We start from the raw sequence: 72,089 nt of genomic DNA on the forward strand, positions 1-72,089 counted from the left end.
TAATGTCATTAACTTTTATGGAAATGTATTTTTACTTGAGTTTATTACAGAGGTGTGGCTTTCCTATCCTCAGTCACAGGATTTTACTCTTTCCCTGCTGATGAATTCCCTCCCCTCCCCATGTCAGAAGAGCCAACAGCAGCACATTCACTTACAGACCAACCTAATCTGCACCCAGGATGCCCTAGGGGACCACTCGAAGAGTGGGGGACAGTGCTGTCCTGGCAGAAATGAGACCCACCTATGAATCCCTTGTGGTCATTTCCAGGCCACTCCATAGAGTGGAGATTCCTGGGCATTGTGGTGAAACAACAATAATCTAAAAGTTGTGTGAAGTCGGCTATCTTCATTATTTTTTTTCATTCCCAAATCGAGATAGTGTTTCCAGATTACATAAATAAATGAGTAAGTAATTATCAAGATTTTCAAGGTTAAGTCACTAAGGATTTTGAGATAATGTGAGTCTGAAAAGTGCTGTTATGAAGCTTATCTTCCAGCCTCCTTTTCAAGTTTCATACCATATCACTTAGGATTAGGTTTGACTACAAAATAAAATGGCTTATACAGTAGAGAAATTTATTTTCTCTAATGTGCAGGTCTGGCAGTGAGCAGTCCAGGGCTGATATGGTAGCTCCATGTTGACAGGGACTAAGAAACATTCTATTTTGTTGCTCCGCTCTACATAACATCCATTCCTAAAATCGCTTCATGGTTTAAAGAAACTGCTGGGGCTCTAGCCATTAACCTCTCATTCCAGCCATCAGTAGGGGGGAGGTAGAAAGAAGGCACACATCCCGCCCTTAAGTTTACTTCCTGAAATTACACGCAATGCTGTTGCGTACATCTCATGGGCTAGAACTTAGTAACACAGTCATATCTGGCTGTGAATGAGAAGTAATGCCATTATTCCCCATAGCCGTGTAGTTGGCTAAAAATTGAAGATTCTGTTACTAAAGAAAACAGCAGATGTTGTGAGACAACTAGCAGTCTCCAACACCACATCTAAGAATAATGATTCCCTTTCCTGGTACACTCAGTACTGAAAGAGCAAGCTCAAAGTCCAGCCTTAACTCTGACAGTCATTAGAGAAAGTAATGCACTTCACAAACTAGGAAATTTAATTATGAATCTCTGAGTTTTTTTTTTTCTCTTCTAACACCCTTTTCATTAACTGAGAGTGTTCTTAAAAGCTATGGAGAATAAACCTTTTGGCGAATTAATAAAGCAGGTTGTAGGCATTGACTCAGAGCTTCGACCTCTCCTGGACCTTGGCTGCAGCTTCCTATTGGTCTCCCTGCCTCTACTCTCTCGCTACTCAAACCCTCATCCACATTCCTGCTGGAGTTATTAAATCTCCCCTGTGTAAAACCCTCCTTTGGCTCCTTCTCGCCTACAGGATGAAGGGTAATTCCTTGGCCTGGTGTGTGAGACCCTTCACTGCCAGCCTTAGCCGACTTTCTGGCTTCCCCTCTCAGGGCTCAGTGTTCCCTGACCAGGCCCAGAGCCTGTGCACATTGTCTCCTCTCTTTGGAATGTTTCCTATTGAGGCTAAGACACCCTTGCTTATTTCTCAAAAACCAGTTCTATTCATCCCCCAACCCCAAGAAAGGAAAAGGTAGTTGCCCACCACTGTGTCCTGTCCCCATTACACTTTGTACCATCACATCATAAAAACCTCTTTTCGAATATCTAATCTCAATGACTCTGTAAGCTTCTTAGAGGCAGAGAACATCACTATTTTCAAGCTACCTACGTACCCAGCCGGCCTGGTGCCCGACACTTCCAGAGGAGGGGCTCGGCAACAGCTTGCCAACTGACATAAATTCGTTGAAATGTTTCCTTCTGGTTAATAACCAGAATCATGTTTATTTTTCTTAATCAGATTGAGCCAAATATCTATTATAGTCAACAGATTGAGCGGAGGGCTTAAGAGACATATCAGATATTTATTTGCTCACTCACAGGGCAGGAACGGTTGTGATGTCCAGTCAGGGGGCCACTGCAGTGATCTAGAGGAGAGATGAAGGTGGCTCAGTCACTAGAACCAACTAAGAAGACAGTAAAATTTTAGCTCTTCCTTCTAGGCACACACCTGGAAGTTATACACCATTAGTAAAAATGCCACATTCTTCCTCATTCTACACCAATGCATCCTGAATTATCGGTATAAACATTTTTCATTTTTTTTTCTGAATAAGATTAAGCTGCTTGAGTTGACTGAGTTAAGATTTATTGCCTTAATAGTGAATAGAGAATTGAATAGAGTAAGTAATAGCTTGCCCTGTCCCCGAAGAGGTTTATTTTAGGAAACTTGAAATAACGGGTATGTAAAGATGCTAAAGTATCCATACCTCTTCCTTGTGAGTGAGACAAACTAAAGGCCTCGCTCTCTCATTTCCAGTCTGGGCTCCTGTGCTCTTTACACAGATGGTAAAATGATTATTTAGTTTTCATTCATCAAGGCTATGACTCGGTGAAGAAAATGGACAGTTGCACTGACTAAGGGAACCCTTTCCTGGGTTTTCTTGTTTCCCTGTGAAAACCTGACTGAAAAGCTTCCTCTTCATGCACTCTCTGGAGCTGGGTCTTTGCTCAGAGCAGAGGTTGAGAGAACTGTTTAGGAACTCTCTGTCCCATCTCTACGAACCACAAATGTCAGCTTTTGAAGGACAGGGGTCACATGTCTCTTTTTAAATCCCTGCAATGCTCAGCCCACTCAATAATTAGTGGGCACTCGATAAATATCAATTAGTGATTGCATTCTTACATACAGATAGACACAGGAGAAGCCAGAAATACTGCTGTTACTATCCTTTATTTAGTTCACTTGCTTTAACTGTCAAGTGAGAGACGTGTTTTATTGGAGAAAAAAACTTTATTGGATATGGATTTAACAGAAATCTCCAGAACTACCCTACAACAATGAAATAAAACCATCTTTACTTACTTATTTAAGTAAAATGATGATGTTCTGATAACACATCAGTGAGGTAGGCCTTTCCTGAATTGTGAACAAGCAACTTCTGGATACCTGTACAATGGACCGCTTTCTTGATTCTGCTGCTTTGCCACAACTCTTCTTCCTGCTTTGCTAAAAGCATCCCTTGTGTTTTATGTATGTTCAAAGTATCGTTTTCTTTTATAAAGCCAATTGCATAATCCCGTTAGTGGGACTTCAGGGGAAGAGATGAAACATGTTGAGATTCTAGTATGTTGGCCAGGGAGAGCTGGAGATGCAGCTGTTGTCTATTTGGTGAGGAAAGGAAGTGGGAGAGGAAACCTCGAAGGTGATGGGCAGGGCCAGGTGTGAGTGGGGGCAGTTTCTGACAAAAGCAAAACTTGAGCTGGGAGTGGGGTAGTAATGCTGTGAAATGGGGATGGAAATGGAGGATAAAGGAAGAATGGGGTTTGCTCAAGATGATGCATTGATAGAGGTGAAAGCCGTCTGACCTTGCTGGAGGATTTCTGTGGATAGTGGCAGCAGCATAAATAAGGTATAAGCATCAAATAGTAGAATAAGACTTCGAAAATCTGTGAAAGAGTAGAGAAGAGAAAGTGCAGGTCGGGGGCTAGGTTATAGAGTGAGGAGAGGAGCCAAAGGCAGGGGGCAGCATTATAGAAGGACTGAGGGAGTTTTGGAAGGGAGGCCCCTCCCCCAAAGGTTCATCTCTAAAGAAAGTTCAAGTTGGTTAAAATGCACTTGAAGAGAATTATAAAACTGCCTGAGAAATAAAAGAAGACCCAAAATTAAAAGAAGACCGAAAGGAGATTAGATTCCTGGAGGGAAGATTGAATATCATAAAACATCAATTCTTTTCAGATTAGTTTAGAATTTTAACACGATTGCAATCAAAATCCCAAAAGAATTTTATTCAATTTTTGGAACTTGACAAATTATTCTATGGAAAAGTAAACTTGCGAAAATAACTATCAGAATCTAGGAAAAGAAAAGTATAGAGTCCTACAGGACACAAAAACATTATATAAAGTGACAATAATTAACTCAGTTAACACTGGTGCAAGATTAGACAGATAGAGATATCTAGACCTATAACTAACCCTTGAAATGCCATAGAGTAGACTAGTTAACAAGTGTGGGTTTGAATCCTCATTCTGACACCTCTTGGCCGTAAGAACTTGGACAGTTTCTGCACCTATAAAGTCGGGGTGATTGTACCTACCTCTTAAGGCTGTTCTGAATGTTAAATGAGCGAATGAGTGTGAAGTTCTTAGAACAGTGCCTGCTACACAGTTAATGCTCAGTCGTGTTTATTTGTATTTTATCTGTGGTTCCTCTGAAATGCAGAAGTAAGTTACAGTATTTATGCCTACAACAAACTTCAAATTATTTTTCCGAATAACCTGAATATACTAGATAAGTATTTGCCAAAATATTGCACAGCAGCATGTTCCTGATAAAAAGAGTTTTTGATTGAATGTTTAAGTGATATTGCACACTCTAGCTCCTCTTTGTCACCAAGTTCCTGAAGTCCTATAGTAAATAGACATAATATCTCCTAAAGTAGTTGGCCCTTGAACAGTTTTTGTATAATATCTACTAACATCCTCTAGAATTGGTGTTCTCTGGCACACATTTTGGGAAATGCTGTGTTGACCAGCTATAGATCAGAGGAAAACCTAAACTACAGATCACCTTAGAATCCCAAATAACTAATTTTTGATGGCCATTAAAAATAGATTGAAATACATTTGTAGTAACAGATTAAATCTATTTTTAATATATTTATTTTAATTAGTTTCAAGTATACGGTACATTGGTAAGACATCTATACTGTTCATAAAACGATACGCCCAATTTCTTTCTCCTTCCCCGACCCTCCACCTAACCAACACATTAATGCTAACTGCATTCTCTATGCCATGCTCCCCATCTCTGTGACCATCCATCAACTACTAATTTGTACTTCTTTAACCCTTCACCCCATTCTCCCAGTCCCCCAAATCCCTCCCCTCTCTCTGTCACCAAATTGTCCACTATATTTGTAACTCTGTTTTTGATTAGTTTGTTCTTTTTATTCCTTAAATTCCGCATACAAGTGAAGTCATACAGTGTTTGTCTTTCTATGTCTGACTTAAATACCTTCTAGGTCCATCAAAGCACTATTTTTTTCCATTGCCTTCCTTTTAGTCAGTGTGTGTCTTTTAATCTGAAGTAAGTCTCTTATAGGCAACATGTAGGGATCTTGTTTTCCTATGCATTCATCCACTCTATCTTTTAGTTGGAGCACTTAATTCTTTTCCATTGAGGTATTTGTTGATAGGAATGTAATTGTTACCATTTTTCATTCCCGTTTTTGATATATGTTTGTTCTTCTTAAAGAAGTCCCTCCAACATTTCTTGTTGGTAATACTGGCTTGGTGATGATAAATTCTCTTAGCTTATTTTTGTCTGGGAAGCTCTTTATCTCTCTTTCAACTCTAAATGATAGCTTTGCTGGATAAAGTATTCTTGGTTGTAGATCCTGGGTCTTCATTCCGTCAAATATTTTGTGCCAAACCCTTCTGTCCTGCATAGTTTCTTTTGAGAAATCAGCTGCCAGTCTTATGGGCATTCCCTTTTGGTAACTATCTGCTTTTCTCTTGCTGCTTTTCATATTCTTTCTTTGTAGATAACCTTTGGCATTTTAATTATGATGTGTCTTGGTATGGGCCTCTTTGGGCTCCTGGTTTTGAGGACTTTCTGAGCTTCCTGGGGTTTTATGTCCATTTCCTTCACCAAGTTAGGAAAATTTTCCATCATTATTTCTTCAAACAGCTGTTCAACATATTGTTTTCCTTCAGGTATGCCGATCAGATGGATATTCGAACCCTTAATAGTGTCCCATATGCTCCTTAAATTATTTTTATAGCCTTGGCATCTTTTTCCTTGACATTCTGATTGAGTGTCCTTGGCCTTCCCATCCTCTAGATAGCTCATCTAATCTTTTTCTTTATTCACTTTGTTTATTCCATTTAACATACTTCTCATCTCAGATAATGTGTTCTTCATTTCAGACTGGTTCCCTTTTATAATTTCCATTTTCATTTTTATGTTTTTTATCTCACTGAATTTATCTACACTTCTCAAAAGTTCATTGAGCATCTTTATAACCGGTGTTTTGAACTCTGCATCTGTTAGATTGCTTGACTCCATTATATCTGGATCTCTGTTCTGTTCACTCATATGGTTTCTGCTTCTTTGTCTTCTCTTTTTGGCTGCTTTTCCGTGTCTGTTTCTATGTACTGAGCAAAGCTCCTGTCTCCCAGCCTTATTAGTGTAGATTTGTAAAGTAGGTGTCCAGTGGCACAGTCCTGAGAGGGGTTCAGCTGCAAGTCAAACTTAGTCCAAGCCTCTATCCTTCCAGGGCCACCTGTTAAGATTCAGCAAGCAATCCACAGATGTTGTGCTTATAGTTACCTCAAAAAGCCACACTTGAAACCGAGGCTAGCTACCTCCAGTGTGATTCTAGGCGCTGCTCAGCAAGGAGCACCTGACTCGCTGAGGATACACCTGGATGTGGCTTAGATGGGACTGCAAGTTGGGAGAGGCGGGGTTTCAGGGAATCCTCTGGGCAGAGAAACCTCTGTTTTCCAGTTTGATGACACCGCAGCTATGGAGGTGCTGTGTCCTGGGACGGGGGTGGGCTCAACGGGGAACAATGGATACTGCCGGTACTTCTGTTTATACAGAGCGAGTTTTGCCTCAGCCCTTACTCTAACAATTTCTCCCTGCAAGTCCCTGGTGCCCCCTGCACACAGCCCAATCAGCACTGGTGCTCAGAGCAAGCAGGTCCGTCACTGCAAAGATCTGCTCGTGGACTTGGCTCCTTTAAGAGACGTCTGCCGCTGCCTCAGCCTCCATTTCACTCGGCCACTTGAGACTGGGCAGCCCCACGTCCTCGCCCCGTCCTACCTTCTGCTGTTGTAGGGTGATTTCTTGGATTTTTTCCTAGTTGTATGGCCTGTTCATCTATACCCCAGGCAATTTTTCCTTGCTGCTTGCTCCTTATTTCTGTCACAACTTTGATTTGATTGCCAGAGGGATGAACAGAGCCTCTATCATCTATGCCATTGTTTTTCCTCCCCCCCGATTAGATCTCTTTTTATTCCAAGCTGTATCTATCAGACCAGAACTGGTAGTCATTTTTAAACAATTGATATATAAAGATGATTCAAGCATCTTTTATTATTTTACTTAAATAATAAAAGCAAAGGTCGTTTTTGCAATAATTACTCAAACCATGAAGCGGCCCTTCATGGTTTTAAATCTTTATTTTTCCCATTTTTTTTTTAATGGCACAAAGACTTCTGAATCATTGCTCTCAAAAATTTAATTCCGCAGAAAGAACAAGAGAGTTCTTCAAATTAAATATTTTTTAACAACCCAAATCCCCCAAACGAAGGTGTATAACAACAAAAAAATCTGAAGAATTCTAGTCTCCCGTTGCCATGAAATATTTTCACTGAGATGCTAGAAAAGATGAGCCTGTCAATTTCCTGTTGTTATTGTTGGTGGAGCCAAAGTGTCAGGTAGCCATGAGCATGGCCACGTGCCTCCTCGAAGCCCAAGACTGTCTTATCCATCTTGGCATCTCTAGCCCAGCCTTGTGCTTGGCAAACAGTAGATGCCAAGAAATATTTGTTGAATGAAAAAAGTTCAGTCCTTCCAAAAGAATCAAAAAGAAAATGTACTATACGATGTTGAGTTTTCAAGAGTTTACTGTTTCTACCATCATTTCTGAGAATAGCTATGCATAATACTTAAGTTATGTTAATTAATTATGCCAATTTCACTTTTCAAGATCCCTATCAAATAGGTAGGAACAGTTTTATAATTAGTGTGACAGTTGCTTATAGGAAGATATATGCTTCTAAAATGTTGGAAAATTATTCTTGTGATGAGTCAAGACATTTTTCCTGTAATTTAATTTATATTATTATATTTGCTTTAAAGTGCTCTTCAAAAATAAAAATAAAGAAGTTTCAGAGATTGAATCTTCATAAAGTCTGAATTTGTAAAATCCAGCAACTAATGAACATTTTCTAAAGATGAGTTTAATGGAATAGGTCTGGAATGCCAACTACGAAAGATAGGTTATAGTAAACTTCATTAAAGTATTGTGCATTTTCCAAGCCTCAATGTACATAGTCCAATCTCATTACAAGAATATAATGCAAGGCCAAAAAACAAGAGCTTTCTCATTACCTGTCTTGGATGCCACACCTCCATGTCTGCACATGATGCAGGGATGGTGGTGGGTGAATCATTAACTGCTGTCCGTTTGTGACAATGGAGAGCTGTCACATAGATAATCCAAAAGGTAGATATTTATTTCATCATTTCTGGCACCTCAACAGGTACCAGTCACTAGATAAGGGTAATCAAATGTAAATCTGTCTAATGGTTTCTCCTGGCCTTTGTTCTGTCTCCAACAGTTATATGAGGATATGTTTTGTAGGACTGTTAAACTGTCTTTCATGCTGTCAGTGTTAAAAGGGATATATTCCTAAATTTCTAGCTTCCATTAAAAACCCTTTAGAAACCTTTAGAAATTGTTAATGGATTTATCTAATCACATGGCAGGGTAGAATCCTTTATACAGTACCCCACAGAGTAAGTGCTTATATTTAATGATGAATGCTGAATTACCTGGATTTTGCTAACAAAATACCTAATCTCTCTTGGGCCACTTTCCCCATGTATGAAATGAGGATTTGGACAAATGGTCTCCAGGATGCCTTCTTGTTGAACAATTAATTCAGTTTCAAAATTTTGTCTTCCTATACCACCTCTGGGTAGAAAAATCCTGTTTCTTACACAGCATGAAAATAACACAATGCTCTAAATATTTCCTTTTTTAAGTTTTAGGGGTTGCTTCCTTAATTATTAGCATTCAGGAATTTGATAAGCTATTCCAAGTTCACCCTACCCATCATACTCACCATGATTTTATAGATTTGGATAATATTCTTTTTCAACCTTGACTTTCAGATTGAAATGCCTCCATGTCTAATGACCTGCCTTCTCTTGGTCACTTGCTATTCTTTTTCGGGATTTCTTCAACTCACCTTTTCATCTGAAATGCAATAAGCAAACTTTATGTAGGTAAGGAGAGACAAGTTTTGTGTCTTGTTTCTTATAGTGATTGATCAGATTATCTGCTTAATTTCAAAACTTCTCTTAATATTAGCATTTTATAGATACTTTTGATTGTGACTACATACTGGACTGGTACCTATAGAGATCTCTTTCTGAGCTTAAATAATACCTAGGAGACCATGATATTCACAGTTTTGACTATTTACCCCCAAATCTCAGTTTCTTGTTCATCACTTATAAGTCACTTCTGTCTACTCACAACATGGTGTGAGAAGTCTAGTTTACCCTGTTGAGCTAGCACTATATTCCTACTTTACTTGAATATCATGTCCCCTTTCCAGAATTAACACCACTTTTAATATGAAAAATCCTAGTATAGATCCCTGGAGATCCTACATCTCCCCTTTCTTTGTTTTCAATTTAACTTGTTTGGAGCTTGGCAACAGTTTGAATGAATGAATCAGAATCACAGAGTTTTAGAAAACATCTCGTTCAGCCTCTAACTAAGCAAGAACCATATTTACAAGATATCTGGGATGGTCATCTAGCCTGTGTATCAATTATATTTTCTTAGTTTCTGTATTCTTGACACTCTGGCATCTGGGGCCTCATGGATGTTGGAGAGACTGCCACACGTGGGGTTAGCCGATTCCTGGAGTCAGCAAACGACTTGCTCCAGGAGCCTGTCTTTCATTTGCAAACCAATCAATCCATAGCCCCCACCCCCTCTACCAGGCTCTCATACTCCAAGTCAATATTGTCCTGTTAATCATCCCAGGGCCAGGTACCAGATAACTGGGGACAGCCTCTCTACCCCAGAGTCTGCTATTCAAACTAGCCAACCGTAAGTATGCTTATTCTGCCTTGACCATGGAAACCACAAGGCTCATGCCCATGCCTTCTTCCCCCTGCTCCTTTTTGCTCCTGTCAGACTCCAGTGCTTACCTGTGTGTCCCTGTGCGGCATGTATGTCCTCTTCTCTTGAAACTGTAACAGACTACCTTTCTCAATGGCAGTCATCTCCTGAACTGTTGGCTCACCATACCTGAATAATAATAAAACCCACATTTTAAAACAACTGTTAGAACAATTCCAGGGACCAGAAGTTCATCTCTTTGCAAGGCAGCAATTTCATCAGTGAACTAATAATAGGAAAGTTCCTTCTCATCTTAAACCGAAATCTGCTTCCTTGTACCATCCAATAATCCTGCCTCCAGGACAACAGAAAATAAATCCACTCATTTTTTTCAAAGCAATGAACAGTCAGATATCTGAAATACATCTATGATTATCTTTCCTGAAATACATTAGTGAGAATCACATACATTGAATCTATAGATTTTGGTAGTTGTATTTCTAGTCTCTTTCTAATAATGGTTAGCATTTCATAAGTCATTTTGGCTCCAATAGCCCAGTGGATTGAATATTTTCTTCTAACATTCTCGGTGTCTTTAAGGATTATTCATTCATTTATGGAGTAAGCAGCCCCTCAGCAGCCTGGTAGCCTCTGCTGGTTTATCATTGTTCTTTCTAAAGTGCAGTGTCTACTAGAACTGGTCTCCTTCACGTGGCTTCACTAGCACTATTACTTCCCTGAGTCGAGGACCACATGTACACTGGTACCTGGCATAGCATCAACTGAAGTTTCTGAATCCTTTCAAATAAATTTCTATGAAACACACGGTATCATGTAATTTAGTAATTGAACTGTGATTCTACTGCAGCTTTTTCTATCTTTAGGTATGGATGTAAAATTTACCATTCTCTAGTGTACAGGGCTTCCTTCAGAATCAGTCTTTCCTCTTATTTTTTAAAATTAATTTTTATTCCCCAAACAATATAAACAATAAACTTGAATGAAATTTATTCGATAAATGTAAAACTGTAAACATCACAAGGTAGATATACTTGGGTATATATCACTTTTTCCTATACATGAGGCTTGTTTCTGTTGTTTTTTCAAATAAGTCGTGTTCTACATACAAATATTTAACAATTTACTTTTTTTCATTTACCAACATATCTTGGATATCCTAGAGCCATACTTATGAATAAGTTACAAGTAGCAGAGTTCCTTCCAGCCAGGGACTATTTTAAGTATTTATGAAACACAACATACAGACGATGCAATTGTGAATGACTATATTGGAATGATCCCTATGTAACTACAAATTACACATTGCATCCAATACTGGGATAATTTTTCCTTTAAATTTCTAAGAATTCTTGTATGGATGGTGTGATCCATTTATCTCGCTAATTCTATCTAACATTATTGTTTCTACACACTATTTTAAAAACTTGGTCCCAGTTATTTTAAAAGAGCGTGTTAAAAGGGAGTCTCATATCCAGTAAATGGGAAAGCAATAGTTAACTGATACTGTTACTTTGCATAATACTCATTCATATTAACAGCCTTGTTAGCTCCCAACAGGATTTCCCTGCCAGGTTGCATAAATAATGCAAATCGATATGTGGTTGTTGATTATGTTCCATTTTTGAGTACTATGCTTGGTTATATCTGTGTACAGGGAAATTTCAGTTTTGATTAGTTTCTTCTCACAAATCATATCTAGTGTTTTTGCATTTTCTAAAACAAGTTGAACATATTTTATCAAGATTTGTCAAAGATTTCACTCACACTTCTAGATATGCTTTTGCTGTCCATATCTAGACTTATATTAAGTAAACATACAGTAGTAAAAGAGATGTGAGCAACAATATTATGCATGTTTTTGTTAATGATTTAGAAAAACTTTAAATTATATTTTGTCATTCTTATGTTTGTAATCCAATTTGGAAGTATATTCAAATAATCTTAACTGATAAGCTGAAGGCAGTTAACAGTCAAATTCTCTTTTTCTGGATTTTAATATGTAAACTGATTATAAGACTTTGTTTCACATATCTAACATTACAAATCCCTTGCAATGTTGAAATCACTGAAATAAAATGAATAATAAATTATTTTCAGTCTGAGTATGAATAACTACACTAGTGTGAACAAATAGATTTTTGCAATATTCAGAAAAAAGACAGTGGACGATGTTCTCTTCAGCCAAGAACAAATGCAGGTCTTTGTCTTTTAAAATAAAAGCAAGTTTTATGTCCCATCTATGTCTATATTTAGCTATCATTAAATATTTAAGCTGTGCATATATACTAATATTCTATTTGCTTCATGAGAGTCTTTATTTTTTAATTTCTCCTAGCTCAGGGTAATTTTTAAACAACTATTTTTAAGAACAGTTTACAGAAAAATTGAGTAGTACAGAGTTCCCATATATCCCCTCTCCCAGTCTCTCCTGTTACATCTTACATTAGTATGGTACGTTCTGTTAATAATTAATCAGTGAATGTTGATACATTATTAGTAACTTAAGTCCATAGTTTATTCGGATTTCCTTAGTTCTTACTTAATGTCCTTTCTCTGTTCCTGATTCTCACACTGCATCTACTTGTCATGGCCCCTCAAGTTCCTCCTGGGTGTGACAGTTTCTCTGATTTCTTTGTTTTCGATGACCTTGACAGTTTGGAGGACTACTGCCCAGGTATTTTGCAGGATGCCCCTGGAATTTGTCTGATGTTTTTCTTAAGTTTAGACTGAGGTTATAGGTTTTGGGGAGGTAATTAGACACCAACAGGTTAAAAACACATCTAGACTTCATCGAACTGTAGCCATTGATATAACTCATATATCGCTTCTGGTACTGTGCCTGTTCTGTAGGATTAGAGGCAGAAAAGATAGTCTTGAGAAAAGAATATGATGATTAAAAAAAAAGCCATGATATGGCTTTTAAAAAAATAACTAAGAGGTAGATAACATTATAAAGACGGCAAACGGTGGTCATTTTAATTTACTTTCCCAACTAAGCATGTTCTCTATGAATTAAAATTACTAAGAGACAAAGTCAGACAAAAATGCATAAATAATAGTTAGTTCAGTCCATATATCTTCAGAGGTAAAATTTGAGATTTATATAAATAAATGTTACTCAAGTATATGTTTTCAAAGCACATTGTCATGATTCTGTCTACCAAATAAGCAATGAATAAATATTGGGTAGAATTCTTTTGCCTGCAGGTCAAAAATAGTCTGTGTTAAATGTTTGGAAATTTATAGTTAGTTGGCAATCATCATTAAATAATTCTCTCTTGAGCAGTGGTTCTCAAACTTTAGCGTGTATTAGAATCCCCTGAAGGGCTTATTCAAATACCCATTCCTCGGTGTTATCCCCAGAGTTTCTGATTCAGTGGGACTGGAGTGGGCCTGAGAACGTCCTTGTCTAACAAGTTCCCAGGTGATGCTGATGCTGCCGGCCTGAAGACCACACTATGAAAACCACTGCTTTCCAGTCAACAGGGAAGCTACATTTATTAAGTGCCTATGATGATTAAGATGTTTTACATATATTACCTTATTTAACTAGCTGTAAAATCTTATCAAATAAGTATGCTTCTTTTATAAATGGGGAATCTGGGCTCAGGTCTTGAGGGGATAATGGGATTAGGTGGCAAAACTAATTCAGTTCTCCTATTCCAATGTGCATCTTCTTCTAGTACAACATACTGCTCCCTTGTTGATAAAGGAGTGAAATATGGCCATCCTTGGCTTGTTCAATTTGAAAAGGAGACTGTACCGAAGACGGGTACAGAAATTAGTTCCAGTTAGTATGGTGTAAACTAAAGGACAGGGATTCTTACTGAAAATTAGGCAAAGGCTCAGGGTCAAGGTGAGAATTCACTTATCTCTAAACTCTTGAAATAATCAAGGGTGAAGTGAATTTACTGTATAATTAACAGAACAGAAAGAACATATATTTAATACAGTAGTGAATATTCCTTAAGTACTATTATTTTATTATTCCTTACAGAAAAACACATTTAAATAAAAGTTTTTAAAAGAATAATCTCATTTACATTTAAGTTTAAAGCATCATACTATTCTAAGTGTCTGCCAGTGTACACTATATCACCAATCAACCGCTACTTACTCTGGTATTGAAGTAACACAGCATAATGGTCCTCAACAAAATACTCTAACAATTACTAAAACGTTCAGCTTCTTTCACAAAGAAAATCAAAAGCAATGACATACAAAAAAAAAAAAAAAAAATTTAAAGAAAAGTGGTACATTTTACAGTAAATTGCTGAAAATGAAGATGCCAATAATAAAAATTTCTGTCACTTTGTTATATTCTATATAAAAAAGGACATTGAGACACAAAATTATTGGACTGTATAAGACTTAAAAAAGTTAATGAGACTTAAACTTCAGAGTAACAAAAACCCACCCAACTCTACATCTTCACCGTAACAAATATTTTATGTAAGAAAGATTCCCTTTCAAATATCTATATACATATTTCCACTTAATACTGATAATCAAACCCATAGTTATATTTATTTAAATAAAGAATTAAATAAACTGCCCCAAATGCTGATTTCATATCACAAAACATAAGTACTTTAAATAACAATTTCCAGGTGGTATATTGAATACACTGGTTCCTTAAACGACATTAGCAAGCATATTTTTAAGAATATATTTTCATCTATAGGTCAGGTAAAGCTTTATTAAATGGTAAACACTTTTAACTACAGAAATACAAGTTTCAAAAACAAATGCATTCAGAAGATCTGCTGTTCAAATAATATTTTTTCAAAACCAGGTGGAGGAGTATGATAAAATTCACTGAACTGGCAATCCAAAATTGCACTGTCATCAACTAGAGATAGAAAAAGAAAGAAAATAAATTAGAATCAAACATTTTAATTTGTTATGAATAATTATAAAATAAAGTTTCCATAATATCAATAGGCAAGAAGCATAAACACGTCTACTGTCAAGGTTACAAAACATGAGCCTAATGGGTAAAAACAGCAACAATGAAAAACAACCTATATATCAAAACCTTGAAAAGATATACATCAAAATAGTATTAATAATTATTTTTAAATGGTGTGACTATGGGTAATTTGCATTTTTCCTTAATTGCCAACCTGTATTTTCTAAATTTTATACAATTAAAATATATTACTTTTTTTAGTTGCATTTTGAAAAATGTAGATTCACAAGAAGTTGCAAAAATGATACCATGTCCCCAGTAGTAACATCTTACATAACTAGAGTACAGTATCAAATTCAAGAAGCCAACACTGACAAAAATACTGTTAACTAGACTCCAGGTCTTATTCAGCATCTACATGTTTTACCAGCATTTACCTGAGAGAAATTAATACATATATCCACACAAAGACTTATACAAGAATGTGTGTGACAGCTTTATTTTTAATGGCCCCCATACAGAAACAACCTAAATATTCATACACGGGTGAAGGGAAACAAAAATTGTGATATACCCACACAATGAACTATGCTCCTTGGCAATAGAAGTGACTGAATTATTGATACATACTACGACATGGATGAATCTTAAAATAATTATGCTGAATAAAAGAGCCTAGACAAAAAAAAAATACAAAATCTGCGATTCTGTTTACAGAATACTCTAAAAATGCAAGATAATCTGTAATGACAGAAAACAGATCAGTGGTTGCCTGGTTGGGGCTGGGGTAGGGAGAGGTGAGCAGGAAGGATTATGAGGGAACAGGAGGAAACTTTTAGGGGTGATAAATTTTATCTTGACTGTGGCAATGATATGCGTGTTCACTTCATAGCTATTTGTTAAACTGCACATATATATTTAATGAACATTACTAAATATTTTATATTTTAAAATAAACACAGAAAAAAGTTAAGTACTGGATTTGACATTCTTGAAGTCACTACTGATTTTAACAAGGGTGGTTTCAGTGCAGTGGTGGTAAAGGTGGCCAAATCGGGCTGAAGGACAAAAGAACGACACAACAAGCTGTCCTCTAAGAAAGGAAGCCATATAGAGAAGGGAAAACGGCTGGCGAAGGGTCCGAGTTTAAGGGAGGGTTTTTCAGTTGAGAATGACTCAGAATGTTTACAGGCATTGAAGAGAGAGGTTGATGACATGAGATATAGATGAAATAACTGACAAAGTGAAGTCCCATAGTTGGGGAGTCTGAAACCCAGACTACGGACTGAGTTTTTCACCATGAAGGGTACCACTCCTCTGAGACGGAGTGGAAAGGAGGCGACATTGGAGTCAATCCGGAAAAGCTTCAGCGGGGTAAAGAAAGGAAGGTAGAATTCACTCCTGATAGCCTGTTTCTTTATAAAGTAGAGGGCAAGATTGTCTGCAGAGAATGAGCAGAGAATTCAAGACGTACAGTGGTCTGGAGTGTTTAGAGATGTAAAGGAATTGCCAAAAAATATTGACAGTATAGATCACACCGGAAGTCATAACCTTGTAATGACACTTTTCTTCAGTATTATACTGTTTTTTCTCTCCATAGGTTGAGTGTAAGAACAAAATGAGTGGCTGGATTGATCTAAGATTAGGGATGGGATGGAGGACAAAGAGTAAGGAAATTTGTTTTATTTTTATCTACGATAGTATCGAACTATTAAAATATTTGGTTTAATTGGACAAATTTATCAATTCCAATTTATAAAATATACTTTACCATAGTTTACTATCTATAACTTTATTTACTATAACTTATTTAGTTTACTATCTATAACTAAAAATGCTGAATCAAAGAAAAAATTTAGAGTAATAATTTTATTTGCTACTCATTTGTATAACTCAGTGATTCTACTGACATTAATATCATTTCTCAGGCTAAACTAGTTTGAAAATTAAGCCACATTTCCATTTATTTCAGTAAATAAAGGAATTGCTTTTAGGCTTGCCCAAGAACGAAAGACAACTAACCTAAATCAAATTTAAAAATATACTTTTACATACAAAGACACAGAAGATAAAATAATTAAAAAGTAATTTTTAGGAGAAAAAAGACTAATAAAAATCTTATATGAAAAGGAAAGCACAAGCATTGGTTGTTATTACCATATTATTAAATATTTATATTTGTTATTGTCTACTTTCCTAACATCCCAATCTGTCTTCATTAACATTGCTAATTTTTTAGAAAATCAATACAAAAGTTAACAATTAGTTTTTATTATGGCTCAAATCTAAGAACTTAAATAAAGTAGTTAAATGAGAAAATAGTTTTAGACCTATTAAATCCATAGGCAGAAGAATCACACACCTGTTGATTTAAAGTTGATAAAATATAAAGCAGAATAGAGTGATAAAGGCATTCTGGATTTATTTTTTAAAGAGAGCGATCTTATTTTTTAGAGATACACATAAAATATTTATGAGTAAAATAATATAATATTTGGCACTTGCCTCAAAATAATCCAAGGAAGGGAGGTGAAGAACAGAAGTGTTGGGAGTAGATGAAACCTGACTGCCTATAAGTTGAAAACTGTTTGAAGACAGGTGATGGATATATCATATATTATATATTATCTTTATTTCTAAACATGTTTGAAATTTTCCATAATAAAAATTAAAGTATTCAAGTGGTACAGGGTTATCTCTTAAGGACACATACATGTACAGAAACTATGGTACTTACACACCTTTTACTGAGAAAAAAAACCTTCCTTAGTCCTGCACATTAGGACTGTGATATCCTAACAGTACAATCCCTATAAAAAAAAGTCCTTATAACAACTTGTCCAGACTTCTGAGTGATAGATCTAAAGTTAATAAAAATATCAAGCAAAAGTTAACATATATCTAATAATATTTAGAAATATTTTAGCTTACCATAAACAACTGGATATACTGTCCCTCGTATACCTGATGCTGGACAATGCATGTTTTTTCCATTCAAATATACATTTAATTCTACATGGTCATATGTAATACCCTAGGAACAAAAGAAAGTATTAAAAATGGTAAAAATAGCAACATTTCATAAAAACTTGAACAGTCAGAAAGCACTGACCGTGAAGCATGGAAAGACAAAAAACTAAATAAAGGGTCACAATAGCTTTCATTAAGGGTTTACAATTTGGAAGAATTCTATTTGAACTGAGCAAAAAACAATGGGTGGTGATTATGTGGGGGAAAGGGAGGTAAAATCCTGAGAGTCCACATTAGAGGTAAAACGAATGATATCAGTTTAAAACCTAACATTATATTTAGAGAATCTGGAGTTTATATTTTGAATATTTAAGATGATATAACTAGTGCATACTGTGAACAGAGAGACCTTTTAAACTCATAAACACTACTTCTATATTAGGATATGATCTGAAGGGGGTGGGAAACAATGACGTTTTCACTGTTAGGGCTTATAGCCTGTCACTGTTTTCAAGTTGTGAAGAAGCGTCTTTATACAACTTATCTCCAAAAAGAAATCATACATTTCTGTATTTCTTTACCATGGTTTCAAATATGTCAAGTATATTACCAAAGTAAAACTAGTGCTTACAACCAAATATACAGTTGACTCTAGAACCACACAGTTTGAACTGCGCAGGTCACTCACATGCAGTTTTTTCCAATAAACACCTGTGCAACTTTTGATCCCTGGTCAGGGGCGCAGAGGGCCAACTATTCACTGATCTCTGCCATTGTATACAGGGCACTTGAGCACCCACGAATCTGGGAATCCACGGGCAGTCCTGGAACCAATCTCCCGCAGACACTGAGGGACAACTAAATTTTGGAGGAGTCAAAAGTTATATGTGGATTTTTGATTGTGCAGGGGGTCGGTGTCCCTAATCTCAGCGTTGTTCAAGGATCGACTGTCATTTGTAATTAGTATCAAGCAGAAAAACAGAAAAACAACAGCTCAAAATATTTTAAAAAGAACAATAGAATGAAAACTATTACTTTGTACATTATTGATATGAAAATCATAATTAATAACAATTATTATTATTAGAATGCTGGAAAACACTTAGCCTATAATATGCACCAAGCACAATTCTAGGCATTTCATATTTACTCATTTATTCCTCACAATAAGATAGGTATTTTTACTGTCTCCATTTTACAGATGTGGTAGCTAAAGCATAAAGAGGTTAAATAATTTATACCTAAGGCTGCATGACTAGGAAGTGGCAGAGCTGGGATTTAAAACTATACTAAACAGTATAGTTTTGGAATACTTATTCCTAATTGCCATGTAATTTTAAACTTTTAAAACTTCCTTTAAAACTTTATATTATAGTTACTGACTGATGACAAAAAGAGCTTTCCTCAGAAGAATTAAGAATAGACAGCAGCAATTTTTCAGTAGAGAAATCATCACAGACCAAGAAGCAACCACTTCAAGGATTTGACTGTGTATAAATTATATCGACTTAAAAGCTTTTTAGAGGTAGAAAAAGATCTTACAGAGGATCTAGTCTTACCTCTCTCACTTTTCAGTTAAGACAGCAAAGGCTCAGATAAGTTAATGTATTAAGTGCTACAAAATATTCTCTTCAAATCTTAGCAAAGCCAGGGTTAAACAACGATTTAAAATTTAAGGAATACTGAGTAAGATAAAGATTGCCTTTATTTCATTTCAGTTTAGCTAACTGATGGCTGGGATTAGATTTTTTAATGAAGAGGTATGTTTTCACTTAAAAATCAAAAACTTATAAATTACATAAAAAACAAAGTGTGTTACTGTATAGGACTACAGGAAACCTAGCAGTTCCTATGACTAGGTTGTAATCTAAACACCCTTCACCACCTGGTGGCAGCATAACCTACTGCAAATAAGCAAATTTTAAACCCAAGCCTCCAACATTACAACAAAATCCCAATACCAAAGAAAGAAGTGAGGAAGAATATGAGAATACTCATCACTCATCAGCATCATTTAGTTCAAGTATTTTCTAACTTGATCTGTCTTTTTTTTTAATCTAGAAACTAGGTTTGATTCTGACATAATGATGTATTAACTGTTTGCAGGTTTAACGAACAGACTGATTAGAACCCTGGGATCACCCCCATACAAGTTACTTCTCCTAATCTGTAACATGGTGAAAATAATACTACCTAATTACCATTTCATATGGTCATTATGAGGATTAAACAATTTAATCTTTGACAGGTATGTAAAACAGTGCTTATCCCATAATACAGGCTAGAGAAGTATTTGCTATTATTGTGTAGAATGTTTATCAAAATTCTCTGAAATTAAACTAAAAAATGCTATTTTAGAATGTAATTTTCACTTTTCAAAACTATTTATAAAAGGAAAAAATAAGCATAAGCTGTCTCGTGTATGCCTTCCTAGTGCTGAAGTAGGCCCTACTGGTACTATATGATTATTATATGAATATAATCATTTGGTTAGATGTTGAAAGCTTATTTTTCTTGATTTCACCTCAAAGGATGGTATATGACTGAAATTCTACACATATGAGAATCCATTCTACTTTTCCTGTGCCACTGTCAGCAATTTGGTGAAATTTGTTCTCAAGTGTTTGAACTAGAATGATAAAGTTAATGTGGTAGGGTAATGTTTTATTTTTCTTGATTATGCATATATTTCATCTTTTTTAGTCCTTTTATCAAATGGTCATGAAACTCAAAGTCCGATTGAATAATGCTGACAAACTAAAAATGACATTCTTAAATCTGTCAATTTGTGGTATCAGCCACCTCAATGAATGAAATTCCTAGGCAAAAATAATGCACAGAAGTTCAGTACATAAACAAAGAAAAACATTTGTTACTGATTATCCTATCTTATGGTTAAATTTAATTTTTTTAGTGTAAACAGGTTGACAGCATCAATCTGACTTCAAAATTGTCTTTCAAGACACAACCATTTCAATAATGGTGTTCCACATTATGGACATCTGGCAATGATCTACAATTACACAAACAACTATTCAAAAAGAAGAGGAGAGAAAGCAGATTTTAAAAATAGTTTATACCTTTTGTCTCCTTTTTTGTCAATTTTAGATAACAACACTTCCAACAATTTACCTATTTAAAAACTAAGTGATGTTCATCTTTTTTAAATTGCAGAAGAGATCAGACCATAATTAAAATCATAATTTCCACCTCTTCATTCTCTCCAAAATACTGTATATTTCTTTAATTCAATAATCTGAATTTACCTTGTCTGTGTCATCTTATTATCAGAAACTTTCTCTCATTATTTACAGACTCCTTTCAACTTGGTACCAGAGGCAGAAACCCACGGTTTGGAGTATAAGGGTGCCTTTGCTAAAGGAGACCCAAGAATTGTTCTCTATCAATAGCTAATAGCCTGAACTCAGTGTATAAGTTTCTTGGATAATACTGTACAAGAGGAAGTATCTGGAAAAGATAAAAAGGGATATTTGGACTATATTTTCAATAGTGTGTGGCTTTGGTAAAGCCTTAGGATTTTGAGTCCATTTCTTTGAAGAGTTCTGAAAGTGAAGTAAGTTTAATAAGATTAAGCTTACTGAGGACTAACACTCCCAATAAAATGCTGTAATTCTTTAACAGAAGTTCATAACAAATTAAGTAATAAATGTCAAAACTTTCTCTAAGAGATTTCCAGCTGCAAAAATACCTACTATTTCCCAATATAAGGGTACCAAATCTTAAAATTTGTGGGCCAGAATTTCTCTGATGTGAGAGAAGCAGGACATGCTGATCAGCAGCTAACCCGTCATTAATTCTTTTGATTGGAAACATGGGCTCACACTGACATCCTTCTAGAAGGAAGGTAAGGTGGCAGCACTTACACCAAGTGCTCTCTTTGGAAGATGTATGATCTCATTAGATCCAACCCCTGTGCTTTAGAATTCAAACTACAAACTCCCAGACAAAACTACATATACCAAAAGCAGTGTGGAAGACAACCCCACAAGGAAACTCACCACCACATCCCCCTCCTGCGGAAGGCTGTTCGCTGGCAGCCTGTTTTTCTCCTCGTTGTTGTGGTACAGAGCTCCATCATTTCTCATCACCAGACTGTGCACATCTCGGCCAAGAGGAATCTGATTCAAGTTAACTTTCTGAGTTGCAACGCCAATACCCCAGATTCCTAAAAATATAATGAACTATTTTTTGCTAATCTTTAAAAAAAAAATCTTTAAAAGCAGTTTGCAAATTATCCTTTGTTCTCTGCAAACAGAGGACAGCCTAGTAGATAAGTGGGCCCTGGAGTTGTATGCATAGGTCTAAATCCTGACATAGCTTTATCATCTTGGGCAAGTTATCTAACAACTTCTCTGCTTCCTCACCTGTGAACTGTGGATTCCAACGCTACTTATCTCGCAAGGTTATTATAAGATAAAGCAAGATAATTCAAGTAAAGCACTTGGAATGGTGTAAGTACTCAAAAAAAATGAGTAAGTAAAGCACAGAGTAAATATTTTTAAAATACTAGTTATTTTCATTACTCTTCTTCTCTAAAAAGATTTTTAAAATGGTACACATTGAATTTAAATGGCCTAGGGTTCTATTTCGAGCACTACCTCTAAAAAGTGGAAAATTACTGTCTTTAGTTTTTGCATCTATAATACGTGATAAATAATATATAACCCAGTCAATATCATGGAGAAGAGAAAATTATTGATAAAATGTAAAATCATTTTCTTATCTAATATCTTAAGTCAATGAATTTAAAACCTTTTGGCCTAAGCTGACTTTTAAAACAAGCAGCCCTTCTCTTAACCAGTCAAACAGAATACTTAGATCTCTGGATTTTGTCTCAAACCGTTTCCTTCCCCATTTTAAGCGAAATCAAATTCCATAAATGGAAGATTTGAAGACCATGCTGTTAATCAATCTTTCTGGATTGAGTGAGACGATCAAAAAGCTGTACAACTGAACTTCACGGTCTTGTCCTTCTAAATAATTTGACTACATAATTTATCTTCCAAATTGGGACAATGTTAAGGGTGACAAGAGGTAATATAATTAATTTCACGGGACGACGTTCTATAAAGGGTTATAGTCTCCTTACTCCTAAAAAACTGTGCAGGCTGTGATACACTGGCACAACTGCCTCAAGCTTTCATTCAGAGATCAATGCTACAAACTCCAACAGTGCATTATCCTGCTGATATCATTGGGGATATCATTCTTTACAGAAAATCCATAAAAATTTGTGTTAGATTTAAGGCTCAAGAAACTATTTGCTTCTCTTGAGAAAGAGTATGTTATACTTCAGAAGATTACAGTAACCAAAGATGTTCTGCAGCCAGTGAGTTAACATATAAAAGAATGGAATGGAGGGCAGTTTATATTTATTTCATACACTTAAGAAAATCAGTATTTAAAACTAATTAGAAAACAAGCCCCAGAAGAATGTTTTATATCATCAAGACAGTTGGGTTAGAGTAAGATTGATTTATTGTACTCTAGTTTTCCTATTCTGTACCTCTATTACTCATGCTATATATTTCACTAAAAGTTTCTTCATAATAAAGCTTTAAAAAAATTTCCCCATATTCAATACTCCCACAAGTAAACTGTTAACTGTCATAATACTCAGGTAGGATTGTTATACAATTCATAAAATTCCATAAATTTTTAAAGAGAAGCACAGACTTTAGACTTCTATTAGAATTCTAAGTCTGCTGATTACTTCAGATAACACTGAATCAAGGTACCTTGAGAAGAAGAGAGAAAAACTCAGGATCCTAAGATTGATTTTAACCTAAGATAAAACAGGGAGAATCTATACCTTATATGCTCAACCAAACAAAATGGTGCATCTAGCTGCCATTAATAATCAATTATGTTAATAATAATGCTAAGTGCCTTACACTGACCTAGGATGTCCTGCCTTTAAAACACTTTCATAAATACAGGTCACATGAGGCAGGAAGGGTAGCTCCTATAATCCCATTTTATAGATAAGAAAACTGAACCTAATTTAACTATATTTAAACTATTAAACCAGAATCACACAAGAGGTAGAAGAAAATGTCTTCTAGGTAAGAGCCTGGTGCTTTTTTATTGCCTCATTAACCTTTTTTAAATTGAAAATTACTTCTAATATTCAGAACAATTAGAACTTTTGATAGTAAAGTAACATTATACCAACCTGTGGACTGGATTTTGAATTCAAAGTAGCTTTTGTTTTGATGTAAAGGTGCACTGGCTAAACAACCTCCTGTTCCACATATTCTTCTTCCATTTTTTACAATGACAACATCTGTCCCTAAACAAAAAATGCAGACACTATGTAAAGTTTTTTATTTTCTTATCCAATAGTCAAGGTTAATTTGTTGCACTTTTAACTTGTGGTCCATAAAAAACAGGAACACTACATGCACTTTAAAATACAGAAATAGTGATAAAGTATTTAAATTCTTACTTCACTATTTTTCCCCTGAGATAATATTTATATTTAACATTCATTTGTAGCTAGAAATCTTGTTTAGTCAGTTTCAAATAAACTGTACCAACTGTATTATACTGAATATTTAAAATACTTTTAAGATAGAAACAGACTTTAATATTTAGCCAATAAATCAATTTGATGATTTCATAAAACACTTAATTTAAATAAAAACATAAACACTTAGAAACGTTGGTAAATTAGTACAATTTTCAATTCGATCCAAGTGAATTAAAACAATTTCCTAAAAACCAGCTGCATATCTCGTAGCTACAAAGTACTATGCTAGTTTATTAGTCAAGTAAGAACTGAAGAGTACATAGAATATAGAAAGGAACATACGTCTTCATTCTTGAAATAGCTGACACTGAAAAATGCTAACTTTAAGATCTTAAAAATGTTTATAAGATAGCTACCGTCAATCATATTGCAAATACATGAACCAGGTTTTAGATTCATTAAAAGCTCTTTATTATCATGGAAATTTTTAGTTTAGCTCAAATAACATTTGATAGATGATAGTAAAAAACATTGTCTCTTGATACTGTGATGCCAATACCTATTCTTTTCCAAATCTTGATTTAGAAAAGAATTTACATCAGAGAACATGAAGAGACTTAATATAATTCTAATATGCAACAAACATCCAGTAACACCAGGGCATGTGACTCCCAAGATCTGTGGCCAGTATTACCATTTCGCTGGTAATAAATGTACAAGCCAAGAAGAGCTGGCTATCAGAACTATATGGGACATCTTCCAATGGGGTTAAATAAAACAAGAGGATAATAATAAAATGTATCTCTTATTAACTCACTATAAATTCATATTTAAACAAAAATTATCTGGGACAAACACATAAAAAATGTAAAATTTTCAGAATCTATCACCATTCTAAATTTTCAGACACTATCACACTCTTAAATAATGTCCAACTAAGATCCTATTATATGATTATTAAAAATTCATTAACATCCATTTTTTTCTCATTATAAATGTTAAATCCTAAATTCTGAGAAAGTACCGTTATAAATAATTTATATCTGGCTATAAAATATACCTCCGGCAATTTCCACTAGAAAGTATCGAGGGCCCAGCTCCTCTTTGATGGCAAAGACCATGCAGTGCTTGGCATCTAGCAGACACTCAACAAATAACCAATACAGGAATTCGTGAATAAATATGCTCTGCTAAGCACTCTGTAGTAGACATGTAGCATCTGTTTCCCTTTCCCGAAAGACTTCCCTCTGGAGATCAAAATAGTCCTACAGAAGCTGACTCAGTCTCTAGCTTCTGGGGTACAGCTTTGACCTAGGTTAACTCAATCAGTGCATTCCACAATTCTTGGCCACAGTGATTGAGTGAAAAATGGTTATATGACCTAAGCCACTACGATCAGAGATAGTCTCAGGTCTTTTGCAGAGAATGAAGGGATAAAGACACTCTCTCATTCTTGTTGGACCTGTTTGAGGAAGCTCTAAGTATCACGGAAGCCAGCCTTCAAGAATAACATAGTAGAATGAGTACGACTGACCAACTCTTCATGGACAACAGATAAGAGAAAAAGAATGTTTGAAAAAGCAAACTGCAGTAAATCAGGACTTTGGCAGTAGATAAAAAGAGTCAGTTGATCATAATCTCCAGAAACTACATATAGTTGTCCTTTACTGAGTTCTCAGCACCTAAAACAATGCCTGCTCCATATATATCAGCTGAGCGAATAAATAAATGAAAAGGAAACATTTTCTGTGGGAAATTACAGGATTTGAACGTATCTGTCTATAAATGATGATGGATAATAAATCATTTAAAGAGATATACATATAGATACATACATGTTTATTAAGGTTCTGTATTACACTTGGGAAATCCAAGAAGTAAAAATACTCATGTATAAAGTGGCATACAATTATCATATTTATGGTTTAGTACATGCTATAGAAATAAAAAAATATAATGGGCAGAGTGTTCCATAATTATAAAGAATCTGGGCAGGAGAGGGTTTTGCTATAAATATTAAGAACTGCCTTCGTTATTTCAATAATTGTCCTTTAGCCAATGAGAAATGTGGGAAAAATAAAAAATGCATAAGTATATTTCAAATAGAATAATACATACAAAGATAGTACTCTAACCGAAATAATTATAGAGGGAAATCTCTCCTTCTAGAACCATACTCCAGAAGCATGGAACTATATGGGAAAAGTCAAAGAACAGAAATAATAAGGTTGTGAAAGAGGCTACAGAGGGAAGAGGAAGAATGTTAGAAGTTATATGCCCATTTGAAATTGGGAGGAAAAAACACAGATGCAAAGGAGCAAAGTGCTGTTTTATTCTGCAAAGTCTAACCTGTTGGGAAGAGACCAGTCAGATGGAATTACACCATTATTCGTGACTAAGGAGGAGTCAGGGCAATGGGAGGCTGTAGCTGAAATGGCAGGTTGTGACCTGAGATGCGACTTCAGGCTTCTGCAATTTGCCTTGTTTTGACTTTAGAAGGCAAGAGAAAAATCACTTCCGATAGAAAAAGCTCCAACCCATATATAATGAGCTAAAGAGAAAACTGACTGTCAGGGTAGAAGGAGAGGGAATCAGACCTAAAGCACTCTGAAAATATGCAGGTTTTGACTGGAGCTCGACAGGAGGGCACTACAGGAGGAGTAACAGGGCACTCCCCGCGTCCCTCGCCTGAGGACAGCTGAAGAGTCTGGGGAGGCAGCAGCTCCTCAGAGATTTCTGTGAAAATGGGTATGTCCTCATACCCATCTCTCGGTGACAGGGGCAGGCAGGGGTGCGTAGCCTTGAACGCAGAACCCGGCCGAAGTGAGTCGGCAGGCGTCTGGAGGAGATCCGCGAGACCAAACCGGGTCACCGCAGCATCGCTGGGGGAGGAGCGGGGGGCGGCGCCCGGCGGCGCCGGGCCGCCTCTGGTCCTTCCGACCCCACACTGTCCCCGACCTGCGCGGCGCCCGACCCCGGGTGGGCCGCTGGGTCTGGGGAAGGGAGGGCCCTTACCCATGTGCTGCGTATCCAGCTGCACCGCCGGCATCTCCTTCAGAGGAATGTGCCCCGTCCCACCGTCCCTGCAGCAGCGCAGGCAGCAGAACACCGAGGCAGCCATCACGCAGCGACCAGCGTCTCCGCGGCCGCCGCCTGTCGCCCCTAGGCCGCGGCGACACCGCCTCCCGCACCCGCCCAGGCTCTGGGGAAGTCCTTGTGGAGCGCGAAGGCCAGTACAGCGACGCCCTAGGACGGGAGGGTGCAGGGCAGACGGCGGTGAAACCGGCCTGGGCCGAAGAGCCGGGTCTGGGCGGGCGGGGCCGGCGGGCCGCGGAGCAGGGCGGGCTGGCGCGGCGGGCGGCGGGGGTTGGGGGCGTGGCCGGGGCGGGCCGGGGCGGGGCGGCCGGGCGGGGCGGTGTGCGCCTGCGCCCGCCGTTGTTTTCCCTTTCCCCGGCCTCGCGTATGCATTCGAATACTGACGGATGCGCGAGGGTGTCTGCGTCCTCCGCACACTCAGGGCTCTTCGGAGGTTCTTTATAAAACTGTGCTTCTCCCACCTCTACATTATCTTTAGGGCTAAATTGACATAAGCAAATTGGATGAGGGAGTGGGAGCTGATAAAAAAAAGAGCCTCGAGGTACCCCTACCCCGCCGTGCACCCAAGGCTGGGAGAACTTTGCCTCCGCTGAGAGCCTCCTTACCTCCACCGTGGCTGGTTTCTGAAGAATTTTCTCAAATCCTATATAGACACACAGGCCCCAGGAATACTACTTGTTAGTGATTGCACTGTGAGTGCGCACCCAGGGGTCTAAGTCGGCCCTGGAGCATTTTAGGTGCGGAGATACGCAATCCGTGGCCTTCGATGCCGCGCGGTCCGGGGCGCACAGGAGGCCACCACGGGAGGGGACCGCCAGGGCGGGGCAGCGAGGTGCTTCTTAACCAGTCCCTTCCAAGCTCATCCTCTTTGTGGACTGGGTTCTGAGGAGTGTGAAGGGAATCATGGAGGGAGCGGGAAGGCTGCCGGGCCCCCAAGGGAAGCCCTCGGTTCCTATTGCTTGTTCCTTTTTTGCTTTGATGAAAAAGGCTCCTTTGGCGGTCGCCTGTCATCTCTGCGCCTAATTAATCATCCGTCCCTGGTGGATTTAACATCTTAAGACACCACGTGTCCGGAGATGGTCTGGGACGACCTCTAGAATTAACCTGGCTCAAACCTATGTTCCCAAATACAAGGTTTTCATTCTGGCTTTTTTCCCCCAGGGTTCAGGTCCTGGGAAACCGGACACGAAACTTTCACTTAATATGTAATGGGTTCCTATATTTAACTTTTTAGTTACCTGACTACAAATATCCTTTATGAAGGATTTTTCTCCACAGAATAAGGTAATTTTTTTTCAGGGTCTTGAGTCCCTTTGCTGTCTCGACAAATGGTGCGGTTTCATTACAATACTTAGGAATACCTCCAAGTTTTGTACTTTGAGACTTAGTTACCACAGAATTAATGACCAAGGTTATTACTAAACTAATTGAGGATAGACACCCCTCACTGCCTATAAAGTACTTTACACATGGAATTTTCTTTTACTGAAATCCTTGACTATTATTCTGAGAAGTTTTTTCTATTGGGAGAGAGGGGAGAGTTGAATAGAATGTTGGAGAGAAAATTTTTCTGTCCGTGAGGTAGGCACTCTTTCACATATGTATCTAATTGGATTCTTGAAACGTTTCAAAGTGGATTTTGTCCCCATTTTATTGATGAATAAATAGACTTGGATTAAGTAACTTGTGAAGCCTCAGATGACTAGAAAATAAACAAGGTAGGATTCAAATGCCGGCAGTAGGACTCCTAAACTTGTGTTTGCTCAGCCAGATCATGCTGCCTCTCAAAATCTGAACATCGAACTCTTGTAATTAATGCTACAGCCCTCTTAAATGTGCTCGTGGTTCAAAATGCAGATTTGCACTTTATTTTTGTATGGTTCATTAATCTCCATGTTGGTTACAAGCTGCCATAACTCATGTATAGACAATAAAATTGTTGTGACCGAAATAACCAGGCCCAACTCCAGTGCTCTAGTCCAAGAGACAGTTTATTAGCCGGCGGCTGTCCTTGCAAAGGAGCAGCCCCGAGACGCAGGGGCACAAAGGTTTTAAGCCCTCGATCCCATCCCCAACATCCTTAATCTTTACACAAAAGACTATATCTCCTCCATTCATTAACTGATAACTAAGAGGTGGGTAAGCAAGCAGGGGTACAGAAGCAGAATGCGTCATTGTTAAAATATTTTGTACCTATAGGCAGTGATCCGGCTAGTAAATCCCTTTAGTTAATAAATTTTTAGCAGATAACTAACTAGAAGTGAGACATGGTGGTTAGCATGTACCATGTCTTATCCTTAACCTATTGTTTCTAAAGGTGAGGTCACTACAAAAATAAGTTGTTACAAGGTAAAATATTTGTTCAGAAATATTACTTAAAGTAGGGCATATGTGAAATATATATATTTAAGTTAGTCACATATTCAGTGAAAAACCAGACTATTAGATGGCTGTGAACTGGCCATTAAATAGAGGCAGAATTGCCATAGTCTTTCCTGGCTAAAAAGTAATCTGCTGGAGCATTGCCCAGTGCACTTTGCCCTCATTGTAGCAACTCAAGAGTACTCCGTACTATGAAGCAAGCAAAACCGGTTAGCTCCTGAAATGGACTTCCCTGTCTTGGCAGATGAATGCCATCCATGAGCTTGCAGACCCTATTCCTTCTCATATCTGGGATTCTATTATCCTTCCATTATTATTTTCAAAGGAATTATCTTTCCTTTTTGAAAAGTACAGTACTCAAGGTATTTTGACAGTCTTTCACAGCTGTGGCTTTAAATAACCATCACAAAGCCTACAAAAAGTTTCCCAATAGTTAGAAGGTCGTTTATCTAAGTCAAATGCAATAACAGAAAATGATTACTTAAAAAAAAAAAAAGGGTCTGTCTGCTTCAGCGACATATTCCAGGAACTCGAAAACTGATAGGACAATAATGTAAAGCATGTGTTTCCAAGTTGACATCATGCTCAGGATTTTCTTTAATAGTTTCTATCCCAGCCAGACATCTCCTGTTAGTGAACTTTACACTGTATTTACTGGGTCATACAAATGGTTTCTTTCTTAAAAACTCGTTAACCAGTTATTAAGACAAACCCTTTTTTTTGGCGGGGTGGGGGGGTGGGGTGGGGTGGTAATCCAAACCACATTTGTGATCTTTTAAAAATCAGAAACATTATCAAAACCTCATATTTATAAAAACTAAAAATGTTTCTAGGGCCTCAATCTATTCATTATTATAATTTTAAGTAAGTGTAACTGACATTTCTATAGTACTTACTATTGCCAGGTACTGTTCTAAGTGAGTTTTTATAAACTTATTCTTGTAACAACCCCATGAGGCAAAACAACCTCCACTTTGCAATTGAGGAAGCTGAGGTAAAGACAAGATTAAAAAAAAAAAAAAAAGGTGCTCAAAGTCACACAGTCAGTAAGAGATGACACTGCATTCAAACCTGGGCAGTCTGGCTCTATTGTCTGTGTTCTTAGCCGCTATGCAAACTGCCTCCCTAAACTGCTACATTTAAGAATAAATTCCTAATTTTTATGTTTCTTTCTCTCCTCTTATCTCTGAAGTTGACGTTTAAATTTAATCTGGATTTGCTAAACTATGAAGTATTTTACCTACATTCAACAACTGAAGAAGAAGAAGGAGGAGGAGGAGGAGGAAAAGAAGAAAAGGAGAAGGAAAAGAAGGAGAAGTGAAGGGGAAGAGGAAGAAGGAGGGGAAGGGGAAGGGGAAAAGGAAGAAAAATTACAAAATTACACAGAACCTTCTACAGCTCTGCTCTGTTAGCTGCACCACTGAACATTTTGCAGGGGTATCCTTCGTAGGGTGTCTCTAAATGACCCAAAGAAAAGAGTATTTAGCACTGTCAATTGCTAAAACAGTTAAGCCAGGTTGGAGATTTGGAAAACACGTTGATCTGGCATTAGGAAGGAAAGAGAAGATGGGATCGGGGAAAAAATGGAATTTGATAGAGGTACAGAAAAATAGAAATAATAGAGGATTAAGTAAACTTTTTAATATTAAAAATGAAAGAAAAAAAGCCAATAGCATGTGCTCTATAAATAAGATCCCCTAAAAAATGTAATTTACCAAAAACTTTCAACCTGGGAGGACTGTACCTTAATCTTCCCTTCCGTGGAAGAGAAAGCAGGCTGTCATAAACTCAGAGGAGTTTTGTAATCCCTCCTCATCCTCAAGTTCTTTTACTCAATGTGAGTGTCCTACTGTCCTTCCAAATACCTTTTCCTCACCAATTTAGATTCTAAGTACTTAGGAAAACGAGATATTGAAGATAAAGATAAAAAGGAAACACAAAAGGTGATATGGAAGTAGGTTTTGCATTCCTAAAAGAAATAAAAGAAGGTGAGGGAAAGTAGTCCTTGGATCCACACCCTTGTCTAGTAGTAGGAGGGTACTTAAACCTGTTATTTGTCTTCAAGGTGCTGATGGTAAGTGTTTTGTATGAAGTTTCTGTGGTCAAAGATAAGGCTACAAAACCTGGTATTATGAAAGGGAGGTTGGAAAACACTTAGCTGTGCCAAATATTTCAAATAAAAGTTTCCCAAAGCATCTCAAACATTCCAGTGATTCTGTGTCTTGGGACTGCAGTAGGGCCAAGGAGCGAGAAGTCACCATCTCCAAATTATGATATCAGAAGGGAATGCACATTTGCAGAAGGATCAGACAGAGAAAAAAAATACTTCTTGGTATACGTAATAGCTGTAAACAACCAAAATTATAAGTATCTTACTGAAAATTTGAGGAAGATCCTGAAATATAACAAGGAAGGAAAATGGATTATTAGGTTAAAATGTACCCAACACTACTAATTTAAGATATGTATAATGTCAGTTAGTGCCTGTCGTTTTATTTTTGTGAATGTAAAAATATTTATAGTTTTTCATAAGGTTTTACAATCCTTCCAAACCTATTTTCTCAGTAATGGTCCTGCACACGAATATTCCAAATGCAAGGTTCGTCAGAAGCTTGATTCTCATGCTGGGAAAGAACTGTTATAAGATGTGTGTCTATGATCGTAGATGTGGTTCTGGGTACAGCTAGTGTAGTTCTGGGCACAACTAGTAGGCCACTAGTACGCCAAGTCACAGAGAATGTGAGGTCACTCAAAATTGTTGGTGAAAGTTTATAAAACTCTGCAATATTTGAAAATTGCTAAGAAGAAAACCCCAAACAAAAACAACAAACCCTGTGAAGTAAATAACTTGGAAATACAAACAAAGAGAAGCTCCAGAGTTATGTTATGGCTAAGAGAATGTCAATGTAGGAAAATGGGCCTGCTAACAAGTGCATATATTGAAAAACTTTTTTTTTCTTATTTTGCTTATTCCAAACTTTTAACTGAATTCTTTAAAAATTATTACATATTTCTTTTTTTAAACTTTGTGTTTGTAGGTGTCATGTCTAACATTTAATGTTGACCTCAGTCATACTAAGGACTTAATACATTCTATAAAACGAGATGTAGGAGTGACATCAGAAACATGGCAGAGTAAGAGATATCCCCGAATCTAACCCCTTGAAACAACAATAAGTTGAACATCTAAAACTCAACAAAAAACACCCAAACTGCACACCAGCACCTCTGAGCGTGGGATCTGCACATAAGAGCTACCACAGGTCAGAGCCCTAGGTGTCGGGCCGTGGATTGGGAGTAATAAAGAAGCTGCCTCACGCGGCCGCCAGAGCTCCCTGTAAGAGGAAGGGGAGGGGAGAAGGTGCAGCGAGTTCCCTGAACAGCCCTGCCTGGGAGAGTTCTGAGCTCCACATGGCAGGCAGTAGGGCTCAGTCATAAGGGCAGAAAGCAGAGAAGCAGGACAGCAGAGAAGTAGGGATGACAGAGAAGTGAGGACGGCAGAAAAATAACAGTTGATTTTTACCAGCTACGGTTGCAAAACTGCGAGGCTGAGTGGTAGCCCCCAAACCCCAGAGGACCCCTCCTCCAATATCCTCCGAGACTGAATACCGCAGAACCCCAGGGGGATCTGAGCAAACGCTACCAAAACTGTCGCTAATACTGACAGGGACGAAGACTGAGGGTAGCGAGCGTGATTGAATATCTATTAGGGAAAAAAAGGCATTATTAAGACTATATAAAGCAGGAATCCAAGAGGCTTACATGCCACCTACTGGAAACCAAAAGAAAAACACCTTCTTTCCAGCAAGCTAAAGAGAAACCTTTATATAATAAATCTTCTTTCTGGACAAAATGCAGAATACACTTTGATTAATGCCCAGGCAGAGAAATGGTCCCTTAAACACCATGAACAACCAAGGTGACAAAGTAGCTCAGAAAAAAAGAGAAAAATCTCCAGAAAATAAGCTTAAAAACATAGAAATATGTGATGTAAATGACAGAAAATTCAGGATGGTACTTCTGGAAAAACTCAGTGAGATCCAAAATGATTCAATCAACAATTTCAGGAATTGAAAAAACAACTAGATGAGCAGAATGAGTTTTTTAGCAAGGAGTTTGAAACTCACAAAAAGAACCAAATAGAACTTCTGGAGATGAAGAACACACTGCAAGAGGTGAAAAATGAAATAGCAAGCTTGGGAAATAGAGTCGACCAAATAGAGGAAAAGATCAGTGATATCAAAGACAGAAATCTAGAAATAAATCAGAAGGAAGAAGAGAGAAACTGAAGAATGAAAAATAACAAAAGAGAAATACAAGAACTAGCTGATACCATCAAGAGAGGAAACATAAGAATAATGGGCATTCTCGAAGGGGAGGAAAAGGAGCAGGGACTAGAAAGCATTTTCAGACAAATAGTTGATGAGAATTTCCCAAATTTTAGGAATGAGCTGGAGCTTGGAATTCAAGAAGTCAACAGAACACCCAGTTGCCTCAACCCAAATAGGCCTTCACCAGAACACATTGTATTAAAATTATCAAACATCAATGACAAAGTCAGAATTCTGAGGTCAGCAAGGGAAAAGAAGACAGTAACCTATAAAGAAAAACCCATTAGATTATCATCGGACCTCTTAGCACAAACCTTACAAGCCAGAAAGAAGAGAACTCAAATATTCAAACTATTGAATGACAGAAACTACCAGTCAAGAATAATGTATCAAGCAAAGCTCTCCTTTAGATATGAAAGAGAAATAAAGACCTTTCCAGACATACAAAAATTAAGGGAATTCTCCACTACAAGGCCCGCATTACAGGAAATACTGAAAGGGGTCAGCTCACCTAAAACGGAATGACAAAAAAAGTACATAATTAGGAGTAAAGTGACTAGCAGGCTGATAGATTATCGTCAAACTTCTCGGAACAAACCTTACAAGCCAGAAAAGAGTAGAATCAAATATTCAAACTATTGAATGAAAGGAACTACCACCAAGAATAATATATCCAGCAAAGCTTTCCTTTAGATTTGAAGGAGAAATAAAGACCTTTCCAGACATACAAAAATTGAGGGAATTCTCTACTATGAGGCTTGCACTACAGGAAATACTGAAAGGGGTCGGCTCAGCTAAAACGAAATGACCAAAAAAAAAAAAAAAAAAACTAGGAGTAAAGCAACTAGCAGGCAGATAGAAGCAGAGGAGTGCAACCCTTACTAAGAACCCGGCATTATAAGTTTAATCAAAAAGAAGAGATTTGCTATAGCAAGATAGTAACGAACGTTTAACACACATAGGGACAAATTGAGACAACAATGACTGAAAAGGGGAGGAATTAAAGATCCAAATTTGCAAAGGGGAATGGAGATAAGGCACACACAGAAGAAAACGGACTACGATATGTATATATATAGTATATATATATGTAGAGCATATATATACATTATATATATATAGTATGTATATATATATATATACATATACACACATATGTGTGTGTGTGTGTGTATCCTCTACATATTCATAATGGTAACCACATGCAAAGATTCAGAACTGAAGTAAATAACATAAAATAAGAAGGATTAGAAGAAAAAGCCGCAAAAGCCAACCAATAAAGAAACAAACAAACAAACAAAAAACAACCAGAAACACAAGGACAAGGAAGCAATGGAAACACTAAGCTAGGATGATTATTTCAATAATCACCTTAAATGTAAATGGGATGAACTCACTGATAAAAAGGTACAGAGTTGCAGGTTGGATCAAAAAACAAAACCCAACCATATGCTGCCTCCAAGAGACACGTCTCAGTTCCAAAGACAAATATAGACTCAAAGTGAAAGGGTGAAAAATGATATTTCAAGCAAATAGCATTCAGAGAAAAACGGGAGAGGCAGTACTAATAGCAGACGAAATAGAGTTCAAAATAAAAAAGGTAGAGAAAGATACGGAGCAACACTTCATAATGATAAAGGGAATAATGTACCAAGAAGACATAACACTTATTAATATATATGCTCCCAATTGGGGAGCCCCAAAATGTGGAAAATAATTCCTAACAGAACTAAAAGGAGAAACAGACCAAAACACTATCATAGTAGGGGACCTAAATACCCCACTGTCAGATATGGAAAGAACATCCAAGCAGAAAATCAATAAGGAAATAACATCCTTAACTGACACATTAGAACAACTGGGCATAATTGACATTTACAGAGCCCTTCATCCTAAAACAGCTATTTATACATTCTTCTCTAGTACACACAGAACATTCTCAAGGATTGACCATATACTGGGACACAGAGATAGCCTCAACAAATAAAAGAGGGTTGAAATCATACCAACCATATTCTCTGATCATAATGCTTCGAACCTGGAGATCAACTGTAAAAGGAAAGTGGGAAGAATCATAAGTACATGGAGATTAAACAACATGCTACTGAAAAATAACTGGGTCAGAATAAATAAAAAGAAGATGAAATACATAGAAATGAATGATAATGATAGTACAACATATCAAAACTTTGGGGACACAGCAAAATCAGTCATAAGAGGAAAGTTCTTGTTATTACAGGCCTATCTAAAAACAAGAACAAGCCCAAATAAATAACCTAACACTTCATATTTAAAAACTAGAAAAGGAGAAACAAACGAAGCCTAAAGTCAGCAGAAGGAAAGAAACTAAAAATTAGAGCAGAAAATAATGAAATTGAAAATAAACAAACAAAAAAAAAACTATAGAAAAATAAATGCAATAAAGAGCTGGTTCTTTGAGGATAAAAAAATTGACAAACCTCTGGCAAGAATCACTAAAGAAAAAAGAGAAAGAACACAAATAAACAAAATCAGGGATGAAAGAGGAGAAATTACGACAGACACCACAGAAATACAAAGGATCACACAAGAATAGTATGAAAAAGTATATAACACCACATATAATAACCTAAAAGAATAGACCAGTACTTAGAAAGATACAACCTTCCTAGACTGAATCAAGAACTGGAAAATCTAAATAGACTGATCAGCAGTATGGAAATTGAAATAATCAACAAAAACCTACCAAAAAGTAAAAGTCCAGGACCAGATGGCTTCACCAGTGAATTCTACCAAATATTCAAAGAAGATTTAATACCTAGTCTCCTCAAACTCTTCCAAAAAAATCAAAGACAAGGCAATACTTCCTAACTCATTTGATGAGGCTAATATTACCCTGATACCAAAATCTGGTAAAGATAACACAAACAAAGAAAACTACAGACCAGTATCTCTCATGAACACAGATGCAAAATTTCTAAATAAGATACTAGGGAACCGAATACAGCAACATATTAAAAAGATTATACACCACGATCAAGTGGGCTTCATCTCAGAGACACAAGGATGGTTCAACATGTGCAAATTGATTAATGTGATACACCACATAAACAAATTAAAAATAAGAATCATATGATCATATCAATAGATGTAGAAAAAAGCCTTCGACAAGATGCAGCATCCATTTATGATCAAAACACTTAATAAAATGGGTATAGAAGGAGAGTACTTTAACATAATAAAGGCCATATATGACACACTCTCAGCCAACGTTATACTTAATGGTAAAAAACTAAAAAACTTTCCTTAAGATCAGGAACAAGACAAGGCTGTCTACTATCATCACTGTTATTCAATATAACATTGGTGGTCCTAGCAAGTGCAATCAGGCAAGAGAAAAATATAAAGGCGTCCAAATAGAAAACAAAGAAGTCAAACTGTCACTATTTGCAGATGACATGCTTCTCTAAACAGAAAACCCTAAAGACTCCACAAGAACACTACTAGAAACAATAAGCAAATACAGTAAAGTTTCTGGATATAAAATCAACGTTCCAAAATCCATAGCATTCCTATACTCTAATAATGAAGTCTCAGGAAAAAAAAGTGGAAAAATGATTCCTTTTGCAATTGCAACAAAAAGAATAAAATACCTAGGAATAAATTTAACAAAACATGTGAAAGACCCATGTAATGAAAACTATAAGACCCTATTAAAAGAAATCGAAGAAGATACAAAGAAATGGAAAGATATTCCATGTTCTTGGATTAGAAGAGTCAACATAGTAAAAATTACGATAACACCTAAAACATTATACAGATTTAATGCAATCTCCAACAAAATCCCATCGGCATTTTTTTAAAGAAATAGAACACAAAATTATCAGATTTGTATGGAAGCACAGGAGACCCCAAACTGCCAAAGCCATTCTGAGAAAAAAAGAACAAGGCTGGAGGCATCACTCTGCCTGACTTCAAATTATACTACAAAGCGACAGTAATCAAAACAGCATGGTATTGGCAAAAAACAGACACACAGACCAGTGCAACAGATTCGAGAGTTCAGAAGTAAAACTTATTTAGATTGGCAAATAATTTTGGACAGAAAAAGCCAAAAACATACCGAGGAGAAAGGAAAGCCTCTTCAATAAATGGTGCTGGGAAAACTGGAAGGCCACCTGCAAAAGAATGAAACTAGACTGTTGTCTATCACCACACACCAAAATTAACTCAAAATGGATTAAGGACCTGAATATAAGACCTGAAGCAATAAAATGCATAGAAGAAAATATAGGGACAAAACTCAAGGACCTTGGACTTAAAGAGGATTTTATGAATTTGACCTCCCAGGCGAGGGAAGTAAAAGCTAAAATAAATGAATGGGACTACATCAAACTAAAAAGCTTCTGCTCAGCAAAAGAAATCGTCAGCGAGGTAAAGAGAGAACCATCCAAATGGGAAAATATATCTGCAAGCAACACCTCCCACAAGGGCCTAATATCCAAAATATACAAAGAACTCAAACAACTCAATAACAACAACAAAAAACCCCAAACAATCTCATCAAAAAATTGGCAGAGGATGTGAACAGACACTTCTCCCTAGAGGACATACAAATGGCCAACAAATATTTGAAAAGATGCTCAACATCACTAACTATTAGGGAAATGCAGATCAAAAACACGATGAGATACCATCTCACACCTGTTGGAATCGCTATAATCAATAGGGCAAGTAATAACAAGTGTTGGAGAGGATGAGGAGAAAAAGGAACCCTCATACACTGCTGGTGGGACTGCAAAATGGTACAGTCACTATGGAAAACAGTATGGAGTTTCCTCAAAAAACTAAGAATTGATCTACCATATGATCCAGCAATCCTACTGGGTATTTACCCCAAAGACTTGAAAACCCATATTCGAAAAGATACTTGCACACCAATGTTCATAGCAACATTATTCGCAGTGGCCGGGATATGAAAGCAATTGAAGTGTCCTAAGATAGATGATTGGCTAAAGAAGCTGTGGTACATATATACAATGAAATATTACTCAGCCATAAGAAGAGATGAAATACTGCCATTTGTGACAACATGGATGGACATTGAGATAATAATGCTACACGAAATAAGCCAGACAGAAAAAGTTGAAAACCACATGATATCACTTATATAGGGGATATAAACCTAAAAGCAACAAATGAACAGGACAAACAGAGAACATGGACATGACAATAGACTAATGGTTACCAGAGGATAGGGTGGAGGGGGGAAGGTATATGGGGTAATAAGTTTTAAAAATGTGGAGACATTAAAGAATTAAAAATAAAATAATTAATTAAAAAAAACGATATGTAAAGATTTGGGAAGGAGTGGAATAAAATGTTAGGAAGATCCTTGAATTTCCCCCAATTTTCAGAAAAAATAAGAAAGTTCCATTTTATAAGTTTTTAATTTATCAGCACTCTATAAATATTTATAAAAACAACAAATGAATGAAGCCACTGAAATAAATATATTGTAATTATACTTCATCTAAAACCTAGAAAGTACCATGCAAACTGAATTCTTAGAAACTGATTTCTATATTAAATGCACCTAGGCAGGTAGGTTGCTGTATAAAGGAACTCTATACACAGAATTAAAAAAATAACAGCTTCATTGAGATATAACTCATATGCCATAAAATCCAACTCTTTAAAGTGTACAATTCAATAGTTTTCAATATATTCATAGAAGTGCAACCGTGGTCATCACCCCATAAAGAAACCCCACACCCATTAGGAGTCGCTCCCTCTTCTGCCCTCCCCCGAGACCCTGGCAATCACTAACCTACTTTCTAACTCTTAAGGATTTACCTGTTTGGGACATTTCATATAATGAAATAGAATATGTGGTCTTTTTGTCTGGCTTCTTTTGTTTAGTGTGATTGTAGCATGCACTTCATTCCTTTTTATGATTAAATACTATTCTAGTGTAACAGATATACTATATTTTGTTTATCCATGCATCAGTTGATGGATATTTGGGTTCTTTCTACTTTTTGGCTGTTATAAATAATGAAGCTATGAACATTCATGTATAGTTTTTTTTAGTAAACATATATTTAACATATATTTAAATTCTCTTGGTAGGAGTGAAATTACTGGATCACACAGTAACTCTGTGTTTAAACTTTTGAAGAACTGCCACACTGTTTTCCAAAGTGTCTGCATCATTTACAGTCCCACTAGCAATGTAGAAGGGTTCCAATTTTTCCACATCCTTGCCAATACTTGTTATTGTCTGTATTTTTAAATTTTAACTGTCCTGGTAGGTGTGAATTAGCATATCATTGTAGCTTTGATTTGCATTGCTTTAATGACCAATGATGTTGAACATCTTTTCATGTGCTTATTGGCTATTTGTATATCTTCTTTGGAGTAATGTCTATTCAGATCCTTTGCCCATTTGAAAATTGGGTTATTTACCTTTTTTTAACCTTTGAGTTGTAGGAGGGCTTTATATATTCTGGATATAAGACCTTATCAGATTATATAAACTGAAAATATTTTCTCTCATTCTGTGGGTTGTTTTCCACTTTCTTGATGGTGTCCTTTGAAGCACAAAAGGCAATTTTGGTGAAGCCCAATTTATCTATTTCTTTTTGTGTGTGTCACTTATACTTTTGGCTTTATATCTAAGAAATAATTGTCTAATCCAAGGTCAAGAAAATTGACTCTCATATTTTTTTCTAAGAGTAATATATGTTCGGCTCTTACATTTAGGTCTTGGATACATTCTGAGTTAACTTTTTGTATATGGTGTGAAATAGGGGTTCAACTTTATTCTCTTGTGCAAAGATATCCAGTGATGTCCCTGCACCATTTCTTGAAAAGACCAGTTTTTCTTCATTGAATTATTTTGGAATCCTCAATTAAAATTATACAGAACTTTTTAAAAACTCAGATAACAAGGATTTTATTTGATTATAAAGAATAATCATGCTTGCTTTAATCTTAATATGCGTAATTAGAAATCAGATACGTGGGTGCGTGCTTTATGGTTGTTAAGGCTACTGTTTATTCATAATAACCCCAAAATGCAAATAACTACAATGTCTATCTATGGGAAAGTGGATAAATATATTGACATATGAAATACAAAAAAAAAAAAAATGGGGAGAAAAAAGAAGAAACTTCTGATACAACAATGTGAATAACTCTCACAGACATTAGGTTGATTAAAAGAAGCCAAACACAAAAGAATACATATGGCATCATACTGTTTGTTTGTTTGTTTGTTTGTTTAAATGCCTGCAGTACCTGGTATTCCTAGATGGTCTCCCATCCAAGTACTAACCAGGCCCGACCCTGCTTAGCTTCCCAGATCAGATGAGATCAGGCACGTTCAGGATGGCATGGCCATAGATGGCATGATACTATTTAGAAGAAGTTCAACAACACATGAAGCTGATAGATGGTGAAAGAAGTCAGAATAGTAGTTACCTCTGGTGTGTGAGGAGTTGCCTGGGAGGGGCACAGGTAACTTTCTGGGAGGCTAGAAATGTATTAATTACTAATGTGGGAGATAGTTATATAGGTCTATATGTTTACAAACACTCATCAAGCTATATACTTAATATTAGTGTACTTTATGTGCTTAACTATATGTATTAGCTTCCTGTGGTGGCTGTAACAAATAACCACAAATTTAATGGCTTAAAATAACACAAATTTATTACCCTACAGTCCTTAAAGTTGGAAGTCTGAAATGGTTCTGCAAGATTCTGTTCCTTCTGGACATTCCAGGGGAGAAGTCATTCCCTCGCCTTTCTCGGCTTCTAGTGGCCACTTGCTTCCCTTTGCCCATATCACTCTGACCTCTGCTTCCATCAGCACATCTTCTTTCATTCTGACACTCTTATAAGGGCCCTAGTGACTACACTGGCCCAACTGGATAATCCAGGATAATCTCCCCATCTCAAAATCCTTAATTTAATCACATTTGCAAAATCTCTTTGACATGTAAAATAATATATTTATAGGTTCTGGGGATTAGGAGATGGACACCTTTGGGGGCCATTATTCTGTCTAACAGATATGAATAATGATATTTTTTACCTTAATTAAAAAAAAAATCTATGCATGATATATGATAGTTTCACAAATTGCAATAACAATGAAAAAAATTTGAAAATCGAATGTCTTTTCCAAGTATAGAAGAAGTCTTGCCTCTGGAAATTATTTTAAAAAACTGTTTACTATTTGATACTATTGTAGAATTTTTTTATTTGATGAAAAAATAAACATTGAAGTTAAAATATTGCAAAATTACATGACATATCAACATATTTGAAAAGTTGAATGAGTTCTTTTTTAAGCTGAAAGTGATAACAATCTCATTAAAATGAAGAATATTATCATGGAATTTATTAGCAAACTTACATTATTTTTCAAGTTTCATCCTTATAATTAATAGATATGAACATGCTTAATGATTTAGAAATGTATTGCTGTCACTTAGATATTATTTTAAAAGGCATGATAATTAGATTTAAAGATTTTCATGAACTTAAAGTACCAAGTTGGATGATTTATATATTTGAAATGAAAGTAGACTGTGTTATCCAACTTTTCAGGAATCATTAAAACATAATAAAAAACTGACAAAACAAAGCAAAGACTTTGAGGCCAAACAGATATTTAATCAGTCTAATTATAAAAGGTTTCAGATCTAATTAAAATGTTCATACCTACTTTCTTAGAAAGAAGCTAAATTACTTATAGTATTTCAAACTATATAATTGTAGTGCAGTTACTGCAAAAGCATCAAAACCAACTGAAAACACATAACAGAGGAGATTATAGGGTCATATTAATAGACTGAAAGTCAATATTATAAAATTAGTTGAGATACATACATGCAAGGAATTTATTGAATTTTATTAACAAGGTTGTTTTAAAAATCTGCAGAACTAGGCGATGGATTGAATAGAAAGGGTGAGGAAGAGTAGGATATCAAGAATGAGGCCTAAGTTTCTGGCTAATGCAATTAGATGGGTTTTATACTAATCATTAAGACAAGGTAAGTTTTCTTATATGTTATCTTATTAGACCTCTTAACAACACTATAGAAATTATGGTTGACATTTAGAAGATATGGAAACAGAGGTTCAGAAAGTTTACATAATTTAACCAAAGGCACACAACAATAAATGCTGGAACCAAAAATAAGGACTATCTGCTTCTAAAGTGGGTGATCTTTCACTGTTAACTTTCATCATTAGAGGGTAGATAGAATAGAGATTATATAGATTAGCCAGAGTAAAGCTGTGAATACATTATATTATACTATACTAAAATCTTAAATGGATTTGTTGCAGGGGAAATTCTTGGTTATATTAAATAGAGGTGATGATTAGAGACTTGGAAATCAAGTAACAAAGTTTCTGCTCTTAGATTTAATCTAATAAATTTACACATGATGGAGATTAGCTTCCCCAGGGTAAGTAAATCAAAAGAGCATATATGACCAAAGAACTCTCACATGAGTTCCTCATTATAATCCAATGAGATCAAACAGGGCTCTGTTGAGGAAGAACAGCAAAGATGATTGAGTGGAGGCCAATGAGGTAGGAAGAGATGCGAGAGAAAGTCACACGTCAAAAACCACATGAAGAAAAGAAAGGGTTTCAAGGAGGGAGTGAACAATTGTGTCAAATGCTACTGATAGGATGGATAAAATGAGGACTGAGAATGGACTACTGGATTTAAAAACGTGAAGGTCTTTGGTGAACTTGATGAGAGCTGTTACCATAGGGTACAAAAGCCTGAATAGAGTGGGTTCAACAGAAAATGGGAAGAGAGGAAGTGTACGAAATAGGAATCAACAACAATTTTGAAATTTTCTTCTTTTACTATAAAAGAGAGCAAAGAAATGGGGTGGTCGCTGGAAGGAGGTATGTGGAATCTAAAACTTTGTGGAGTCTAGAATTTTTGTTTTAAAGTTGGGAGATGCTACAATTTATTTGAATGCTAATAGGGAAGGAGCTAATACTAAAGGGAAAATTGATGAATCAAGAGTAAGAAGAAAGAATTGCTGGAACTATATCCTTGAGCAAGTGAGGGAGGTGGGATCTAAAGAACAAGTGTTCGAGTTGGCCTCCAATAAAAACATTGAAGATTCATCCATAGTAAGAAAAGGGAAGGCAGACTATAGATGTATATAGTTGAAGTAGCTTATGATACTATCACTTAATAACCTCCTAATCAAGAATTTGGTCTCTATGATCTTATAATTAACAAAATTAACTATGATCTTATAATTAACAAAATTAACTATGATCTTATAATTAACAAAATTTTATACTTAAAACATTTTCCAGAATAGCTTATAAAATAGAAAACAAAACAATTATATACCACTTCTTACCTATTAGATTGTCAAAAACCCAAGACTTCAATAATACACTCTGTTGTAGAGGAAGTTACTCTCACGTATTGCTGATGTAAATGCAAAATGATATAAATCACCATGGGAGGGAATTTGGCCAAATCTAGTGAACTTATATGTGTATTTCACCTTTAACTTAGCAATCCCACTATGGGACTCTAGTTCAAAGATATACCAACAAAAATGCAAATGATGTATGTATAAAGCTCGTTCTTGTGGCATTAATTGTAACAGTAAAAGAATGGAAGGAACCTAAATGCTCATCAATAAGGGAAGATTGAATAAACCATGATACATCCACATAATGAAATATTATGTGTCTGTTAAAAGGAACAGTCCTATATACTGAATCAAAGTAAACTCCAGGATATATTGTTAAATGAAAAGAATCAAGCGGCGGGATAATAAAGTATGCTGCCTTTTGTGTAAGAAATGGGTAGTGGGAAAAAGAATATATATATAAATGTAAATAATTGCATATTAAAGGAAAATAATGAGAGGATAAACAAACAAACAAAAAAATAATTACTTATAGGAGGAGGGAAGCTGAAGGGCGGAGAGGACTGGGAAGAAAGTGTGGCTTCTGCCAATGTGCCTGAGTTTATAGTTTTGACTTGGGAACCATGTAAGTACCTGACATATTAAAAACAAAATTAAAACAAAAAGGAAAAAAGTAATCCCTAAAGAAAACAAAACAAAAAACTGAAACAAGCGAACCCAAGTTTATGCATATTAAGTGTAAACATATCAAATTTATGACCAAACTATGTCCCAGCGTGGGCATGGGGCACCTCACCTCGATGGCCCTGCTAACCCTGGCTGGTTCCAGGTGCCAGAGAGAGAGTTAGGAAATTGTGAAAAAGGCACATGAAAGTTTGGGGCCCTTGAAACAATTGGCCCAGAGAAGAGGTCAATGCTGCCCAGGTCAAAGGCTGAATTGATTTTAGGGCAACCAAGTAGTGGATGATAGAAAATTCTTTGCCAAAGAATTACAGTGGATAAATGTGGCATGTTACCTTTGAAAAAAACCACTAATGAAATAAGGGATCTAGGCAATGGTCATTAACGAATGCTAAAACTATTAGGTGAAATGTTACTGGGGAACTTTATAATGTACTGAAACCAACTGAATGCACTGAATGAGCTTAGTATCACTAAAACTGGAGAGCCTGACATTATGTCTCCCAATGTAGTACAATAGGAAGAACACAGCACTAATGCAAAGTCTTTCTGCCTTAAAAGGTAAACTTGAATCTGATGAAACTTCTAGATTAGGCTTCCAGTTTATAGGAAATGTAGGCATAGAGAACAAGTTAAATGACTCTGTTAGAGCACAGTCAACCAAATCCACATGTAGGACATCTGTGCAAGGCCTGGTATTTCATCCTGCTTACAAGCTAACGAGTTAGCCTGTTCCTGTTTTATGGATGCTAGCAGAAGACACAAAATTTCTGAGTCAGAGACTTTGTTGCTTACAGCAAAAGAAATATTCAGAGCTTCATGCTCCTTTGTGTTGGTTCCCCATGCCCCGCAAGTACGGCGAAGATGATGCAGTGGGCCCATGATGACAGCCTGCGGAAGCGGTGGCCTGGAAAGAAACATGGAGCCAGTCTGCCTTTCATGTGGGGGAGACACTACCCCATTCATCAAAGTTGCTTGCTACAAACACAACTCTAAAAAATGGCTTTGGTAAAGAATGGTCAAGTCTTTGTATTCTTGGCATACTCAGCAGAACCAAGCAGGGCCTACAGCAGATTGCCTCTCTCAACAATCCATCCCTTAGCCCACAATAACACATTTTTGGCTGAACTTGAATTTTTGCATGAGTATGCCACTCCATTAGCCACTCTGGTTAATCTGATCACAGAGACTGGAAGCAAATTCATTTAATTTGTCTCATTAGCATTTAATCAAAGCTACTATCAACAAGACGCCAAGCAGCAAGTTGAGGCCACCTTGCAGTCTTTACCTCAATCAGACCGCTCCCTGCATAGGGCACAGATTCAGCCAAATATAAGTAAGTCCCAAAGAGGACTGGTAGGTTTGTTTCAGACAACCAGGATGAGGTCCAAGGCAAAGCTACAATCCATTACGATCCACACAGGGGAGTTGGGACTGACCTGCTGACCTACAGAGTGCAATAGTTGGGCCAAAAAGCAACCCCCAGCCCAATAGAGAGACATTGTGTGGCCCAATTTTCCCATGTACGAAAATATAACCTGAGGAGCACTGGTCACCCCACTTAGGGGTTTTCTGTTCAGCTTGATTTGGGTAACCATTTCTTTGGTTAAGCCACATAGGCAGTGTTACCAAATACTGATAGTCTTGATTACCACATGTGGCATCACAAAGGCCACTTGGGCATCAGGAGAAGCATGCGATTTTTTTTTTTTTTTTTGGTTTGCTGGCAGTTTAAACACTGCTTTCCTCAACTACAATGGAGTAAAAATAGGTAACAGAAGTTCATTTGACTTACATTTGTATTAATTTGATGCCATTTGTCTTCTGGTTATTTTAATGATCTCTTGTTATGAGAAAATGGGGAAACTCCTTGAAAACAAAACAAAACAAAAATGTAGAGTCATCACGGGAAAAAAAAATGGTGTAGATGATGGAGGCTCTGTTCATCCCTCTGGCAATCAAATCAAAGTTGTGGCAGAAACAAGGAGTAAACAGCAAGGAAAATCGCCTGGGAGCTAGATGAACAAGCAATACAACTAGGGAGAAATCCAAGAAATCGCCCTACAATGGCGGAAGGTAGGATTGAGCGAGATTAGGAGGCTGTCTGGGCTGACTGAGATAGAGGCTGTGGCAGTGGCAGCAGCAGCTGCTTTTTAAAGAGGCTGCATCCGCAAGTGGACAGTCAAGGTGTTGGACCTGCTCGCTCTGAGCAACAGTGCTGGTTAGGCTGCACAGGGGGCAATAGGGACTTACAGAGGGACACTGAGTTGTCAGAGTGAGGGCCAGAAGTGAGGGGAGGCTCGCTCTATACAGAAGTACTTGGGGAATCCAACGTTCTTGTGCTGAGCCCTCCCCTGTCCCAGTGCGCAGATGCAGCGCCGCCATAGCCAAGACAACATCAAGCTGGATAACAGGTCACTCTGCCCAGAGGCTTCTCTGAAATCCTGCCCCCCCTAACTCATGGCCCCACCCAAGCCACATCCAAGTGTATCCTCAACGAGTCAGGTGCTCCTTGCTGAGCAGTGCCTAGACTCACACTGGCGCCAGCTGGCCTTGGTTTCTAGTGCGGCCTTTTGAGGCAACTATTAGCACAGCATCTGTGGATTGTTTGCTGAATCTTAACAGGTGGCTCTGAAGGAGCACAGGCTTGGGCTAAATTTGGCTTGAAGCTGAACTCTCAGGACTGTGACATGGGACACCTACTTCACAAATCCACACTAATAACACCAGGAGACTTAGGAGCTTTGCTTAGTACATAGAAACAGACACGGAAAGGCAGCTAAAATGGGAAGACGAAGAAGCAGAAACCATATGAGAGAACAGAACGGAGATCCAGAAATAGTGGAGTCAAGTAATCTAACAGATGCAGAGTTCAAAACACTGGTTATAAAGATGCTCAATGAACTTTTGGAAAATGTAGATAAATTCAGCGAGAACTTCAACAATGAGATAGAAAACCTAAAAATGGAAATGGAAATTATAAAAGGGAACCAGTAAGAAATAAAGAATACATTATCTGAGATGAGAAGTATGTTAAATGGAATAAACAAAGTAATAAACAAAGTGAATAAAGAGGAAGATCAAATGACCTATATAGAGGATGGGAAAGCCAGGGCACTCAATCAGAATGGCAAGATAAAAGAAGCCAAGACTATAATGATAATCTAAGAAGACTATGGGACACTATTAAAGGTAAAAATATCCATGTCATCAGGGTACCTGAGGAAAAACAAGATGTTGAACAACTGTTTGAAGAAATAATGATGAAAAACTTTCCTCACCTGGCAAAGGAAATATACATACAACTCAAAGAAACTCAGAGAGTTCCAAAAAACCAGGGAGCCAAAGAGGCCCACACCAAGACACATCATAATTAAAATGCCAAAGGTTAACTACAAAGAGAACATATTAAAAGCAGCAAGAGAAAAACAGTTAGTTATCTACAAAGGAGCATCCATAAAACTGGCAGCCAATTTCTCAAAAGAAACTATGTAGGACAGAAGGGTTTGGCAAAAAATATTCAACAGGATGAAAACCCAGAATCTACAACCAAGAATACTTTATCCAGCAAATCTATCATTTAAAGTCAAAGGACAGATAAAGAGCTTCCCAGACAAAGATAAGCTAAGGGAATTTATCAACACTAAGTCAGTTTTACAGAAAATGATGGAGGGACTTCTTTAAGAAGAACAAACATGTATCAAAAAGAGGAATGAAGAATGGTAACAATTACATTCCTATCAACAAGTACCTCAATGGAAAAGAATTAAATGCTCCAACCAAAAGATAGAGTGGCTGAATGGATAAGAAAACAATTCCCCTACATATGCTGCCTACAAGGGACTCACTTCAGCTTAAAAGACACACACAGACTAAAAGGAAGGGAATGGAAAAAGATATTGCCTTGAAGGACCTCGAGGTCCTTCCGCTGAATGAAATGGGTCAGAGAAAGACAAATTTCGCATGATTTTACATACGTATGGAATCTAAAGAACAAAATCAACAACAACAACTACAAAAGCGGAAATAAACTCATAGCTACAGAGAACATTTTGAGGGATACTAGATGAGAGGGAGGTTGGGAGATTAAAAAAAAAGGCAAAGGGATTAAGAGGTACAAATGGATAGTTGCAGAATAGACATGGAGGTGTAGAGTATAGCATGAGGAAGATGCTTAATATGTAATAAATATGTAAGGGAGAAGAGGGGTACTAAATTTAGTGGGGTGATCACTTTGTGAGTTATGTGGATCTCTAATCACTATGCTATACAACTGAAACTGGTATATTATGTATGCCAACTAGAATTGAAAAAAACAACCTCATTGAACTGTCTATTGTATTTCAATAAAGATGAGGGGGAAAAAGTAGAGTCATCTTTTTCCACTTTATTTATCACTTCGTTTTAGTGCAGAAAATAACTCATATCCAATTGAGAGAATAGAGAGGTTTCTGATACCTAATTAATGTCATGGAATTAGGAAAGAAAAATCCCCTTTCCCAGACAATTTGGACAAAGCTATTCAGGGCATATGTAAGATTAAGTGCGTTGTGAGTGGCCAGGAGTCTGAAGAGGTGAATCACTATCACCACTTTTTAGGACTGCTAAGCACAGTGCTCCATAGGCCTTCTCCCCAGTCCTCCCACCGATCCTGTAAGGGGAAGTACCAGTATCTCCACTTACAAATAGATTTCAGAAGGTCAGTGCTGTCCATGATCAAACATCTAGAGAGTGACAGTGGCAGGCTTGTATATGTGAGGACCCCTATCTCAGTGCCTCTCAATATTTCTCATACACATGAGAGAGATCATTTGTTTTTCAGTCCCAAAACATACATTCAGTCATGGTAGAAATTATGTTTTTGGGACATTGAGTGCAGAATTATGACAAATCCTTTATAGTAGTTCTCTTAAAGACTACGTCTCCCTTTTTTATTTTAATGTTTGTTTGTTTGTTTGTTTGTTTGTTTATTTATTTATTTATTTATTTATTTATTTATTTATTATTATGACATGGGTTAACGAAATCCCATAAGTTTCACCTATACGCTTGTCTTGTTTGTTTGTCTTGTCTTGTTTGTTTGTTTGTCTTGTTCCTTTGCTGCTTTTAGGTTTATATCCCACATATAAGTGATATCATGTGATTTTCAACTTTTTCAGTCTATCTTATTTCGTTTAGCATGATTATCTCAAGGTCCATCCATGTTGTCGCAAATGGCAGGTTTTCATCTCTTCTTATGGCTGAGTAATATTTTTGTATATATGTACCACAGCTTCTTTAGCCAATCATCTATCGTAAGACACTTTGGTTGCTTCCATGTCCTGGCCACTGCGAATAATGTTGCTATGAACATTGGTGTGCAAGTATCTTTTCGAATATGGGTTTTCAAGTCTATGGGGTAAATACCCAGTAGAAGGATTTCTGGATCGTATGGTAGATCAATTCTTAGTTTTTTGAGGAAACTCCATACTGTTTTCCATAGTGGCTGTACCATTTTGCAGTCCCACCAGCAGTGTATGAGGGTTCCTTTTTCTCCTCATCCTCTCCAACACTTGTTATTACTTGCCCTATTGATTATAGCGATTCCAACAGGTGTGAGATGGTATCTCATTGTGTTTTTGATCTGCATTTCCCTAATAGTTAGTGATGTTGAGCATCTTTTCAAATATTTGTTGGCCATTTGTATGTCCTCTAGGGAAAAGTGTCTGTTCACATCCTCTGCCAATTTTTTGATGAGATTGTTTGGGGTTTTTTGTTGTTGTTATTGAGTTGCATGAGTTCTTTGTATATTTTGGATATTAGGCCCTTGTGGGAGGTGTTGCTTGCAAATATATTTTCCCATTTGGATGGTTCTCTCTTTACCTCGTTGATGATTTCTTTTGCTGAGCAGAAGCTTTTTAGTTTGATGTAGTCCCATTCATTTATTTTAGCTTTTACTTCCCTCGCCTGGGAGGTCAAATTCATAAAATCCTCTTTAAGTCCAAGGTCCTTGAGTTTTGTCCCTATATTTTCTTCTATGCATTTTATTGCTTCAGGTCTTATATTCAGGTCCTTAATCCATTTTGAGTTAATTTTGGTGTGTGGTGATAGACAACAGTCTAGTTTCATTCTTTTGCAGGTGGCTTTCCAGTATTCCCAGCACCATTTATTGAAGAGGCTTTCCTTTCTCCTCGGTATGTTTTTGGCTTTTTCTGTCCAAAATTATTTGCCAATCTAAATAAGTTTTACTTCTGAACTCTCGAATCTGTTGCACTGGTCTGTGTGTCTGTTTTTCTGTCAATACCATGCCGTTTTGATTACCGTCACATTGTAGTATAATTTGATGCCTCCAGCCTCCAGCCTCCAGCCTCCAGCCTCCAGCTTCCAGCCTCGTTCTTTTTTCTCATGATGGCTTTGGCAATTTGGGGTCTCTTGTGCTTCCAAATCTGATATTTTTTTGTTCTATTTCTTTTTAAAAAATGCCGATGGGATTTTGTTGGAGATTGCATTAAATCTGTATAATATTTTAGATGTTATCGTAATTTTTACTATGTTGACTCTTCCAATCCAAGAACATGGAATATCTTTCCATTTCTTTGTATCTACTTCGATTTCTTTTAATAGGGTCTTATAGTTTTCATTATATGAGTCTTTCACGTTTTGTTAAATTTATTCCTAGGTATTTTATTCTTTTTGTTGCAATTGCAAAAGGAATCATTTTTCCACTTTTTTTTCTGACACTTCATTATTAGAGTATAGGAATGCTGTGGATTTTTGAACGTTGATTTCGTATCCAGAAACTACTATATTTGCTTATTTTTTCTCATAGTGTTCTTGTGGAGTCTTTAGGGTTTTCTATTTAGAGAAGCATGTCATCTGCAAATAGTGACAGTTTGACTTCTTCGTTTTCTATTTGGATGCCTTTTATATCTTTCTCTTGCCTGGTTGCACTTGCTAGGACCTCCAATGTTATACTGAATAACGGTGGAGATAGTGGACAGCTTTGCCTTATTCCTGATTTTAGAGGAAAGGGTTTTAGTTTTTCACCATTAAGTATAACGTTGGCTGAGGGTGTGTCATATATGGCCTTTATTATGTTAAAGTACTCTCCTTCTATACCCATTTTATTAAGTGTTTTGATCATAAATGGATGCTGCATCTTGTCGAAGGCTTTTTTCTACATCTATTGATATGATCATATGATTCTTATTTTTAATTTGTTTATGTGGTGTATCACATTAATCAATTTGCACATGTTGAACCATCCTTGTGCCTCTGAGATGAAGCCCACTTGATCGTGGTGTATAATCTTTTTAATATGTTGCTGTATTCAATTTGCTAGTATCTTATTTATGATTTTTGCATCTGTGTTCATGAGAGATACTGGTCTGTAGTTTTCTTTGTTTGTGTTATCTTTCCAGGTTTTGGTATCAGGGTAATATTAGCCTCATCGAATGAGTTAGGAAGTATTGCCTTGTCTTTGATTTTTTTGGAAGAGTTTGAGGAGACTAGGTATTAAATCTTCCTTGAATGTTTGTTAGAATTCACTGGTGAAGCCATCTGGTCCTGGACTTTTACTTTTTGGTAGGTTTTTGTTGATTATTTCAATTTCCATACTGCTGATTGGTCTACTTAGATTTTCCAGTTCTTGATTCAGTCTAGGAAGGTTGTATCTTTCTAAGTACTGGTCCATTTTCTTTAGGTTATACAATTTGGTGTTCTATACTTTTTCATAGTATTCTTGTATGATCCTTTGTATTTCTGTGGTGTCTGTCATAATTTTTCCTCTTTCATCCCTGATTTTGTTTATTTGTGTTCTTTCTTTTTTTTCTTTAGTGAGTCTTGCCAGCGATTTGTCAATTTTATTAACCTTCTCAAAGAACGAGCTCTTTGTTGCATTTAGTTTTTCCATTGTTTGTTTTCAATTTCATTTATTTCTGCTCTAATTTTGATTATTTCTTTTCTTCTGTTGACTTTGGGCTTCATTTGTTCTTTTTTTTTCTAGTTTTTAAATATGAAATGTTAGGTGATTTATTTGGGTTGTTCTTGTTTTTAGAGATAGGCCTGTAATGATATGACCTTTTCTCTTATTACCACTTTTGCCGAGTCCCAAAAGTTTGATATGTTGTACTATCATTATCATTCGTTTTTATGTATCTCTTGATCTCTCATTTTATTTCTTCTGTGACTCAGTTATTTTTCAGTAGCATGTTGTTTAATCTCCATGAACTTGTGATTTTTCCCACTTTCTTTTTACAGTTGATCTCCAGCTTCAAAGCATTATGGTCAGAGAATATGGTTGGCATGATTTCAACTCTCTTCTATTTGTTGAGGCTATCTCTGTGTCCCAGTATATGGTCAATCCTTGAGAATGTTCTGTGTGTACTAGAGAAGAATGTATAAATAGCTGTTTTGGGATGAAGGGCTCTGTAAATATCAATTATGCCCAGTTGGTCTAATGTGTCAGTTAAAGATGTTATTTCCTTATTGACTTTCTGTTTGGATGATCTTTCCATATCTGACAGTGGGATATTTAGGTCCCCTACTATGATAGTGTTTTGGTCTGTTTCTCTCTTTAGTTTTCTTAATAATTGCTTTATATTTTTCAGGGCTCCTTGATTGGGAGCATAGATATTAATAAGTGTTATGTCTTCTTGGTACATTATTCCCTTTATCATTATGAAGTGCCCCTCAGTATCTTTCTTTACCTTTTATATTTCGAAGTCTATTTTGTCTGCTATTAGTACTGCCTCTCCCGCTTTTCTCCGAATGCTATTTGCTTGAAATATCATTTTCTACCCTTCCACTTTGAGTCTATATTTGTCTTTGGAATTGTGATGTATCTCCTGGAGACAGCACATGGTTGGGTTTAATTTTTTGATCCAGTCTGCAACTCTATGTCTTTTTATTGATGAGCTCAGTCTATTTACATTTAGGGTGATTATTGAAATATGAGGCCTTCTTATAGCCCTTTTATCTTTTGCTTTCTGGTAGCTCAGTGTTTTCATTGCTTTCTTGTCCTTGTGTTTCTGTTTTCTTTATTTTGTTTGGATTTTGTGGGATTTCCCTCTTGTCCTTCTTGTTTTATGTTATATACTTCAGTTCTGAACCTTTGGCATGTGGTTACCATTATGAATATGTAAAGGATAGTTTTATATATATATATACATAGTCACCCCTTTTCTTCTGTATGGGCCTTATACCATTCCCCTTTGCAAATCTGGATCTTGGATTCTCCCCTTTTCAGTCATTGTTATCTCAATTTGTCCCTTTGTATGCTGAACATTCATTGCTATCTTGCTATAGCAAATCTCTTCTTAATGTTTAAGCTGATAATGCTGTGTTCTCAGTAAAGGTTGCAATCCTCTGCTTCTATCAGCCTGCTAGTCACTTTACTCCTAATTATGTACTTTTTTTGTCATTTTGTTTTAGGTGAGCTGACCCCTTTCAGTATTTCCTGTAATGCGGGCCTCGTAGTGGAGAATTCCCTTAATTTTTGTATGTCTGGAAAGGTCTTTATTTCTCCTTCATATCTAAAGGAGAGCTTTGCTTGATACATTATTCTTGGCTGGTAGTTCCTGTCATTCAATAGTTTGAATATTTGAGTTCTCTTCTTTCTGGCTTGTAAGGTTTGTGCTGAGGCCCGATGATAATCTAATGGGTTTTTCTTTATAGGTTACTGTCTTCTTTTCCCTTGCTGACCTCAGAATTCTGACTTTGTCATTGATATTTGATAATTTTAATACAATGTGTTCTGGTGAAGGCCTATTTGGGTTGAGACAACTGGGTGTTCTGTTGACTTCTTGAATTCCAAGCTCCAGCTCATTCCTAAAATTTGGGAAATTCTCATCAACTATTTGTCTGAAAATGCTGTCTAGTCCTTGCTCCTTTTCCTTCCCTTCGAGAATGCCCATTATTCTTATGTTTCCTCTCTTGATGGTATCAGCTAGTTCTTGTATTTCTCTTTTGTTATTTTTCATTCTTCAGTTTCTCTCTTCTTCCTTCTGATTTATTTCTAGATTTCTGTCTTTGATATCACTGATCCTTTCCTCTATTTGGTCGACTCTATTTCCCAAGGTTGCTATATCATTTTTCACCTCTTGTAGTGTTTTTTTTTTTTCTTTTAATCTCCAGAAGTTCTATTTGGTTCTTTTTGAGGGTTTCAATCTCCTTGCTAAAGAACTCCTTCTGCTCATCTAGTTGTTTTTTCAATTCTTGAAATTGTTGATATGACTTGTTTCAGATCTCAATGAGTTTTTTCAGATGTACCATCCTGAATTCTCTGTCATTTAAGTCGCATATTTCTATGTTTTTAAGCTTATTTTCTGGAGATTTTTCTCTTTCTGAGCTGCCTCGTCACCTTGGTTGTTTATGGTGTTTAATGGACTATTTCTCCACCTGGGCATTAAAGGAAATGTATTCTGCATTTTTTTCCAGAAAGGAAATTTATTATATAAAGGTGTCTCTTTACTCTGTTGCAAAGAAGGCACTTTTTTTTTTGGTTTCCAGTAGATGGTATCTAAGCCTCTTGGATCCCTGCTTTTATAAAGCCTTAATAATGCCTTTTTTTCCCCCTTATAGATGTTTTATCACAGTTGCTACTCTCAGTCTTTGTCCCTGTCAGTGTTAGAGATAGTTTTGGTAGTGTTTACTCAGATTCCCCTTGGGCTCCGCAGTGTTTGGTCTCAGTGGGTATGGGGGGAGGGCCCTCTGTGTTGGGGTTTGGGGGCTGTGGCTCAGTCTTGGTTTTGCAACCACAGCTGGCAAAAATCAGCTGTTGTTTCTCTGTCATCCACTTTTCTGCTCTCTGCCCTGATGACTTGGCCCTGCCACCAGCTACATAGAGCTCAAGCACTGCCAGCAAGGCTGTTTAGGGAACTCACCGCACCTTCTCTCCTCTCCTTCCTCCTACAGAGAGCTCCAGCTTTGAGAGGAAGCTTCTTTGTTTCTCCCAGTCCACCACCCGACACCTGGGATTCTGACCTGTGTTAGCTCTTATGTGCAGATCTCAGGCTCAGATGTGCTGGTGTGCAGTTTGGTTTTTTGTTGTTGTTGAGTTTTAGATGTTTAGCTCATTGTTTCAAGGGGAGAGATTTGGAGACATCTCTCACTCAGCCATGTTTCTCCAAATTTGATTATGTCTGTCTTGATCATCGACTTTCGGGCTTAAAACACTTTTGACTAGTGAGTTAATCTGTACCTTGAGCATCATCTAAGAACCACACTTATCCACACCCAGTCCCTAGATTCCACCATATGAAAAAATCCATAACAGAAAATTTACCATCTTAAACATTTATTAAGTGTACAGTATAAGTGTTAACTGTATGCCCTTTGTTATGCAACACATCTCTAGAACTTTTTCATCTTATAAAACTGAAACTCTCTATCCATTGAACAATTCCCATTTTCCCCTCCCCATTCTCTGGCCATCACCATGCTACCCTCTGTTTCCAAGAGTTTGACTACTTTAGATAGCTCATATAAGTGGAATTTGTCTTTTTGTATTTGTCTTTTTGTGACTGGCTTATTTCAGTAAGTTTAAATCTCCAAAGTTCATTCATATTGTAGAATTTGACAGGATTTCCTTCCTTTTTTAGGCTGCATAATATCACTATACACACATACATATACCTTACATTTTCTTTATCCATTCATCTGTTGATGAACATTTAAGTTGCTTTCACCTTTTGGTTATTGTGAATAATGCTGCAGTGAACATGGGTGTGTGAATATCTCTTTGAGATCCTGCTTTAATTCTTTTGGATATATACCCAGAAGTGGGATTGCTGGATCATATGGTAATACTACTTTTAATTTTTTAAGGTGCCTCCATATTGTTTTCTATAGTAGTTGCACCAATTTATATTCTCACCAACATTGTACAAGGGTTCCAATTTCTCTGCATCCTCACCAACACTTGTTATTTTGTTTCTTTGATAGTGGCCATCTTAATGGGTATGAGTTGATAGCTCATTGTCTGGATTTGCATTTCCCTAATGATTAGTGATGTTAAACATCTTGTCATGTGCTCATTGGCCATTTGTATATCTTCTTTAGAGAACTGTCTGTTCAAGTCCTTTGCCTATTTTTTAATTTTAATTAATTTTATTAATTAGTTTCAAGTATACAGTATATTGCTTAGACATCTATATAGTTCATAAAACAATCCCCCCAATTGCTCCCTCCCTCCCCTGACCCTCCACCTAGCCAATGTATTAATGCTAACTGCATTCCCTGTGTCGTGCTCCCCATCCCCATGACCATCCATCAGCTACTAATTTGTACTTCTTTAACCCTTCACCCCATTCTCTCAGTCTCCCAGCCCCCTCTTCCCTCTGTCACCAAATTGTCCGCTATATTTGTGACTCTGTTTTTGATTAGTTTGTTCTTTTTATTCCTTAGATTCCACATGTAAGTGAAATCATATAGTGCTTATCTTTCTATGTCTGACTTAATACCTTCTAGGTCCATCAAAACAATATCTTTTTCTCTTCTCTTCCTTTTAGTCTGTGTGTGTCTTTTAAGCTGAAGTGAGTCTCTTGTAGGCAGCATATGTAAGAGTCTTGTTTTCTTATCCTTTCAGCTACTCTATCTTTTGGTTTGAGCACTTAGTTCTTTTCCATTGAGGTACCTATTGATAGGAATGTAATTGTTACCATTCTTCATTCCTCTTTTTGATACATGTTTGTTCTTCTTAAAGAAGTCCCTCCAATATTTCCTGTAATACTGCCTTGGTGATGATAAATTCCCTTAGCTTATTTTTGTCTGGGAAGCTCTTTATCTGTCCTTCAACTTTAAGTGATAGCTTTGCTGGATAAAGTATTCTTGGTTGTAGATCCTGGGTCTTCATCCTGTCGAATATTTTGTGCCAAACCCTTCTGTCCTGCATAGTTTCTTTTGAGAAATCAGCTGCCAATCTTATGGGCGTTCCCTTTTGGTAACTATCTGCTTTTCTCTTGCTGCTTTTCATATTCTTTCTTTGCAGTTAACCTTTGGCATTTTAATTATGATGTATCTTGGTGTGGGCCTCTTTGGATCCCTGGTTTTTCGGACTCTCTGAGCGTCCTGGGGTTGTATGTTGATTCCCTTCACCAGGTGAGGGAAGTTTGCCATCATTATTTCTTCAAACAGCTGTTCAACGTCTTGATTTTCTTCAGTTACGCTGATCAGATGGATACTTGGACTCTTAATAGTGTCCCATATGCTCCTTAAATTATTTTTATAGTATTGGCATCTTTTTTCTTGTCATTCTGATTGAGTGTCCTTGACTTTCCCATCCTCTTTATAGGTCATTTGATCCTTTTCTTTATTCACTTTGTTTATTCCTTCATTTATTCCATTTAACATACTTCTCATCTTGGATAATATGTTCTTTATTTCTGATTGGTTCCATTTTATAATTTCTATTTCCATTTTTAGGTTTTCTATCTCATTGTTGAAGTTCTCGCTGAATTTATCTACACTTTCCAAAAGTTCATTGAGCATCTTTATAACCGTTGTTTTGAACTCTGCATCTGTTAGATTACTTGACTCCACTATTTCTGGATCTCCGTTCTGTTCTCTCATATGGTTTCTGCTTCTTTGTCTTCCCATTTTAGCTGCCTTTCTGTGTCTGTTTCTATGTATTCAGCAAAGCTCTTAAGTCTCCGGTGTTATTAGTGTGGATTTGTGAAGTATGTATCCAGTGACACAGTCTTGTGAGGGGGTCCATTTGCAGGCCAAATTTAGCCCAAGCCTGTGGCCCTCCAGAGCCACCTGTTAAGATTCAGCAAGCAATCCACAGATACTGTGCTTGTAGTTGTCTCAAAAAGACACACCAGAAACTGAAGCCAGCTAGCTCCAGTGTGAGTCTAGGCACTGCTCAGCAAGGAGCACCTGACTTGTTGAAGATATACCTGGATGTGGCTTGGGTGGGGCCGCTAGTTGGGGGAGATGGAGTTTCAGGAAATCCTCTGGGCAGAGTGACTTCTGTTATCCAGTTTGATGACGTCACGGCTATGGCGGTGTTGTGTTCGTGCAGTGGGAGGGGGAGGGCTTAACAGGGAACAATGGATACCACTAGCACTTCTGTACAGAGCTAGTCTCACCTAGACCCTCACTCCGACAATGTCTCCCTGTAAGTTCCTGGTGTCCCCTGAGAGCAGCCAAATCGGTACTGGTGCTCAGAGTGAGCAGGTCTGTCACCATGAAAATCTGTTCACGGATGCAGCCCCTTTAAGAGACTTCTGCCACTGCCGCAGTCTCTGTCTTGCTCAGCTGCTCAGTTGGGGCAGCCTCGCATGTTCATCCTGTCCTACCTTCTGCCGTTGCAGGGTGACTTCTCAGATTCCTCTTTGGTTATATGGCTCATTCGTCTAGATCCCAGGTGATTTTTCCTTGCTGCTTGTTTTTTTGTCTCCATCACAACTTTGATTTGGTTGCCAGAGGGAGGAAGGGAGCCTCTATCATCTACGCCACTTTTTTTCCAGCCTTTGCCTATTTTTTATTAGGAGATTTTTGCTGTTGCGTTTAGGAGTACTTTATATATCCTGGATCTTAACTGCTTATCAGATATATGGTTGCAAACATTTTCTCCCATTACATAGGCTCCCTTGTCACTCTGTTGAAGGTTTCTTTTGCTGTACAGAAGTTTTTAAGTTTGATGTAGTGTGTGTGTGTGTAAAAACTTTCCATTACCATAAGTTTTGGTATTTAGTATTATTCAAATATATTCCTCTAACATTATGACTGCTCTAATTGGTACACAGTCTATACACATATATAGCCTATCCGTTGAATGCCATTTAGCACTTCTGATGTAAAAGGCACTGGGCAATCTTAAATCTCTTGTAGGGTATAAACCAAACAATTAACAAACTAACTTTACAAAGATACAATATGGGAGATACAAAGAGGACTATATAGTCCTTACCTTGCTAAACCTATTAGATATTCTGGTTAAAAGCTAAAATGATACTTTAATAATTTATAAATAATTATTATATAAAGGATTATTAATAAAATAATACATTAGCACTTGTTATAATTGAAAGAAGTCTATTATTACTCACAAATATTTATTATACAATGCTTATTACATAAATATGTTATTGTTTATACAATAGGTAACATGCTACATGTTAACTATTCTTCAAGATTATTTTATGTTAAAGCTACATGAGAAAATACTGTCTAAAACTCTCTACAAGATGTATGAAATTCTAACATATCTGTGGAAATTCAACACGTTTATCACTAGGCACAAGACTACCAGCCAATCCTCTCCATCTATACCCCCCTTCCCTCTCCCTGCCTCGTGAGTTAGGATAGATAAGGGAGGTACAAAAGGGAAATAACTGGGCAAAACTTCTGGTCAGCTTTTACCACTACATGTCAGCTGAGCTGGGTCGTTAGAGTGATATTTACATAATTGTTTTACACGCTTTCACTCGGTGTGCTTCACAAAGCTTCGTGTGCTAGGTCCAAACTGCTTCATGTACATTCTTCACATTTCAGGCATGCATAAAAACGTGTTTTTCTTTTTGCCAATCAAATATAATAGGGAGGTGGTGTTTTTTGTGGTTGCTTTTGACATTAGGTCTCCCATCCACTGAGAATTAGGTGAGGCCTGTTGCGGCAGGAAGCCTGTCTACAGGCTTTCTGTTAAGCCATTGGCTGAAAACTTGGGTCGAAACCACAAGTGTCCTGGGCTGGCCTTCAGCAGATCAGAGTGTGGGTGCTCATCTTAGGTGTGCGCAGCCTCCCATCTGCACCCTCACCTGCACCTCTCTCATTTCTGTTAGTGGGTATGTATTTGTGAGGGTTGGGGTGGGAATAGAGACTTTCATTTTTTACCTTATGCACATCTGTGTTGCCTGCATTTTCACATATTTACCTTTGAGGGTGGGGGTAAGAATACGGAAGTTCTACTTTCTTCCACCTGCTTTGTTCTTAAATTTAATTGTAAATACAAGATGTTCACCGTGGTGCAACCCCGGCCCTATGGCCGCCCATACTCCTTATTCCTCTCTGCTTCTCCAAACTGCTCCTTTCTTCCTTCTCATCTTTTTGCTTTTTGTCTACTCTCCTGAAGTTCCAGTTTTGTCTTTCTTCTTCCTTCGCATAGATTTTTCTGAGCTGCACCCTCTGTAGAAACTGTTTTAGAGATTCGTCAAAGGTCCACTTTTGTAATTACATCCACCTTTTGTGGCTATGGTGGCTGTTCTTTTGGGCTATGGTTCTGAGAAATTTGTCCAGAGTGACTCTGTGCTGAGTGGCATATTTCTCCACTTCCTTTATTTTCTCCCCTCACACATTTTGAAAAGAAATTAAGGAAAATGTGCTCTTCCTCTTCCTTCAAATTCTTTTTCCTCCTGGCTTGTGTAGCTGGTTTGTTACCAGCAGAACTTTCTCTGAAGTGAAAGGAAATCATTGCTAGAGGAGACCAGGACTTAACTAAAAGGCCCACTGAGTTGCTAGTTGTGTCCAGAATCTGATTAGATTTAAGAGGAGCAGAAAGAATTTCTGTATTTTAGAAATTGAAGCTCTTGGCCTAGTTTGAAAAACATGACCAGATAATATTCTATTAAACAAAATAAAATCCAACAAAATCTAGTTAGGAAGATAAACTACAATCTTGTTACTAAAAGTGTCAGAGGTCTTGGTTGTATGTTTTAAATGTACTTGTTACTTATTAATATTAAAATGCATAGATATCTTCCCCGCCCCTGTTCTTAACCTCCACCCTTTCCCTGTTAAATCTTGACCTTTCTCTGCAGCCCCTCCTGGTCCCGCCTGGAGAGTGACTGTCAGGGCTTCTCCCAGGTAGCTTGGGTCTCCGAGGGAGCACTAGTTAGCCATGTTGTTCCTGTGCAGGTCATCTCTGTGCAGAGAAAATATTAGAGTGAATCATAGTCTGCCTCTCCTAACTGTGCTATTTGATTTGGGCTCTTGTGTGCAACTTGTGGTTGCAAGCTTGAGATGTGAGGCACACTGACACACCTCTCAAGTTGTGTTATAATAATCAGATTTGAATGTGCCCCAATAGAATGTCGCAAACTTCAAGGTTGTGATGCTTTTCTTTATCTTTGATCCCCAGCCGGGAGCAGATACTGCTAAACGGATATTGCTTAGTTGGAACGCTGCAGGAGGAGGGGAGGGGCAAAAGTTTGTGCTGTACCCTAGGAGTGGAAGAGGGCCCTTAATAAGGGTGGATTACCTTCACCGGCCGGCAGAGGGCTCACTTGCATCAGCAGACAGAACTTGTTTCCTTCGCCCGCCACCCCCTATCTTGTTTACTTCGAGTATTACCTTTTCCGTGAACCTGGAGGCCCGAGGCTTTAGAAATTTAAACTTAAACCTGTACATACGCATTAGGACCTCACCAGTTGTCGAGAAGAAACCCGCATTTCATTTAGTCCGAAAGGCACAAGAACAGCTCAGTGTTAGTTAAACAATACTAAGCCATGACGTCTCCGACTGAGTCAAAGCTAAAGAAGTTACCTGGTCAGACTTCCAAGAAATTTTAATAATTTTAAAGTTGGAAGGCCCCATACACTCGCGTGACGAACCAGTTCCTCTAATCCAGCTCCCTCATTTCTCATACGAGGAAGCTGAAGTTTATGAAACTAGTCCTCTAGACTCAAGAGGATATTTTATAGAAAAATTTTACTTCTCTCAAAATTAGGCTTTAGGCATGTGCTGAAATTACGTTGATAGGTGGCCATGTGGAAAAATTGCACCTAGAATCCTTCTACCTCTCTTTCACATTGTCATACATATTTGCATATGTGTATAATATACATTTACGAAATATGTAATATTTATGTATAATACATCATGGGTATTATATACTATATATAAACATATATATTTACTTTTTCAGATTCTTTAGAGAGGCAGCGTAGCCTACTGGTTCAGCACATGGACCACATAGATAGGGTTTGAATTTTGGTTCTGTCACTTATTAGCTGTAAAACCTTGAGCAAGTTACTTAAACTCTCTATGATTTAATTTCCTCATCTATAAATGAGGTTAATAACAGTGCCTGTTTCATTAGGTTATTTTAAGGATTCAGTGAGTTAAAATTTGTAAAGCACTTAGGACGGTGCTTTGTACACAAAAAGTACCATAATTATGTAATATAATAAAAATTTGGAAAAACACTATTTTAATAATGAATAAAGGTAACATTATAAGAGTACTTTTTAAAGGGTTGGAAATCAGCTTTTAATATATATTTTTTGGGGAAAATCAATTGTGTAATATATGATGAAAGTATGAGAAAGAATGTGTGGTTAATGAACCTGACCACCAGGTGGAGAGCCAAAAAGCCTGACGTTCCAGGTGAGGCTCTAGTTTCCACTTTCCACAAAAGTTATCTGACATTCCTCACTGCCACCACCCTATTTTGGAAAACTTAAAAACAGCAACCCCAGAGTAAAATTCCCAAACCTTCGAAGACTCAAGTGCTTGGAGCATTTTAAGCGTACCTGCTCTCCTGCACTCGTGTTTCCGAGGGGCAAGCCTCGCCAAGGCTGGTTCTCGACCAGCATTCCCCACCCCCCTTCCCTGGGCGTCTCCACCCGAAGGCAGCCATTGCTTGTATTCTGCCTGTCTTTTAGGGCTGGAGGGAGTGGCTGGCAGGAAAGAGGAACAAGGAGAGAGTGTCCGTACAGCGTGCAGCGTGGGAAGTCTCCACGTCAGGGTAAGTGTGGGAAAAGGGACTCCCTGGCCCCGTGAAAGGCCAGTCAGATCCTGGCTGAGAACCAGGGCTGGGGGGCAGTCGGGCCCAGCTCTCAGGGGCTGTCTCTAGGCAGGTCAGAGCAGTTCCAAGAGATGCAGGGGAGGCAGCACTTGGGTTGGTATGACAGGCCTACTTGCGAGAAAAGCAAAGAAGTGGCCCTTGAGGAAATGCCGCGGGAGCCTCACCTGAGCGGTGGAGTGGGCGGGGTCTCCTAGCAGCGACTGGAGTCCATAAAAGAGGCGCGGGCTATGAGGGGACAGGGCATAAAGGGTGTCCGAAGGCAGAGGCTCAGGATTCTTTGAAACGTGGTGACCATGAAGTAGGCTTAGGATTGCTTAAACAGCACAGGTTATAAGAATTTCCCCTAGCCAATAGCAGGGAGGGACCCGAGTACTCTTCGGGTTTTCAAACTTGTAGACGCGTGGGAATCACCTGGGGATCTCGTTAAAACTCGGGTTCTGACTCAGCAGTCCGGGTCCGGAATACTGCTTCTGATTCTGTATTTCCCGATGGTGAGGCTGCTGGTCCCTAAACCCCTCTTTCAGAAGCCAGGGTCTCTCCTAGGCTTCAGAAGGGAGAGCACTGAGCACTGGAGGGCATGGATCAGACAACCATGGGCAAGTTCTCTGGGAGGAGATACTCAGAGCTGTAGTGCAAATATAGGTTTCCAGGTAGTAAAAGCATTTAAGGAGGAGTTCAATTACGGGGTGAGGAGGGAAAAGCAGCTTAGATCGAGAGACTCCTCACCAACCTCCCAAGGTGCTTGGGAGCTGGGAAGCAGAATGGCTGGTCTTCAGTTGGGTGAGGCCCAGATCATCCAACTGATGAGGCAGAAAAGATGCTAGCAGGAAAGTCCCTGCAGGGCCCGAGGCAGCCCCCAAATTCCCCACGGGCCGCTTTCCACTGGCTGGAGGCCACAACTGGGAGGTTTTGAAAGAAGATAGCCTGTTACCAATGCAAGCACTGGCCAAACCAGATGATCCATTGAGAGAAGGAGCTAATTGTAATAGAGGCAGAATGTTATCTGTACTAAGTTTAAAACAGTTTTCCAGAGGGAAACGAGGTCCGGCCCAGGCAACCAAAAAGGGTTGGATGTTGGCTTTGCAGAGAGCTGAGTTAAACACTGACAAATAGAGTTGCCATGTGTCCTATATTGAACCGGACAGTGTGGTATTTTAGCTCCTGGTGTATTAAAATGCAGTAAATACCTGTTTAAAACTTCATTATTTCAGATGTACTTTTTCTTATATTTTGATTGATTTTTAATCAGCAGAGGTTTGTAATTTCAGCATTTAGTTACTCCTGCTAAATATTAAATGGACAAACACTGCTTAAAGTAGTGTTTGTAATTCCTTTGAAGAGGCTTGTAATTCTTTTGAAATTTGAGGAATCTTTTTATCTATCTGTATGCAAGTAAAGGGTTCCAGCAGTAGTGTTAAATATTCTATCAAACAGAGTAAAAGTCTATCCCTTAGGAGGGAAGCGTACGCTCTACCAAAATGTTTTTATTTTCCTGTCTCTGTAGGGTGGGTATTTTTGTCATATTGTTTACTGAGGAAGCAAAGAAACCCAGATATCTTTGGGGCAGGAACCAGAGCTGACGTTCACTGAGGGTTTGTGTGCCCACCACTGCGAGTACTTGGCAGCCTGTCCACTCTGCCTCCCAACGATCCCACCAGGGACATGCTCTAACTGTCCCCATTTTACAGAACAGGAAACGGGCTCAGAAAGATTAAATATTGAGGCCAACAACCTAGACATTATCCTCAATTCCCGTATTTCTCTCAGACCCCTCATCCAATTTATTAACAAGTTCTGTCAGCTGTATCTCCAAAGTATATCCCCAAATCTGACCTTCGTCCCGCCCTAACGCTAGTCCTCATTATCTTTCTTGCTTAGATGTTGCATTAGCTTCCAACTGCCCGCCCCCCATGCCACTTTTGTTCCCTCAGCACAACATCCAGAGTGGTTTTATGAACCCTAAGTCAGACCATGTGCTCTCCAATGACTCCCTTCATATCTAAAACAAAATCCAAATTCCTTACCAGAACTTACAAGGCCCTACTACATGATCTGGCTCTGCGTGCAAACTCTTCATTCACTCAACAAATACTTATGGAGGCCCTACTAGGTGCCATGCACTCTTCTAGATACTGGGCACATTGTTACTGCACAGAGCTTACATTCTAGTGGGAGAAGACAACAGTCAAAGAAATATGGAGGATGTCAGATGCAGACAAGTGCTATGGAGAAAAATGAAGTGGAAAAGGAGACTAAGGAGTGCAGAGTGGCAGCGAAGGGGTCACTGGGACAGCCAAGGGGATGACAGGAAGGCCTTCCTGAGATGGCGACATTGGAGCAGAAACCGAAAGGAGAGGAAGGAGGGAGTCGAATAGATTCTGGAGGAAGAATATTCCAGGACGAGGGAACAGCAAGTGCAGAGCCTTCAAGGAAGAGGTGTGCTTGGCGTGCTTGGGGAGCAGCAAAGAGACGGACGTGTCTGGAGCAGAGAGAGTAAGGGAGGGGAGTGAGTGGAGGGCAGCGAGGTCCTGGAGAGAGCAGACTACGCAGGAGCATGTAGGTCCCTCCTCTGTCCACTGCAGAGCGGGTGGGCAGCCAGGGGCAGACTATGAGCAGGGCAGTGATGACACTGTGTAGAAGGGCGGGTGTGACTGCAGGGAGACCTGTTCCAAGGACAGTAGCAATAATGGGGCCCAGCCAGAACAGTGGCAGAGGAGGAAGAGAAGTTGCTCATAGGTCTAGTAAACAGGGATAGAGAGCTAACCATTGGGCTTACCAAGGCGAAAGATTTAGCAGCCGAGGCAGTTTCAGTGGGATAGTGATGCGAAGCCTGGCGGGAGACGGTTCAGAGGAGATGGCGGGGGCGGGGCTGGAGGAAGTGAAGCCCGCGAGTAAGAGCGGTTGCGTTAGAAAGAATATCAGAAAAGTGTGGCGGTGGCTGCAGGGGCAAGTGCGGTCGAGAGTTTCTTATGCTGATGAGGCTGATGAAGGGGAAAAAGGGACACCACTGTAGAAGGCTAGAGGCAACGGAGTTTGCAGACCTGTAGGGAGGCTTCAGCCCTAGTGACAGAGGGTCGGCGGGATGTGGGCACAAGTTCAGTGGGCGGGTAGATGTGGTGGAAGAGCTTGTGGATGTCCTCTGTTGCCTCCTTCGATTTTCTCAGTGAAAGGGGTAGTTCATCAATGAACAGTGAGGACTGGGAAGAAATGTTGGAGGTTTAGAAAAAGAAAAAATGGTGTGAGGCTAAATGGAGTTGAGTGTTTATGCAGGGGAGTGATTATGATTCTGGACCTTGGAGCTGTGCTGGTTAAGGAGAAAAGCAAGGACATGAGGGAGGAGAAAAACGATCAGAAGGCAGTAAAACAGCAGACCACAGTATCCAGGGGAGTTGAAGAAATTTTGGAGTTGGGGTAGTACAGGAACAGGAAGATAGGAAGTAACGTTGAACGGTGGGATGCTTCCTGAGCCACCATTCTCTCTCCTACACTGTTTCAGTTCACTAGGCTTTTTGTTGTTTCGCCAACACTTGAAGTTTGTTTCTGCTCAGGGCCTTTGCACTTGCTGTTCTCTTCACATCTTTGCATGCCTTGTTCCCTGACTATACTCAGCTCTCTGCTTTAATGTATCCTCAGGGAGGTTTTCTCTGATCACCTAGATCAAAGGCAGTCTCTGTCTCATGACGTGTTTAATTTTTTCGTGGCATTTATTGCCACCTGAAGTTATGCTCTATTCATTCATATGTTTATATTCTGGATCTACTACTAGAATGTAAGCTCCATAAAGGTGGATTTTAGTAGCTTCCCTATGATGGAGTTTTAGTGGAAGAAGGGAAAGTACTTCTATGTTAGAAGCTTTATTGGAAAAGAAAGAAGGTAGAAAAATAATTTCCTGGATAAAAAAATAGAAGGACAAAAAACAAACCAGTAACAGTGTACAGGTCTGAGATTGGGGTGTTGATCAAAGGCCATTTAAGCCTTCTGTGTGATTTTTTTTTCCTCCAAGACAATGCATTAAGGGAGTGCTTTTAGAATTAAAAATTAAAATTAAAAAATTACTCATTGTTTTAAAAAAGAAAAAAACCCCCAAAACTGCAGACAATCTGGTGATGAAAGCAAAGGCTACAACTTTGCCATCTCTTCTGGAAGAGCAACTGGTTTGGAAGATTAAGCTATGCAAATATAAACCAAAAGATTTTGAACCATTCATTTTCGGGGTACACTTAAATTTTTAATTTCAATTGGGACAACTTGGAGCAGCCACACTTGTGATGCAAAACTTATTCCTCAGTGTTGTTTTCCATTTGTGAATCAGTTGGATCCATTTGAGTCAAACTGTGCTTTTGTAGACTTGGTTGCTTCTTTTGGAAATGTTCTTTCAAATTAGGTTACAGAAACAAGAGCTGAATTATACACACAGTTGCAGAAACAGATTTCTATGTTCGAATGTAAGATGAAAATATGAATATTGAGGGTATTCCTTTAGTGTCAAAACCAACCAAACTTCCTGGTAAAGTTTTGTTTCTTAACAGTCAGAAGTTGGTGGGTGAGGTGTCCATACGCCCTGAGGAGGCAGGCAGTCCCCTTTAAAAGCAAAAGTTGGGGTCACGCAGATGGGTGTTTGCATCCAGTTCTGCTCCTTATAGTTGGATGACCCTGGTCAAGACATTTAACCCTGTTACTCTCCTCGTCTGCAGAATTCATGTTTCCGAAGCTCGCGGGGTTGCTGCGAGGATTAATTGAAATGATGTGTGTGGTGTCACGGAGTGATTTGCTTGATAAATGGAACTCATTATGTAAAGTCCTGGCAGACTTCTCCGTTTTGTGCACTTGTGTTTTTTTTTCCTCCTAGTTCTCCTCATAGACGTGTGCCTACATAATTTATCATCCAAACTGGGGCCTTTTTGAGAATGAAAGGGGACACCAAACCTTAGAGAGTGGTCACACTCTCTAAGACTAACTCCTGGTGAGACTGAGGGACTGGTAGGAGACAGCTGCCTGCTGCAAGGAGGCAAAGCAGGCCTTTTCTGTATTGGTGTGCTAGTTAGGAACTAATAATCCAGTCTTCGAAGCATATTAAGAATGGAAGAAGCCTTTTCCCCTCCTCCCCTGCCACCTTATAATTTGGCAGAGGCCCCTCTGTCTGTTGGGCCCCAAATGGGCTGGAATTAAAATAGCAGCATGTATCAAGGCGTCACCAGACCCACAGGGGCAGGGTGAGGGTGCCAGCATGGTTATAAGGAGGCCTTTTCTTGTGATCCAGACTACATGAATTTATGCTACTGTGTTTTTTTCTCTTTGTTACTTGCCAGCACAGGGACACTTGAACTTGCAAGAATTTAAGGATAACTGGCATTACTTTAAAATATCCATTCCCAGGCCCCCAGTCTAGACCTGAATTTAAATCTCTCGATATTCTGTATATCTAAACTAGCGTCTGGGGTAGTTTCTATGAGCTAGCAAGGTTAGGGAACGTTGCCCTTGCCTTGAGAAAAGTAGTTTAAACTCTCTAGCTTTGACTTGGATGTATCATAGAACATTAAGAAATGTTTTTTTATCATCTCATGCTTGGGCCTCAGAAATGAAAGGAAGGAAGGATCTGAGGAGGCTTTGATGGAACAAAGATAATTGGGGTGAGATTACCAAAGAAAGATGCATCTCCAGGACAGAGGCTAGGGTTTGGTGGTCTCTCTGCTTCTGGCCCTGCAGTCACCCGCAGCTATTTTTCAGTTTCAACCTTGGAGGAATTGAGCCTTATTTTTATTGTAAAAGCAGCGATTCCATGTCCATGTATTTTATTTAGCTATTACGCTTTCTCTTTTTTCCCCATCATGCTTCCAGAAAGAACAGTTCCTTCCTACTTCCTGTCTCTACTGCCTTAATTCTCATTTACTCTTAACTGCAGTGGGATGAAGGCTGGCTGGGGTGACTTACCCCGTGTGGCCATAGGCAGGTTAATGAACTACTCCAAAACTCAGTTTCTCTACTGTGACTTCTAAATGAGGTAATGCGAGAGAAGCATCTGACAGTCCCTGGCATGTAGTGAACACTTGGTTTTAACCCCACCACTTCCCATACCTACTTCTGCCCCCAGTACAGAGATAAACTTTTGCTTCCTAAAACCATTAGCAACCTAATTGGAAGAGTCAGTGGTCATTTTTCAGGACTCATTTGCTTTTCTTGTTAACAGTTAAGACTATATTTAGTTCTCGAAATTCTTATTATATTTATGCCACTTTTCCCAGTTTTTGCCCCCTGGTTTTTTTCCTTTATACACACCTTACACTTAGGTGTATTAGTGGAATTATGCAGCCATCAAAAAGTAACATTATAAAAGACTGTGGAAAGATGCTGAAATGATTAATATCTTAAGTAGAAATAGTGCAACTTAAAATGCTACGCGTTAAAAATAGCTAAGGTACTATTGGCCTTAAAAAGGCATTACAGTCACATGGTCCAAAGATAAAAGAATCTTACCTAGACTATAGTCACATTCATGTTCACATCCAAGATCCCCCAAGGGAAAGAGACATGTAGGGAACACTAGCAAATGAGAATTAAAGTGCCATTTGCTATGAGTACTCTGGTAAGCTGGGCCTCAGCACTACTTTGGGCTTCAGGACTGAAGACTTCCTCATTCTTCCAGGCATAAATAGACTCTTACATCTGCAGAAGCACATCAGATTGGTATGCTTGTTCTGCCTATGGTTTCAGCAGCGAACAAAGAGGCAGTAAAAAAAGGGAGATTGTCTCAGGTGAGCTGGAGCAGGCTCCTACTGGCTTGAGAGAGCTGATTCTGATCATCCCTTCCCAACTCTTCATTCAACGAACTCAAGTTGATAGCTTGCAATCGGCCATGGTGGGAGGATTTACACCATGAAAATTGGTAAACACTACAAAGCATGGCTCCCCGTCCCCATCCCTTGCCCAAAGCTGAATGTTAACTATTTATTAGCACACCACTGGGAGAGGGAAGAAAACATGCTAGCCTCCCCTACTCTGAGTTGGCCCTGGTTACATGCTCAGCTCTGTTGTTTCATTATAAGAAGAGAGAGTGACATCTGGGTTCACATCTGCAATAATAAAGATGATGATGATGGTAATAAACACCCACTGAGTGCTTCTAGGTACTGTGCTTCAGTGTACCCCGTGCTTCCCATGCATAATCTTAATTTAAGTTCAAATGACTTTATGGAATACGGACTGTTATTACCTTTAGTTTTCATATGAGGAAACTGAGGATCAGAGCAAATAAGCAATTTGTCTAATTTTATACTGCTAATTAATAGATTATTCTGGATTCCAATCCAGGCAGGGCCTCTCTAGAGTCTCAGATCTGACCTCTATGATAGTTCCTTCCTGGGGAAGGTGGGCAGAGAGTGTGGAAAGTTTCCTTCCCAACTAGCAGTTGACAGCATGTTACTGACAGAGACATTAATATTTAAAAACATGTATCCTTGCGTATTGTGATACAATTTTAAATAAGATTTCAAACTTCCAAAATAATGCTATATATTTTCATAGATATTTACATATGTGGTAAAAGTGTAAAAACATACATGAAGATAATGTGGGTATATGGCTGTTTTGTGTTACCACTTTTTTGTATATTTAAGCTATTTCAGAATAAAAATTTAATATATTTCTGTATAAGGTAATCAGACTGGTTTTATAGTGAAATTACAGGTAGTTCTAATCATTTATTTTAAAAATTTTAATATTGTTGTTATATTGTCTTTTCAATTAATTTTTTTTTAAAAAATAAGTACATGGAAAAAGTGGTAAAACCTGAATAATGTCTGTAGTCTAGTTTTATTGTGCCAATACCAGTCTCCTGGTTTTGATAATGTCCTATAGTTATAGAAGATATCATCCCTGAGAGAACTGACTGATAAAATGGATAGTATTATTTTTAAATGTATTAATAAAGGTTATTTTTATTTATTATTCTCAATTTGAGAATCTCTGCTTTAAAGGAACCCTTATTCTCACCCTCTAGTTACTATTAGATGTTTTCCCTTTATGTTCCTCTTGTCTATCACAGCACTTACCACACTCGGGTTATATTTATGAAGTACTATATACTTTAAAAATGCTATTCTTTTCCAGGCC

General features: G+C 37.8%; 1 protein-coding gene and 1 pseudogene across 1 annotated transcript; both read right to left on the reverse strand.

Moving 5' to 3' along the window:
• Positions 1 to 13,906: 13,906 nt before the first annotated feature.
• Positions 13,907 to 27,664, reverse strand: SPRYD7 (SPRY domain containing 7). The gene is made up of 5 exons (XM_039839392.1): positions 27,368 to 27,664; positions 24,056 to 24,172; positions 21,879 to 22,045; positions 17,821 to 17,923; positions 13,907 to 14,829 (listed from the first exon to the last, which is right to left on the reverse strand). The coding sequence occupies exons 1-5, from the start codon at positions 27,471 to 27,473 to the stop codon at positions 14,732 to 14,734; spliced, it is 591 nt and encodes a 196-aa protein (XP_039695326.1). The 5' UTR covers positions 27,474 to 27,664; the 3' UTR covers positions 13,907 to 14,731.
• A 13,766-nt stretch (positions 27,665 to 41,430) lies between these two features.
• Positions 41,431 to 41,549, reverse strand: LOC120583951 (uncharacterized; annotated as a pseudogene).
• Positions 41,550 to 72,089: the final 30,540 nt, after the last annotated feature.

This window comes from Pteropus medius, unplaced genomic scaffold (genome assembly GCF_902729225.1).
Source record: "Pteropus medius unplaced genomic scaffold, Ma_sr-lr_union100, whole genome shotgun sequence".
NCBI lineage: Eukaryota > Metazoa > Chordata > Mammalia > Chiroptera > Pteropodidae > Pteropus > Pteropus medius.

Coding starts and splice junctions, on each gene's coding strand:
- SPRYD7 (XM_039839392.1), bottom strand. CDS start 27,473: ATGGCTGCCTCGGTGTTCTGCTGCCTGCGCTGCTGCAGGGACGGTGGG. Junction 22,046..24,055: donor ATTCAAAATCCAGTCCACAG/GTTGGTATAATG, acceptor TTATATTTTTAG/GAATCTGGGGTATTGGCGTT. Junction 17,924..21,878: donor CGCAGGAGGGGGATGTGGTG/GTGAGTTTCCTT, acceptor TTTTGTTCCTAG/GGTATTACATATGACCATGT.